General features: G+C 39.4%; 5 protein-coding genes across 11 annotated transcripts; 4 read left to right on the forward strand and 1 right to left on the reverse strand.

Annotated features, from left to right (window-relative positions):
- The first annotated feature begins 12,057 nt into the window (after nucleotides 1-12,057).
- On the forward strand, nucleotides 12,058-17,868 carry LOC122055760 (SUN domain-containing protein 4-like). 2 transcript variants are annotated; one of them, XM_042617358.1, is made up of 6 exons: nucleotides 12,075-12,184; nucleotides 12,322-12,396; nucleotides 13,005-13,200; nucleotides 13,836-15,082; nucleotides 15,168-15,253; nucleotides 17,554-17,868. In XM_042617358.1, exons 3-6 carry the CDS (start codon nucleotides 13,035-13,037, stop codon nucleotides 17,780-17,782), a joined length of 1,728 nt encoding a protein of 575 aa, XP_042473292.1. In that variant the 5' UTR covers nucleotides 12,075-12,184; nucleotides 12,322-12,396; nucleotides 13,005-13,034; the 3' UTR covers nucleotides 17,783-17,868. The 2 variants fall into 2 exon arrangements, with proteins under 2 accessions (XP_042473294.1, XP_042473292.1); XM_042617360.1 differs by lacking the exon at nucleotides 12,322-12,396 and having other exon boundaries at nucleotides 12,058-12,184.
- A 137-nt stretch (nucleotides 17,869-18,005) lies between these two features.
- Nucleotides 18,006-21,490, forward strand: LOC122055761 (probable beta-1,3-galactosyltransferase 8). Of its 2 annotated transcripts, XM_042617362.1 has the most exons (7): nucleotides 18,006-19,914; nucleotides 19,996-20,060; nucleotides 20,146-20,351; nucleotides 20,424-20,769; nucleotides 20,846-20,971; nucleotides 21,044-21,153; nucleotides 21,232-21,487. In XM_042617362.1, exons 1-7 carry the CDS (start codon nucleotides 19,669-19,671, stop codon nucleotides 21,378-21,380), a joined length of 1,248 nt encoding a protein of 415 aa, XP_042473296.1. In that variant the 5' UTR covers nucleotides 18,006-19,668; the 3' UTR covers nucleotides 21,381-21,487. The 2 variants fall into 2 exon arrangements, with proteins under 2 accessions (XP_042473296.1, XP_042473295.1); XM_042617361.1 differs by having other exon boundaries at nucleotides 21,044-21,490.
- Nucleotides 21,491-21,690: 200 nt separating this feature from the next.
- LOC122055762 (prolycopene isomerase 1, chloroplastic-like) lies at nucleotides 21,691-34,758 on the forward strand. 4 transcript variants are annotated; one of them, XR_006132921.1, is made up of 11 exons: nucleotides 21,691-21,894; nucleotides 23,645-23,868; nucleotides 24,371-24,481; nucleotides 25,700-25,753; nucleotides 26,411-26,698; nucleotides 27,548-27,739; nucleotides 27,858-28,016; nucleotides 33,015-33,251; nucleotides 33,531-33,850; nucleotides 33,950-34,110; nucleotides 34,262-34,758. XR_006132921.1 is itself a non-coding variant. In XM_042617364.1 (10 exons), the coding sequence occupies exons 1-9, from the start codon at nucleotides 21,738-21,740 to the stop codon at nucleotides 33,843-33,845; spliced, it is 1,737 nt and encodes a 578-aa protein (XP_042473298.1). In that variant the 5' UTR covers nucleotides 21,691-21,737; the 3' UTR covers nucleotides 33,846-33,854; nucleotides 33,950-34,242. The 4 variants fall into 4 exon arrangements, 3 of the variants coding, with proteins under 3 accessions (XP_042473298.1, XP_042473297.1, XP_042473299.1); XM_042617364.1 differs by lacking the exon at nucleotides 34,262-34,758 and having other exon boundaries at nucleotides 33,531-33,854; nucleotides 33,950-34,242; XM_042617363.1 differs by lacking the exon at nucleotides 34,262-34,758 and having other exon boundaries at nucleotides 33,950-34,242.
- Nucleotides 34,759-35,204: 446 nt separating this feature from the next.
- On the reverse strand, nucleotides 35,205-37,233 carry LOC122054648. Its single transcript, XM_042616095.1, has 3 exons — nucleotides 36,885-37,233; nucleotides 36,349-36,543; nucleotides 35,205-36,278 (listed from the first exon to the last, which is right to left on the reverse strand). The coding sequence occupies exons 1-3, from the start codon at nucleotides 37,231-37,233 to the stop codon at nucleotides 35,455-35,457; spliced, it is 1,368 nt and encodes a 455-aa protein (XP_042472029.1). The 3' UTR covers nucleotides 35,205-35,454.
- A 2,675-nt stretch (nucleotides 37,234-39,908) lies between these two features.
- On the forward strand, nucleotides 39,909-45,449 carry LOC122055763 (protein YLS7-like). 2 transcript variants are annotated; one of them, XM_042617367.1, is made up of 4 exons: nucleotides 39,909-40,053; nucleotides 40,142-41,250; nucleotides 42,973-43,250; nucleotides 44,419-45,449. In XM_042617367.1, exons 2-4 carry the CDS (start codon nucleotides 40,779-40,781, stop codon nucleotides 45,205-45,207), a joined length of 1,539 nt encoding a protein of 512 aa, XP_042473301.1. In that variant the 5' UTR covers nucleotides 39,909-40,053; nucleotides 40,142-40,778; the 3' UTR covers nucleotides 45,208-45,449. The 2 variants fall into 2 exon arrangements, with proteins under 2 accessions (XP_042473301.1, XP_042473300.1); XM_042617366.1 differs by having other exon boundaries at nucleotides 40,158-41,250.
- The last annotated feature ends 6,572 nt before the right edge of the window (nucleotides 45,450-52,021 follow it).

Here is a 52,021-nt window from a genome sequence, read left to right on the forward strand (position 1 = left end):
CAACGAGACCATTGTTATATCTCTCGATATCCTTTTGGGAGATAGTGTCGCTGACACGAGGCATGGTCGACAGACGGATCGTACGACGGAAGCTTCTACTGTCTTATTATGGATATGCATGCCCTGTTAAGGTATGGTGTCAGAGGTATTTTCCTGACATGTCCTTTTATAGGACATATTGAAGAACATGTCCACGCCTCGAGGAGTGTACATGTTGCCCACCAAGGCTCAATATAAAGGGGGATCCATCACCGGTGGAGGTACACATGATTACTGTTTGCGCTTATGTTACTGTTGCTCCGCTTTCCTCTACATTTCTGGTGACTGACTTGAGCGTCAGAAGGTCAACGCCGGGGACCCCTTCCTTGGCTTGGTACTGACGTTATTTGTCTTACAGAGCGGAGCACGGTCTACAACCAGTCAGTGCAGTAGCCACATCCCTAGTTTTCCACCCTTTCATTTTTGGACAGGATCATTTTGGCGCTGTCTGTGGGAACGTAGTCTGCATCCAAAATGAGAAGATGGAATACGTTGGACGACTCACCACGGTGACGCTGACAAAGTAGGAGCTTAACATGCTTATACAAGCCCGAGCGGCAAGGATAGTGAAGCAACAACAGCAACAAGCGCTGGCCGAGCGCTAAGCGCATAAGCACGTGACATCGGCGGCAGGGCATCAGGTAGGATATGGAGACCGAGAGGAGCATGTATTTGGTCGGGGATAAAACAAGAAGTTGACCGGCACATATGGGGAGGTACTCAATGCGTTGATCCCTTTTCATTGAGCGTTGTTTCGGACTCCATCAGAGGAATGGGGATGTGCAGACAAGGATCGAGATTCTTCCTCGGACGAGGAACTCGTTCGGGATGCGCGAAAAGGATAGGCACCAAGGGAAGATGATTTGCCCGAGCGGATAAATCAATAATTCTCGCAGGGGATTCTGGACGACCCTCTGTCGAGGCACTACATCCCGCTGGCGATCGGGGAATACAACAGAACTACTGATCCTGAGGACCACTTGGCTAAGTTTGACAACGCGACCACACTTCATGAGTATACGGACGGGATAAAGTGTCTGGTCTTCCTCACTATCCTCTCCGGATAAGCACAACGTTAGTTCAAGAGATTGCCGAACGAATTAATCCACAGCTTCAAGGACTTCCCAGAGGCATTTCTACACCACTTCGCCAGTAGTCACCGCCACCAGATGACCAGCATCAATATGTTCTCCTTGAAGCAAGGACCCAGGGAGGCACTGAGGGCCTACATTCAGTGTTTTAACCAGGTAGTCATGGGCATTCCCTCGATCTCTACAGAAGTGTTGATGAACGCCTTTGCCCAAGGTCTCACCGAAGGAGAGTTCTTCCGGTCAATTATCTGGAAGCCGCCGAGGGACTTCGACCATCTGCTCATGAGGGCCATGGAGTACATAAACGTGGAGGAAGCCCAAGCGATTAGAAAAAAGAAGGTGCATGCCGAGCTCATAGCAGCATCTGAACGACGACAATCAAGTATCCATCAACCCCCAAAGGGGTCCCGATCGAGAGGAACACAGCTACGCCATGAGCCCCAGACGCATGTCGTGCAGCATGTGGTAGTTGGTCGCCTGAAGGCTGCAAAAGGTAAGGCATGGAAGCCACTATTATGCTCCTTCCATCAATCGGCAACGCACAACACGAGCGACTATTTGTTGGGGTTACAAGATTGTAAACATAGTCCCACATTGAAAACATATGGGAAAAATTATGGATTTATAAGAAAAAGATATCTCCATTGGCATGAAACATTTTGGGTAGAATCCAAGAGTAAAACCATGAGGACTTAGCTCAAAGTGGATAATATCATACTATTGTGGAAATATCTAAATTCTTTTTGATCCTACAATTGGTATCAGAGCGAGGTCGCTCTTCACCGAACTAATTGTTGGAAGAAGCACGAGTCAGAGTCATGATCCAAGATTGAACAATGCGGGTGAAAAACCTTGAACAAAGTAGGGGAGGCTATAAGCAGGTCAAGGTGACCCAATGCTCGAGGGGAGGCCCTGAGTAGGTCAAGAGTGATCCGATGCTTGAGAGGGACCTGTGGTCTTTTGTTTGAGGGGGGATTGTTGGGGTTGCAAAATTACAAACATAGTGTCACATTGAAAACATATGAGAAATTCATGAGTTTATAAGAAAAAAATATCTCCATTGGCATGAGACCTTTTGGGTAGAGTCCAAGAGCAAAATCATGAGGGCTTAGGCCCAAAGTGGACAATATACCATTGTAAAGATATCTAAATTTTTTTCGATCCTACACTGTTTTGATCTGATTGTAAGCCCACCGGCTCCACTAGGATATTATTAGCGGTCACCATCTCCCGATTAGCATCATAGATGTCGGTCATCTGGCCGGGAGGAGGAAGAGAGAGGGGTGTCTGAATGTCGACATCATCAGTCCCAACGAAGGAACAACACGAGTGTTGGGGCAATTTCCCTAGGTCAAGGTTGATCAGTTTGACTAAGCTTGAGTTGAGTCAAGCTTGAGTCGGGATTTGAGTTTTGATGTTTGACAATATAAGGAGATTACTGGAGCAATTGTCTGGTTATGGAGATGGTCAAAGGGTTGACCAGGTTGATGAGAATACAAGTCAAGTAGGTCAAGGTTGACAGGAGACTTGACTGGGAAAGTCCTAACTGAATGTTAGGCATTTGGAAAGTCCTGGTGACGAGCCAGGCAACCGGAAAGTCCTAGTGAGGAGCTAGGCAGGAGAAAGTCTTGGTGAGAAGCCAGGCAGTTGGAAAGTCCAAGTGTGATCTTGGCAAAGGAGAAAGTTCTGGTGAGGAGCCAAACAACGGGAAAGTCCTAGTGAGGAGCTAGGCAGGAGAAAGTCCTGATGAGGAGCCATGCAGTTGGAAAGTCCAAGTGTGATCTTGGCAAAGGAGAAAGTCCTGGTGAGGAGTCAGACAATTGGAAAGTCCAAGCATGTGGTCTTGGCAAGGTAAGTCCTGGTATGACTTGACAAGGAAGACCCGACAACTAGGATGGGACCGAAGGAAGCTCCTGAAGGCAAGGCGTGAAGGATGGGGAGATATCCGAGGGACGCAAGGCTGATGGAGGAGGCTAGAAGGCTAGTTCGAGGTTGGTCGGGTGTGGCCAAATGCTAGGCATGGAGACCCAACAGGTCACGGTTGACCGGAAGTTGGGTTTGGGACTTTGGACTTGAGTTTGCGTCAAGTTCAGAGTGTTTAATCGATCGGACGATTAATTGAACAGTGTCCAAATCAATCGGTCGATCGATTTGGACTGTGCTGCGATTATGGGAAGGCACAATCGATCAGCCGATTGATTGGGATATGAAATCGCGAGCACAGAGACTTTCCTAATCAATCGGGCGATCGATTGGGAGCTGTCAATCGATCGGTCGATCGATTGGGCAGCAGAAGCTCTCACGTGGACGCGGGAGCACAGAAAGGTGTTGAATCGATCGAGCAATCGATTCAGGCGGTCCCAATCGATTGGAGGCAATAACAAGTAAGCAAGAAAAGAGTGTTTTTACTTGTATTTGTATTTCTTCTTCTTGTGTGAGTTGTTTGTGTTTGTGAGAATTTGTACAAGGCTTCTTTGCCTTCGGCTGCGACCGAGAAGGAGGGTTTTCATAGTGGAGAGTGTGTCGTGTGTGGATCCTTGGATTAGTCACCTCTTCTTGAGGTGGATACCAAGTAAACCCTAGGTGTTAGCATTGTGAGTGTTTGTCTTCGAGTATTCCGCTGTACAACAACAAGACGAAGCAAACTGACGCAAGCGTGATGAAATACTATTCACCCCCTCTAGTGGGCACATCAGTTCCACCTGAGCTTCTGTCAAGCGGAATAGACCCTCGACTCGAGCAGAAGAAAACGGGAATAACACCGCTCGGGAGAAATTGGAATGATTACTGGTGGGCCGACCGGCGGTGATTCCAACCGAGTGAGGAAGTCACACGCTCGACGACTGGAGATCCATGTTGTTGGGTGCAACAAGGAGAAGGCCGAAGGACATGAAATAAGCTTCAACCCAGAGACTTAGAGAGAGTGGAGATCTCTCACGACGACACGCTGATAATCCGAGCAGTAATCGTTAATTATACTATTATCCAAACCTTTGTTGATATAGGGAGCTCGGTAAATATTATATTCAAGAAGGCGTTCGACTAACTGCATATTGACTGGAGTGAGTTGCATCCAATGACGACTCCACTCTACGGCTTCACAGGCAACAGAGTATTGCCGATTGGCTAGGAACGACTGGTCATTTCGCCCTCAATGAGTTCCGAGCGGTAGTCTCCACTTTCTGCTAGAAGATTAAGTTTCTGATGGACAATGAGGTCGGTGAGGTCAAAGACGACCAATTGGTCGCTCTACAATACTACGTTGAGATGGTTAAATCCGAAGCAATGGCCGCTCGGAAGAACCCGCTCTTAGAGGTGAATGCTATCATGGAAGAAAGCTCGATCAGCGCAAGATCGCGAACCATCTGCAGCCCTTCCAAGCCGGGGTGAAAGGTGCGTGGTTAAATCCAAGTAATATTGTAAGAGAGTATGTCTTGTAAACGCAGGTGAACGTCAAATAAAATCCACAAGTATCCAAGACTCTTGTGCCGATTGGCTAAGTTAAAAGTCAAGTGGTGACTATAAATTCTAATCTTCACCAACGGTCGAGCGACAACCTTAAACCCCTATCTTCGTCAACGGTCGAGCGGTGACCTTAAACCCCTATTTTTACTAACGGTCAAGCGGCGACCTTAAACCCTTATCTTCACCAACTCGAGCGGCAACCTTAAATTCCTATCTTCACCAATGGTTGAGCGACGACCTTAAATCCTGGTCTTCACCAATCATCGAGCGGTGGCATTAAAGCCTGATCTACATCAGCAGTCGAGAGACAACCTTAACCTCTATCTTCACCAACAGTCGAACGACGACCTTAAACCTCTGTCTTCATCAACGGTTGAGTAGCGACCTTAAATCCCTGTCTTCGTCAGTGGTTGAGTGATGACTTTAAACCCTTGTCGTCATCAATGGTCGAGCGACGACATTAAACTCCTATCGTCATCAACAGTCGAGCAACGATCTTAAACCCCTGTCGTCATCAATGGTCGAGCGGCGACCTTAAACCCTTGTCATTGTCAATAGTCGAGCGACGACCTTAAACCTCTATCTTTGTCAACGGTGGAGCAGCGACCTTAAACCCAAGTCTTCATCAACCGTCAAGTAGCAATGTTAAACCCCGATCTTCGTCAACAATCGAGCGATGGTTATAAACCCGAGTCTACAATGAATAACGACTGATCGATCGCTCTAAAACCAAGTGTACAACAAATGAAGAGGAACGACGAATATGTAAGCCGAGAATAAGGCTGACCAGAAAACGTCCTGTTCGAAGAAGCAACAATTTCCACTAAAATAAAGTCATTCGACAACTGTGAAGTAATCGCTTAGACATCCCAACGACTAGTTACATCGACAATCGGGAGGACAAGGCACCACACTTAGAAATTTTTCGCAAAATAGTAAGTGGTTCGTAGTCCTACTCGAGCCAAGTGGTGAAGCATGCATAAGTAAGTGCGACAGCCAACAAAGCAAAGAAACGTCGAACGACAATGCATGATGAAATACGAAATAAAATAAATAAGGATATGCCGAATGGGCGATCATGCATTAAGACTTAGAAAATTTGTACAAGTTGGCGAAGGACAGTACAAAATGAGGCTAGCTTCACAGGGAGCGGGTTCACTCCAGATAATCCAGCACATCATCGGGTAGCGACTCGATCAGCTTATCCCGACTGATGACCTTGTTGGTCAATGCGGATGGAATATAGCCACCGCCCTTCAACTGGTCAAGCGTCCCATCAATGGTGAGGTTGAAGAGGTGGAGTGCCCAGTCAGTGAGTCAGCCGTTGAAAGGGTCCGAGCAGAGGTAATCCTGCTTTAGGGTCTCGAATCAGCTGGACTCTCCGCTATGATACTCCTTCAAGGTTGTTCGGGAAGCCTCCAGCTCTGCCTTCAAAGTGGCCAGGTCGGCATCCTTAGCGGCGAGCTGTTCTTGCGCCGCTGCTTGTTTAGTTGATCGGCTCTCCTGCTCGGTATCTAAAGCTGCAATCACCTTCTTCAAATTTTGAGCGAGGATCTGAGTCTCCTTATTCTTGATCTCTAGGTCATCGATAGCTCGGAGCTTCCTGGTATTGGCCGAAAGGATCTTCGCCTCGAAGGAGCTGGCCTGCTTATTGAGCCTCGCTAGTTGCGAAGCCTGCTCGGCGCTCTTGCCCCTCTCTACCTCCAGTAGCTCAGCACTTTTTGCATATTGGCCTTCAGTTGAGCGACCTCGACAATTAGCTGCTCCAAGCGCGCCTCAGAAGCCGCTGACTAGCCGCTTGGAGCGCGCAGTTGCTAGACTTCATGATCCAAAAATGCAAGCCTCTAGCACATAATCATATTCTCGACCTAGTACTAAAGCAAGAGAGAAATTGTAAGAGCTGAGCGGATAAAAAGAAGTAAGTACGAAGGCAACATATATACCCTAGTGGACATCTGGGTATAGTTGTTCGCGAGCTCCCGTGGAGAGATGACCGTCACACGAGCTCGGGCATCGACCTATATTTATGTGAGTGACCCTTGGATTCGTATTTGGTGCTCGGAGGTGCGGGACGCAATGTCATCCGAATTGCACCACTCGTCGATCGATAAATGAATAATTACCATTATTTGTGTCTGGTCGCTCAGACCAGAGGGTTCTGAGGTGGCTCTGCCTGTCGACTGGAGCATTATGATCGGTAGGATGTAGGACACTGGGATTGCCGACAAAGATGGAGGCGGCATGAAGGCCACCGGTGGTGCGCAAATGGTTCCCGGCGACAACCCGAACAATGACAGTGTCCGATCGGATGACATGGAGGTGTGGAGCATTGCGACTCCTTGCTCTGGAGGAGTAGGCGTGGAAGTCTCGCCCCGCTAGGAAGATGGGCGTGAGCCGCCTTGAGCTGGAGTCTGCAGGGCAGAAGTAGTAGAGTGGGAGGACCCTTTTGCGCGGTGCCTCTTGCGGCATTGTAGGGGTTTGCCTAAGGTGGCCGACTCAGAAGCCACCGCGATCGACAACATCGAGGGTCGTTCGGTAGGAAGGTCGGTTGTAGCGGCTGCCCCACTAGCCGCAGTTTAACTTCTTCCACCCTCGTTGGGCGACACTTCTACCCCTTCGACCTCGCCGAGTGGATCCTCTTGGCCTTGGGAGTCGACCAGCTGTAGGCCTCAGCTCTCCAGTTCGACCACTACCTTAGCATTGATCTCAACGTCCGTGAGTTTGCTCTTGCTGGACAGGCGCGCCCTTAACATGATGCGAGCTGAAAAAAATTGCAAAATCAATTAAATTCAAGGATGAAGGGAAGAAAGAGCATACCAAGGCTGGACGAAAGCCGTGTGCGGATCGAGCTCAAGCCGAACACATAAAGGACGCCCCTTCGACAGTAACCGGTGACTGTGGTATTTCTAACCAGCTAAATTGGAAGTTGCCAGGAGAAAGTCTGATCGAATTTTATACTTCCTGAGCGATGGGGGATTCGTCACTTCTATCTGCCAGTTGGTTGGGAAGTTTGGTTGCTCGGGAAAACGAAGAAAGAAGTAGTGGTCTCTCCCATGCTTATTGGAGGATGATATCTTATCAAAATAGACCAAGCCCACTCGGGGCTTGGAACAAGAAGGTCCTCGGCTTGGACAATTTAGAGTAATAAAAATAATGGAAAAACCGAGGAGTCAAAGGAATGTTGTGCAGGTAAAACAAGACAACGATCCCGCACAGCAGTCTAAAGAAGTTCGGCACTAACTAGTTAAGGGAAATATGGAAATATTTGCAAACAACGAAGAATAATGGATGAATGGGGAATCGCATATCGGTGGTAAACTGGTCCTTAAAAAAACACAAAATATCCGTAGGTGGTTCATGTGGCCGGTTGTATGCAGAAGGAATAGCAACTTGGAAGTCGGATGGAGATTGGTAGGCAGATTTAAGACTTTCAATATCGTCCTCAACGAACCTGGACTCGTGGAAGAATACCAGAGTCTAGGGATATGGACGGGGGGTTATGAAGAACTGACCATCGAGAACAAAAGATGCAAAAAGGAGCCGTGAACGGATTCAGGTAAGAAAAAACTGAAGAAGCTTACAGAAAAGATCGCCGGAGAAGAAGAAATGACGAAGCGTCACAAAAAGCTCAAAGACGAAGGCACATAGAGTGAAGAAGACGACGACACAAGTGAGGTTTATAAACCTCGCGGTCGATCGCCCTGAGTCGTCTGATCTAGGGTTTGGGAATCCAGGAGAAGATCCGGTCGTAGAATTTAAAAAGGTGTTTGTCACATCACTAGTGGATATCTGCCTGTCACGTCAAACATGCAGTGACAGAAAGTGGGGCACATGACGTTCAGCTAGCGGAAGACATTAATACGACTTAATTAAAAGGTATGGTCGCGTGCTCGGCTATAATGATAAGAGATTTGCATGTTTTTCAAAAAATTTGGATGACGCCAGCTACTATGAAAAGACACTCATCCGAGGGAGCGCAGGGAAAAGAAAATTTTTGCCAAATATTGTCGTCCATCATCCCGATCGACATAGAGAGTGGGTTATTACACTGCCGAACAACTGATTCACTATATGCCTTTGTAGGTATGATTCGAGTGGCAGCTACAAATCAAGCCTGGTGAAATAAAGTCGAACGGTGTAAACTCTTGTTTCGAACAGAAACTTGGGAGCGTATATGGTTTGATCGGACGTGGAAGCCACCGAAGACTCTACTGATCCAGTCAGTTGAACTTGTAGCCTCCTTCGACTAGACTTGAAGGGGAGGCTTGTGATGCGGGGGCCCACCTGGCATGGGTCAACTGCCGAGGTGGAGGTCAAAGTCAAGGTGGTTAATGTTGAGAAGTCAAAAAACTTGACTACAGTGGCCGAGTGGAGGATGGCTACAATGGTCGGTCGGGGCAATCAAGGTCCGATTGGCAAGAGGGGCTACAAAGGTCGGTCGTGTAATAAGTGTCCGGGTGGGCCAACCATCTAGCTCGGATAATACGGTAAGATAGCCAGACGCTCATTGTGGAGCAGCAGGACGCTATGGAGACTGGAGAGCTTATCCAAATGGGAGGGCATGCTACTACACTCAGTCACCGCAGGGAAGATCAACTGAGGTCGACAGAGTGGAGAAATCCCGGCTGAGCGGCTACCCCACTCGGCCAAGCAACGAGACCTTGCCATCAACGGAGAGGAGGAGTCTCGGTCAAGCGACCACCCTGTTCGACCAAGCAGCGAAACCATTGTTATATCTTTCAATATCCTTTTGGGTGATAGCGTCACTGACATGAGGCATGGTCGACAAACGGATCGTACAACGGAAGCTTCTACTGTCTTGTTAAGGATATGCATGTCTTGTTAAGGTATAGTGTCAGAGGTACTTTCCTGACATGCCCCTTCATATGACATATTGAAGAACATGTCCACGCCTCGAGGAGAATACACATCGCCCACCAGGGCTCTATATAAAGGGTGGTCTATCACCGGCAGAGGTACACATGATTACTATGCGCTTATATTACTGTTGCTCCGCTTTCCTCTACATTTCTGTTGACTAGTTTGAGCGTTGGAGGGCTAACGCCATGGACCCCTTCCCTGGCTTGGTACTGACGTTATTTGTCTTGTAGAATGGAGCACGATCTACAATAGTCAGCGTAGCAACCACATCCCCAGCTTTCCACCCTCCCATTTTCGGATAGGATCACTCGGTAATGTAACATCTCGCCATGTCAGGAATCAGGGAATCGATCCCGGAATCAGAAAACCTTAGAGGGCGTTTGGTTTGTATTTTCCACGTTTTCTAATTTCATTTTCTGAGAAAATGGAAAATGCGTTTGGTTTTCATTTTTCACATTCATTTTCTAGAAAAAGATAGAGCATTTTCTAAGAAAATGAAAAATACGGAAAAATTATTTTCCAAAAAACTGAAAAACGTAGTTTTCTGATAATGAAAGTGAAAATGCAAACAAACCAAACGCTCCATTAGAAACCTTAGGGTTTTCACGATTTCGGGGATAAGAATAACTTTTTTCCAAAATTATCTTCGAGGCTAGGTGATGGCGAGCAGGTGGTGACCGCGAGCAGACGACGATTGAGGTGGTTCGCAAGTAGACGACAACTGCGATCAGACAGCAACTGCGAGTAGACGACGATTGCGACTGTGAGTAATCGACGACTACGAGCAAGTGGTTTGTGAGCAGATGACGATTGCGACTACGAATAGGTGGTTCATGTGGCGCGAGTAGACGATGAATGAAGTTCACGAGCAGACGACAACTGTGAGCAGGCGATGGCGACTGCGAGTAGACAACTATTATGAGCAAGCGACGATGACTGCGAGCAGGCGACAACAATTGCGAGTAGGCATTTAGCGATTAGATGGTTGCTGCGAGCAAGAGGCTCACGAAGGAGGCGCCGACAGTTTGCGGAGGAGGCGGCACCCCGGCGAAGGGAGCAGCGGCCCAAGGTGGTGGCGACTCGCGAAGGAGGGGCAGTAGCCCAAAGTGCATGATGTCGATGGCTCACGAAGGAGGGGCCGACAATTCTTGGAGGAGGGAGACGACATTGGCGGTTCGACGAGGAGGCGACATGTCGACAGCTTGCAGAGGAGGCAGTGGCAACGAACGAGGGAGAAGTACCGTAAAATATCTAAATTTATTTTAATTACATTTTAAAATATATATAAATTTATTTTAAATTTTACAAATTATAAATCAATTATATTTATTATTAACTTATTAATTAATAATATTATTAATAATATAATTTAATTTATTTTTTTAAAAATAATTAAATATTAAAATTAAGAAGGGTAATATAATAAATGTCAAATTAGATTATAGCATTACCTACGTTGAACCAAATATACATATTATGTTTTAATCCCCATAATAGATAATTACATAACTAATGTTATGTATGATAACTTGAACCAAACACATCCTTAATATATTTATTTAATTGTTCTTTCATATGACTTTCTCTCTTATCATCACACATTCTCTTCCATTACACAGCCACTCTCTCCTCATTTTTTTCTCATCATATTTTCTCTCTCTGCATTCTCTTTCATCATACTTTTTCTCTCCTCATCTTCTCTTACCATGCTTTCTCTTCCATTGTCTCCTCGGGACGGTCTAGTGGCTAGCAATGAGGTGTTGCAACTATGAGGTTTGGGGTTCGAATCTCGATAAAGTTGGGGTAAATGTCTCCCTTATGTGTTAGTCACTATTCCAAAGACACTGAGGCGAGCGTGTTGGCGGGGGCTCGCGGGGCGAGTATATTCGTCTTTTGCCACCATGCTTTCTCTTCTATCACACACTCTCTTCTTATTTTTTCTCATAACACTTTCTCTCTCATCATACTTTATCTCTGTCATATTCTTTCTCCTCATTTTCTCTCATGACACTTTTTCTCTCTTAATTCTCTCCCATCACATACTCTCTCCTCAATTTCTTTCATTATAATTTCTCTCTCTTAATTTTTTTTCTCATTACACTTTCTCACTCTCATCATACTGTCTCTTTTCTCAATCTCTCTCCATCACACTCTCTTTTATCGTTTTCTCTAATTATACTTTTTCTTTTTTTATTTTTTCCATAGCACTTTTTCTTGTTATATTTTAATTTTCTCTCCCATCAATTTTTTTTCTTTTATTTTCTTCTAAAAGATAAAAAACAATTAGATTTAATAAAAAATATTTAACTAATTAAATATTATTTTTATAATATTTATATTTATACCTATTTCCATTTCAAATAATACGAGGAAAAAAAAATCAAATGGCACCCTAAAATCATTTCGAATGCTCGGGCAATTTGAAGATTCTACAGCGAAGGGCTCTTTTATAAAAAGACAAATTACAAATTCTGCGTCTGAGCTGGAATTGGAATGAATCGCCGTCATCAGAGAGATCGCAGCCGTCGAAAGGGTCGAGGTTAACGGTTCAAATCGCCCGAAGAGAGTGGAGTATAATTCCAGAAACGCCTCCCTCTGCTTTCTCCTTTTTCTCCACCCTGCTCGCATGGGAAGTCGTCCGTTTCTTTCTTCAATCCACCGATTCGGACTCGATCCCCATCAGCGGCGAAGATCTCCTTGAACTGAAGGTTCGTGTTCGATCGATCTTATTCAAGATTGGATCTCGGGGGACGGGCAGCGAATTAGATCTGGGGAATTGGTGGTTTTGTCTCCAAGGCTTCGTCTTTGATTCGTTTTCCTATTTATTTATTTATTTTGGTTTCAGATTCTTATCGTTCGTTCGTTCGAGTCCTGAGGCCGAGGTCTTGCGCGTTTCTATCGGAATCGACTTTGAAGGACGGTTTGTAAATACAAGATTAGATTTTGTTTAGGAGCGATGTTGTTGAAAATTTTGGGTTTTCTAGTCTTGGACAAAAGGTTTTTCCGCTCTCGCAAATTAACCATAGAAAAAAAATCTGCTTCGATTCTTGGAGAGGGCAAGTAAAAGCAAAAACGTTTTATCTAAAAAACTGTGTATTGCAAAAATAGACAAGTCGATCTTATTCTTCTGTCATATGTATCCAGATGGGGAAGACAAAGTTTAAATGTTTTAAATTTCCTCTGAAATTGCGATTCAAGTCTTCTCGCCATAAATTTTTTCCACCTCTTGGTAGCATAGTTACTTTAGTCTATTCCTTTTCCCGTTTTTATCACATAGTTTTACAGCTATTCTTCGTTTTGGTGGATAGGAATTCTTTCCTTGCAATAATATTGGAATTCTCATTAATATTCAATATCCTTACACAGTTTAGCTCTTTGCATTTGAAAAATGTAGTATTTTGATAGACATGGTTGTTGGGATTGTGTCGTCTTCCTATCTTTGTTCTTTAATTCACCCTCATGGTCACGTCATCTCCATCTACTCTTGAATGTTACTAACCAAGTAAATCTTGTATTTCGATTTGGCAGCTGTGATTTGGCAATTGGATTAATGAGCAAATGCAGAGATCTAGCAGAGCTCTTCTACAAAGAAGAGCTATATTGGAGAACAACGTTATTAACAAGATTAAACACTTTTACATAACCTCAGCATCTCTTCTCATCATCTTTTGGGTTCTAATTCTACTCATCAATTCCTTGATTAGTAAAGGTGATGGTTGTGGAGGTAATGCTCTTCTTTCTGTTTCCCTACATCATCAGTCTTTTGAGGAGATTTGACTGGCTATTTTGTTAATAATATTTGCCTCTTTTTATTTTCTATCCATGTTCTTATTGATGGCTTTGTCATACATAAACATAAGTAACAGCACTTCCCTCACTTTTATGCTTTTATGTGATTTTCTAATTTGTTTTCTTCTAATTTTTGAACCCAATTATCTTTGAGATTTGGGTTTCTTTTTTCTTTATTTTTTTTTTCATTTTCCTAATAATAAAATTTATTTTCTTAAAAAATATTATTTAATTTATTCTCTAATGTATTTATTGATTGTGTCTCAGGGTATGGTTGTTGCTTTAGTAACATTCTTCTTTCTTACATATTTTGAAGAATGATTGAGAATTTTATCCAAACCCACACCTTTATAGTTCTTTTTAACTGTTCCTTATGTTTTATTTTTCTCTTCAAGGTGAATACAAACTGGCAGCAATTAGGTTTTTATTACAGCTTCAATCTGCAGACATTGAAAATTTATAGAGATTTGATTGGTTAACAAGATATAACATGAAAAAGACTGATGGAAATTCATTTTAGATTGTTTTTCTAAGATAAATATACTTTTTTCATTCATATTAATGATGCAGATGGACAGAGCACTGAACCTAGTAAGTTTAGTTTCCACAATGCCTCCTATATAGATAAGAAAGCAGATGCTCAAGATTTGCTGCGATCATCTGATCCCACATCCACTTATGATCATCCAAACAACCAAAATGTCGCAAATGAGAATATTGGAGAGGATTCGGTCAGTGATAGAAGCAAATTAGAACAATCAACTACTCACAAAGACACAACTTCTGAGTTGATTTCTGATCCATTTGTTGATTTAGAAAAAGAGGCTCATCCAAGAATTGATAGATTATCACGTATTGCTCCCCTTGGTCTCGATGAATTCAAAAGCAAAGCCATAAGTTCTAAAGAAAAAAACACCATTCCTAGGCAAGCCGGGAGTATCATCCACCGAGTGGAGCCTAGTGGTAGAGAGTACAATTATGCTTCTGCTAGTAAGGGTGCAAAGATATTAGCTCACAACAAGGAAGCTAAAGGTGCTTCCAACATCTTAGACAAAGATCAGGATAAATATCTACGTAATCCATGCTCAGCTGAAGAGAAATATGTTGTCATTGAGCTTTCAGAAGAAACTTTGGTTGATACTCTTGAGATAGCAAACTTCGAGCACTACTCCTCTAATCTGAAGGATCTTGAACTGCTCAGCAGTTTAGTCTACCCAACAGATGGTTGGGACAAATTAGGGAACTTCACTGTGGCAAACGTCAAACATGCACAGAGATTTTCCCTACCAGAACCAAAGTGGGCAAGGTACTTGAAGATTAATTTGCTCAGCCATTACGGTTCTGAGTTTTATTGTACTGTCAGTGTGGTGGAAGTTTATGGAGTGGATGCAGTTGAGAAGATGCTAGAGGACATGATTTCAGTTGATAACAAGAGGTTAGAACCCGAAGAACAAATTGCTGAGCAGTACCAATTTGAGGATCACAATGCAGAAAAGTTTGAGGAAATTCTTGAACATATTGATGAAAATACAAAACCAAAACAAGAGCCCCCCAAGGGTGCTTCGCCAAATCCTATGCAGGAGACAAAACCACCTCAAGTAGGAAGAATGCCTGGAGATACTGTACTTAAGGTTTTAATGCAGAAGGTCCAAACTCTTGATATGAACTTTTCTGTGTTGGAGCGTTATTTGGAGGAACTGAACAGCAGATATGGGCACATCTTCAAGGACTTTGATGATGACATCAACAACAAAGATCTAATCTTGGCACAAATGAGATTAGAGATTAAGAATCTGCAGGACAGCAAAGATCTTCTTGTATGTAAACCTTGAAACTCTTATATTCTTGTAGTATGCTACCAACTTATTTGTTTTTCAGCCAATTCAAATTCCTTGACTTCAGGCCAGTGATATTGGAGATCTTCTTATATGGAAAAGAGTTGCTTCCTTACAACTGGACCAGCTAGGTAGAGAGAATGCAGTCCTCAGGTTCAATTGAATATCTCTTGTTTGTTGCCTATATCTTGTAAATTATTATTTCCTTTCTGAATTTAGCTTCTCCAACAGAGTATTTAGCTTAGTTAACTTGCTTTGGAGAGATCTGTTTTTTATGAACCCACTCTTAGCAGATACAAATATATTAAGCATCAAAACTGCAAAATATAAACAAAGTAAAACTAAAAGTATATTCATAGAATCTTAAATTTTATCTCCTTCTTTCTTAAACAGTAGGAAAGCCTTCTTTTCCCTCCGTGGAAATAAAAATAAGGGATAAATTCCTTTATCCTCTCCCTATCAACTCCATTTCCCCAACTCTATTTCTCTCCCTCGCATTTTCCGTTTCTTGTGAGAAGCTTACACCCTTAGGCAATATTTGCTTTGGTGAACAGAAAGGATAGAGTGGGGAGTAAAAATTATAATGTGTTGTTTCTTTGAAAGTTTTAAATAGAAAATGGGAAGCTGTGTAAGTTTTATCCAACATTCTAACTGTCCAAATTCAGGAAAGAGACAAGAGAAAAGAAAGAAATGTCACTGTAAGCAAGATGAGTAGGACAATTGATGACCACGTAACATCCCATATGATTTTTTTTTAATATTTATTTTTTGGTTTTCTTCTGATGTAGCAAATAGTACTGAACTAGAAGTAGGAGAAGAGATTAGAGAAATAGGATAATAGGTGAGACCAAGCTAAGAAATGACAGAAGAAGAGGTTAAAAAAAAGATGCAGTATAAGAAAATTTACTTGTAATTTGAACCTAGTAGAGGCTTATCTTTTGGTGGGGCTAAGATCATATAGAAAAGATAAAATACAATATAGATTCCTAGACCTAGAAAAAGTAAAAAAAAAAAAAAACGTGAAAACTAGTTTCATAAACATTCAAAGGCTCTTGATAATTGACCTACCTTTATAGTGCCCATATACTTGTGATTTTAAGTCCGATTTTATGTTCCTTGCACGCTTTAAGTTGTTTGCAAGCAATCTTCAGAGTTTGGACAAAGCTTTTCCATGTTCCGTCAAGTATTTTCCATGCTACTCGAACTTGGTTATAAGAATCTAACACATGATTAATAGAGGTGCCGTTGTTCAAGTGTCAGTATCCTACATGAGTATATAGGAGATAAATGATAAGTTCTGGTATTAGTCTTGGTATGAGCTAAGTCTGCATGCCAATATTTTTCGTGTGCACCTCGTATATAGTCCTTTATATGAGCCTTTTTTTTTTTTTTTTTTTTTTGCCCCCAGGGCATAGCGTAGACGGTGGGCGCATGGTATCTCTGGCGTAATGGTCAGGGGTCGATTCTCAGGAACTGACGACCTAGGGTTTACCCCGCCATGCGCCTATGGCCTGTGTACCTGCATGAACCTCCCTCCATATCCGTGGGGCCGGCACTAGGGGGGCCGCTAAGGTAGCGGATCTACCTTTATATGAGCCATTTTTTGTTCCAGTAATGATGCATATAAATTCATCAATCATATTCAAAACAATCTTTGTTGTATTATTGAAGATGATATTCTGCAAATTGCGAGGACAAATAAATTAAATTTGAAGAAAGAATTTGTGCATAGACAAACATCCCTAGGAAAAAATGTATATTGTCCTTGTTGCACCAATATAATGACTAGAGATTTTCCTTCTTTTAGATCCGCTACAACATTGTCTAAGGGGACCATCATAAGATTTCCTCCTAAGTTAATAAAATAATATGCAAATAATTCTTTTCTCCATATTTCCTAATGAATGTCTTATTAAATCAATAACATATATAATATAGATAAAGTAGTTAAAATTGACTTTTTATATCAAGAATTTTTGCCAACTAAACAAACAAGAATCAACTTATGATCCTCACCAATTCATGGTACTTCCAACTATTTATGATCAATAATATGCGTCTTATTTCTTCGTTGAGCTCTATCCAGCAGGAATTGCCCACAACTTGCTTCTTTAATTTAGGAACTTGTGATTGAGCTTTGTGCACAGGAAATGATTTTGGTTATTTGAGTGCGTGACAAATTTCTTACTTTTTTGGCAATACCAACCGATGCAACTAGTAAAGAATTAGAATGTAAGAGAAGAGAACACAATAAAGTAGTCTGCGAAAACAAAATGCAAAAAGAAGAAGAAAATTTCAAAATTATGTGTCAACCTAGAAGAAGAAAACGAGTAGAAAATAGTATATTTTATTATCAGACTCTATATTTAGTTATTGAGTTTACTTCATTGTTGAATTTATAATTCTTTCTTTTTTCAACAACTTGATGCTTATGTATTGATGGTCATAAACAGGTCAGAGATCAAAGGCATTCAGGAATATCAGATCAACATGGAAAACAAAGCTCTAGCTGTGATATTTTTAACTTTTGTATTTGCTTGTGTGGCTACTTTTAAATTGATCATTAACATACTTTTGAGCATCTGTACAATAAGCAAATATGGAAGTTCATGTCAGATGAGCTCTGGTTGGATTATGTTGCTTCTGAGCTGTAGCACTATTACATTCATAATGCTTTTATAGCTTTTGTAAGTGTTGAGATCTGTAGCTGAGGCAAAACTTTTGTTTCTATGAGATTTTGATCTGGAGAAGATCCTATATTTTGTTGAGGTAGATGGAGCAAAGCAATACTTGCGATGTACATCACTTATTTCAGATTGAAAAATACCCGGGTGTTCTTATGGGTTTCCATATTTTGTCAAAGCATGCCCTTAATGTTAAGTTTTAAATTGGAAGCTTTGCTTTTTGCCGATACTTGTTTGCTTTTGACGCATTTGGATTAGTTGCATTCATCTAACACACTTCAAGATATGTGATGGTTCACTTACAAGAGTTGTGCCGAGCAATGCCCGAGAAATATATATTACCATTGCAATATTATAGCTGACAATTTTATCCTTACCGCTGGTTGTTCGCTAGGTTACTTGTAGCTCAACAAGCAAATAAACATGGATGTGCATTTCTAGTTGTGGATTGGCATGGATTCCTTGGGTCTCTGCATTCTGTTATGCGGCTTCTCAGGTACATCTTGTTACTTTGAAATCCTCTAAATGCCATAAAGTTTGTGTGTTAAAGGGTAAATTTCACCCTACCTGTACAAGCACAGTCCCAACCTCTCACATTGGGATGGTGGGACCCACAGTCCCAACCTCTCACATTGGGATGGTGGGACCCACAGTCCCAACCTCTCACACTTAAGTAGTGGGTCCCACCATCTCATTGTGAGAGGTTAGGACAGTGCCTGTACAGACAGGATCGAATTAACCGTGTTAAAGATGCTTGAATAGTTGCCAAATCTCATTAGGCCATTCTCATCGAGGTTAGTATTTTCTAACTAGTTTGTTTACAATTTTGAAAATTTGAGGAGACATTCAACTTGTCCACCAAACATCTACCTAATAGGCACTTGACTAAAGAGAATGAGAAGCTGTTTTTAGCGTGACTTCCATGTAGCTTCAAGTGCCCATCATTAAGCTTGCTTACACGAAAGAAAAAAGTATAAGATTAGGCTTTTTCTTTGACTTTTGTCCATTGTTTCAGATAATGATAATTTTCATGCCAATTATAGATGCCAGTTCAAAAAAACACAAAGTCTATCTTTCAGATATGAACAGCAGTTACTTATTAGCATTTAGTTCTCTTTGATGGCTAAAAATCTTTAAAGCTTCTTCTTCCTCTTCTTGAAATGCCATGTTTCATACATCTCAAATCTATTTTCCTTCTGCATTTAGCATAGCATTCACTAGTGCCACATGATATGCTTGTACTTAATGATATTTGAAATTGTTTTTTTTTTAAAGTACAATCTTGACATTTGTTTGTTAGATTATGCTAATGAATGGAAAACAGAAATTAATGATGATTTCTTTAATTGAGTAACTCAACCAAACATCTGTTTGGGTATATGTATCCATCTGTGCTTCATTAGCAACAAAACCCTACTGAGTGCTATAATCCTGAATCTGTCATTAAATTCATTTGACTTAAATGTACCATTAAGAAAACTCAGAATCACTCAAGCCATCATACAGTGTGACCAACTTGATAAGGGTCTAGCCGGCTCGATCGTGCCGACGACATAGGTGACGAAGAACCGACCGAGTTGATGCCCACACTCACACTCTGCAACCCTGCACACAAAGTGCATGACACAAGCAAAAAAGGCTCACACAAATCTCCTCCCAAACTTAACCATTTCCCTGCAAATGCTTCAAAACTCCCACCACCTTACTACCACCATTCATTCAGTGCTGCGACAGCAACTGATACTAGTTATTAATCCTTCACTCTCTCACAAATCTTTGCTATTTAATTCATCGCCAGACAATTGCTTCAGCTCTTTGGAATCAAGAAACATGGTATAAATTGATCCACAACTCCTCCTGTGTTTGCTCAACTCACTGAAATTAATGTTCCTGATGGTTGGGTTGATGAAGGCAGTGAGCGAGAGGCTGCAGCAGCAGCAGCAGCAACAGCTGCCGGCGGCCGAGAAGAAGCCCCGGTTCCGACCACCTTTGCCTGTGAAGACCGTCGTCCTCCTCGCCGCGGCCTGCTTCTTCCTGGGCCTGCTCCTTAGCAGCGTAATCAGCAGCCTGGTGGCTTCCGAAAACAGAGCGGGAATTGCCTGCGACTCCAAAGATTGCGACCGGAAACGTGTAAGAACTCGAACACGATCCTTGATCGTCGAAAGATTAAGCTCTTTTTTTTCCGTCATATTAACAATTTTGCGTTCGTAGAGATTGGAGGAGGCGAAGACCGGAGACGTGATGGATCAAGTGTCGAGAACTCATCAAGTCATCCAGTGAGCTGATTAAACTCTCTCTATTTTCAGTTTCGATTTTCGAATGCTTGAGTCTGATGCTTTTGCCATAAATCGTATATCGAAGAGCACTGGACAAATCGGTATCGAAATTGGAGATGGAACTGGCAGTTGGAAGGATGAGACTGAACGGAGGAAGAGGAGGAGGAGGAGGAGGAGGCGGCGGCAGTTACAATAAGCAGCTGAAAAAGGCGTTCGTGGTCGTCGGAATCAACACAGCTTTCAGCAGCCAGAAAAGGCGGGAAGCCGTTAGGGCTACGTGGATGCCCACAGGTATTTTAAAAATTAATAAGTAAATAAAATAAATAAATAAATAAATAAATAAATTGCGTATTTTGAGGGTAGGAGCGAAGCTGAAGAGGCTGGAGGAGGAGAAGGGGGTGGTGGTGCGATTCGTGATCGGGCACAGCGCGACGTCGGGGGGAGCCGTCGACCGCGCCATCGACGAGGAAGACGCGGAGACGAAGGACTTCCTCCGGCTCGATCACTTAGAAGGATACCACAAGCTCTCCGCCAAGACCAGAGCCTTCTTCTCGACCGCCGTCGCCATTTGGGACGCCGATTTCTTCGTCAAGGTCGACGACGACGTGCATCTCAATTTAGGGATGCTCGTCGCCACGCTTGCCCAATATAGAAACAAACCCAGAGTGTACATCGGCTGCATGAAATCCGGTCCGGTTTTATACCAAAAGTAAGCATACCGCTTCGGGTCGATTTTATTTATTGTATATTTTATTTATTTATCTTTTTCTTTTTAATTAATTCAGGGATGTTAAATACCATGAGCCGGAATTTTGGAAATTTGGAGAAGAAGGGAACAAATATTTCAGACACGCCACTGGCCAAATCTATGCCATCTCCAAAGACCTTGCGTCATATATCTCCATTAATGCGTACGCAAATTTTTTTCTTTACAATTTTCATATATATATATAATTTGAAATAATTTTATAATTTTGTTTCAGGCCGATACTTCATAAATATGCAAACGAAGATGTCTCGTTGGGTTCGTGGCTGATCGGATTGGAAGTCAAACACATTGACGAGCGGAGAATGTGTTGCGGAACACCTCCCGGTAAAGTTACCCGCAATCGAGTTGGAAGTTTTCGAAAAACACCCCCTGAAAATTTTGATTTGATGGGTTTGATGGTAGATTGCGAGTGGAAGGCGGAGTCCGGTAATTTTTGCATCGCCTCGTTTGACTGGCCGTGCAGCGGAGTGTGCAAGCCGGTGGAGAGGATGAAGGAGGTGCACGGCACGTGCGGAGAGGCAGCTGAGGCGATTTGGAACGTGGCGCTCTGAATTATTAAATCACTTTTAAGAGACTAATTAATTAGTTAAGTTAATTAATTTGTACCTCGAATTAAAAATAATAAGAAGAGACAGATGTTTCGTGGGAAATGATTTCATATAATTGAATGATGAGAGATTATTGTATGTTTTACTAGTGGGTTCGAGTCGATTCCGGTCCGGTCTGGTGCAGACAAGATCGGTCCGAGTGAAACGTGGCGGCTTTGTCATCTTGTTCTTGAGATATCGGTTCTGAGGTAAGTTGGACCGGTGGCCCGACGGAAGTGGAGACGAGCGGGACCCACTTCATTGGATGCAGAGGGTGTTTCGGGTCGGCCACTGTGAGTGTCATTCGCTCGACCATCGTCCATGGATGCTTCGCTGGGGCTCAGATTCTCGCCGTTTTCTTCGACGGCTCCGCCCCGCTCGCGGCTGAGGAAATCGCTGAGCAGGAGGCGGCGGAAGCTCTGCGCGACGCTCGCATCCGTCGGTGAGTCCCCGCTCGAATCGAGAAATCCCTTTCCAGGTGATATGCTTCTTCCCCTTTTCTTAATACCTTAGTTTGGTTGATTATGAATCGAACAGGTGGTTTGTTATCATTTGTATGATGCATTTGTTGGAATGCTATAAGTAATGGACAAGAAATAGTCTTCGTAGTGTTTAAATATCCTTACAAGCAGGAGTTGAGACGGTTTGATTTTAAATGGATTTCGTGAGAAGAAAAAATAAAAAGCGAACTGGAATATAATAATATATCAAGTTTGAAAAATGCAAAGTCGAAGTCGAATGAAATCCAAACTGGAATATTTAAGGTCTATGCCAATAGGGAGCACAATAAGCCATAATAGCAATATGTGACATAATAATCAACTTATTAATTTAGCTAGAAACATATACACACGCTGAATGGTGGAAGTGTTCTCTTCATACTGTGGTTTGAGTAGTTTTGCGTGTGAGTAGTTATCATTTAGAAGGAATCATCTTGTCTTGAGTGTTTGACACATCATTTTCCTCTTCTCCATCTTTTCTTGCTGTTTGCTGATAAGACATCTAGATTCTGGGTTGAAGGTTTTTTCCTCCGAGTATACTCCAACCAACATAATTAAGGCAATATTGACACTACCTGATAACCTGACCCTACCTGAAACAAGATTAATAAAGATAAAACCAGAAAATGACAAAACATGATCCAAATATATAAAGAGGTTGACACATATTTACTCATTTATAAAGATAATCCATTTTTAAAAACCATTAATAACCTTTGTATTATATAACTTAATTCAGAGTTTAGTTAATTTCATGCCTTATAAAATTATTCTAAAAAATGTATAATTATTAGTTGGTTTTATATCATTGCCTTTTATATAGATACTTGCAGCATATGGAGTATTTCCTTCTCAGTCATTTTTCTCCTTTGACAACAATATTGTCATTGTTTGATGCAAAATAGAAGCAGGTGAAGCTTGAGATAGAGAGGGAAGATTGTAGAAGCGTGAGAGAAAGCTAAATCCAATCCAAAATGTCACCCATTTAGGTGGAGGGTCCAACAATATTCATGTATGCCCAAGAGTGTTTCACTCAGTCATGTAGAGGGAAGACATTATCTCTTAATTCATGCATACCCTTTCATTTCCAACACCATCGGAGGATTAGAGATGGAATGGTTTAGATACCATGTAATACATGAGGGGAAACTCTATTCAATCTAAATACAGAAAACTTAGATGGGGATCCCCTAAAGAGAGCTTCACTTATTCAGGTGATAGTGAATGTTCTGTAAAGATTAATTGGGCTTTTGCATGTAGCTAATAGTGAAAACTAAATTACAATTGGTTTGTTTGAGACAAAATTTCAATATCCAACAATTATACAAAGGTGAGAAAGTGTGCCTATCATTCTCTTTTTTGTCTGTTTCATATGCTACATATCGAAGAAAATAGTTGCACCACAATATTTTTGTTTCTAAATTCACTATTAATGGTATAAAATGGATTTGTTTGAATCAGATTTGCCTTTTTTTAATTATTATTCTTTTCAAGTAAATGAAATAATATCCAAATGTGTACATCAACATTAGTAAACATGGTTGTTTCTAAATTTGCTGTTAATTGCTCTCAAGGCACTAAAGAAGAACTAAGTAACAGAGAAAATATCGATGCTTAACTCTGGCCTAGTGATTTTGTAACAACGGTCTGTTCTTTTCAACACAGACTTTAAAGGTTCAGTTTCCAGAAAATTTTTCTTTTATGTTCTAACTAATGTGTGTCTTCCAGGGAAGCCAGAGGCAGATATAGTTGTTATTGGAAGTGGTATAGGCGGATTATGTTGTTCTGGACTTTCAGCTAGATATCAGCAAGATGTTCTGGTTTTAGAAAGTCATGATCTTCCTGGAGGTGCTGCTCATTCTTTTGACGTAAAAGGTTACAAATTTGATTCAGGACCATCTCTGTTCTCTGGATTTCAGTCGAGAGGACTTCAAGCTAATCCTATTGCACAGGTGATTCCTGGTACCATATTTACGAAGTTTCTTGAATGTATGTTTCCCTTTATCTCTGAAATGTCTGTTTGTGTGGTTTATAGATTTTGAAATAAATACTACCATGCAGTAAAGTAATCATAGTCTTGGATAGGCCATGTGGTAATTCATCTTCCATCACTTTATATGGAGCAGGCAAAGTGATTTGAAGGTATTAATGAGTCAGTAAGGAGATTCTGATTGGATTTACTTTTTATTTATTTTAGCTGCACGATGAATTGTGCCAGTTTACCCAAGAAAAGAAAAAATTTTTATTGCGGCAGTAATTTATTCCTTCACACTAGAGGAATATTTCAGTATCTTGTAATCATAAAACACTTTATGGTTGTTTCTTACCCTTAACTTTCTTTATCCTGGGGACCCAAAGTCTCTTTGTTAATTGCAAATTGATCTTGTGAAGGCAATCTGGAATCTGTAATAGCAATGGATTTCTTCATCCCTAACAATTTTGTATATCCGTTAGGTTCTTGATGCACTGGGAGAATCAATTCCATGTGCGAGTTACAATTCATGGATGGTCTACATTCCAGAAGGTGAATTCCTGTCACGTATTGGGCCTACAGAGTTTCTTAAGGTGATGTGGATTATTCTGTTATTCATGGACTATTTTGTTAGCTTATTTTATAGTTCCTTTGTCTTTTTGTTCCTGAGTGCATGAAAAATCTCTGACAAAAGAGTGAAGTTTACGTCTTTGAGCAGCAGAGTGAATCACCAGCAGTTTGTAATGCTTTATTTTATGCTTGTTAAATATTTTATCCTCTATTTTCTTTTGGAAAATGTTACTTTTTTTTTTTTATGAAAAAGATAAGTGTGAAAACGTTCACACTGGAGTTACATTAATAGACAAATGTAGCAGATAGTAAAGGTCTAAAGTTAAACTGAAACATTAAAATAGAGACAAAAGACCGGAAAGCAAGGAACACATTTCAAAGTTTAGTGGATGGTCACTTGCAGGATAAACTTGAAGGAGCTGCAGCATTTTGCAGAGTATTGCATGAAAAGCTCCAGCAGCTTTTTTTGGTCCTCTGTTCTCCCAAAGATGTAAACATCCAAACCATTTCTGGAGCATCAGAGCAATGTAACTGTTTACCCTCGAAGATCCTTGCATACCGAGGCCAACTATCCATAATGGGTGTATCCATGCTTGAATGACTGTATTGACCACCCAAGAATGTACCTCACAGAAGACCATGTATCCAAGGCTTCTGAAGGAAAGCTTCTGGAATTCTGCAGTTATTATCTAATCGACATTCTATGTGGAATATGAATTTCTTCAGTGGGCAACTTATTTCTACATACATCGATACAGACATTTGCCATATGCCAGTGATGATGCTAGTTGCAATTACGTGATCTTTCAAAGATTCCAGTGAAAAACCCATTTAGAACAATATTCTAGCACTCATGTATTGTGTTTATTAAACGCCTTAGACAAGTGAAAGTGGATTTAGGAAGTGCTTCATAGCTAGTTAACTGGCAGGATAAACATGCCTCATACGGGATTGGTACAGAGGACAGGTCCCTGTATTTAAATAGGTCCTGGTGTCCTACTTATTTAATTTACAGCCAATAATTAATATTTCTGACGCAGTTGGGCAATCCATGTTTATGATCTTAAGTTAGCATCACATAGGTAATCCCATGAAGTACATAATTTTGTTTTGTTTCTTGCAGAAAAAGAAGACATGTATAAGTTTGTCTCTTCTTTCTTTTTTTTTTCTCTCTGTATTGTTTGTATTGAACATTATCCTTATTTTTTTAGATACCTGATAATTTACTGGATCATTTACAGGACCTAGAGACATATGTAAGTCTTGATGCTGTTCATGAGTGGAAAAAGCTTCTTGTGAGTTATCAGTATTCTTTGGTATCAGTATTCTTTGATGTTATGATTTCATAGTTTTTGCTACAACCTGTCATCTGAATCTTCAGCCATCAAATTTCTGGCAAGAGACATAAACTGTGTGTAGAAATCTTCCCCTCATAAAGAAAAGAAACTACTTTAGGCATCAAACTTCTGGCAAGGCACATAAACTGCATGTTGAAATCTTCCCTTAAAAAAAAGGGAAAATAAACTACTTTGATCATCAAACTTCTGGCAAGGCACATAAACTGCACGTATATAATTCATGCTTTTATGTTTTCCGTATTTCAACCATGGTTTGAGGTTGAAACTTGAAAGCCATTAGTCTCCTGCCATTTTAAGTTCAAATAGCTATTTTTCTTGTGTTATGCTATCATGCTTAACCATTTGCATTCATTGAAGTCCCATATAGCTCCCAAGCCAGGCACCAACATCCTATCTCATGCTAGGAAGCCAATTAAATTTTACTTGTACTCTTTAATCAGCTCTCTTCCTCTTACTTGTTCTTGGTTGGCTGATAGTACATAATCTGGTTGTGCAATCTCTAAATTTCTTCAGTTGGGACATGTTTGGATAGTTTGAGTTCTTACCTTTCATTATTATTATTTTTTATAAATGAATTGCCAAATGTCACTGCAGGATGCAGTTCTCCCATTATCTTCAGCTGCAATGGCTCTCCCCCCTCTTTCTATACGAGGTGACTGGGGTGCTTTCTCAACTGCAGCAGCAAGATATGCTCCATCACTCTTGAAGTCATTCATCCAGATGGGGCCCCAAGGAGCTTTTGGTGCTATGAAACTTTTGAGACCCTTCTCAGAGATACTTGATTCTCTTGAGCTAAAACATCCCTTTATCCGTAATTGGGTGGATCTGTTATGTTTTCTACTTGCGGGAGTTAAATCTGATGGCATAATTTCAGCAGAAATTGTAAGTTCTGTTTACCTTGTGAGAATTTATGTTTGATTTTTTAAAATATATTTCTCAGATTATATGGCAGTCAACTGCAATCAGAGTATCTTGCATTTTCTAACTTAAGAGGTTTGAATTTGCCTTTTTTTAGCAATTGTAATATACTAATTAAACAGATATACATTCTATGGTACTTTGATGATTGAATAAATCCAGCCAAATAGACATGCCAACAACATATTGGCGACAACAACAATCAAGCATTATCCCAATAGAGTCGGCTATATGAATCCTTCTATTCCATTGAGTTTTATCCCCTACTATATTATCATCTATATTTAAATGAATTTTAGTTTGTTTTATCGGTGTTGATAAAATCTTCTTTGGTCATTCTCTTCCTCATTTAATGTGCGTCATAGTTTCACATCATCTAATTGTAGCATTTATTGGCTGTCTAAGCACATATATGTAATGTTATAAATATGTCTCTCAGAGTTTTTTCTCAATAGGTACAATCTTGACTTTCTTTCTAATATTCAATTTTTTAAATAGTAGATCCTTATATGTCTGCATATCCACTTTAACATTCTCATCTTTCATTTTTTGCTCATGTGTTTGAGTCATAGCCCAACATTTAGCTTTATATATCATAGTAGCAGGTCTAACCGTCATTTTGTGGAATTTTCCTTTACATTTTAGAGGTATTTTACAATCACAAAGAACATCTGATGCTCTCCTCTATTTCAACTATTCTGCTTATATTTCATGTAAAAAAGCAACCAAACCATTCAATATGCAGATCCTATTCAATTCTACTAATTTGATGAATTCACCATTATATGTTTTTCTTATTTATGTTTATTCCAGGTGTATATGTTTGCTGAATGGTATAAACCAGGATGTGTCCTTGAATATCCATTGGATGGAAGTGGAGCAGTAGTTGATGCTCTTGTTCGAGGATTGAAAAAGTTTGGGGGAAGGCTTGCACTGGGTGCTCATGTCGACAAAATTGTCATTGAAAATGGTCGAGCTACTGGTGTCAAATTAAGAAGTGGGCAGGTTTTTTTCATCACTCCATTTACCTCAGCCCTTCATAATTGTTTTCTCGACATTTTTTGAATCATGGATTTGACAGATTATAAACAAATTATTTTCTACTTACAGTTTCTCTTTCCAGTTTATTCGTGCCAAAAAGGCTGTTGTAAGCAATGCATCTATGTGGGACACCCTCAATTTGCTTCCAGTAGAATCTGTCCCCAAAACTTATAGAGATCAGGTTCAAGCAACCCCTCAGTGTGAATCATTTATGCACCTTCATTTGGGTTTTGATGCACATGTAAGTTGATGGTCACTAACAGCTCTCTAATCCATCTCTCCTTAATTGCTATCTACTTTTATAATTAGGAATTAACTCTTACCATAGATCAAAATCTTCTATTAACAAACTCACAGTTGATCTCTTTTTTGATGGCTTCACCGTGTATGTTCTTTTGTATAAAACTTAGAAAAATTCTCCAAATAACTATAATAAAAACATTCACACTGCCATTACAAGAGACATTTTCTTTGCTATTAAATGCCCCCTTTATTACTTACTACTCATAAGGGAGCTAGATTGATTATTTAGAGAAAAAAAGCTAACTAAAATTATGATGGTCATTGAGGAAAGCCAGATTTTGGGTTTGTTAAGTATTTTTCTGAAGGGTATTGCTGATATCTCCTTATTCCACATGAAATAACAAATAACCTTCATTGACTATCACCATGTCAATTTTAAACAAGCAAAATAATTCCTTCCATTCATTCAAACACGTCAATATTTTTCTTTTAAGATAAGCATTACCATAGGAGGTGATCTAAATGGGCATCTCATTAGTGAAAAATGAGAAATATGAGAGGGTATATAGGAGTTATGGGTTTGGAACGAGAAATGAAGAAGGAAAACCTATATTAGATTTTGCGATAGCATTTGACCTTATATTAACTAATAAGTTTTTAAAGAAAAGAGAAGAACACTTAGGCACATTCAAAAGTGGGGATAATAAATTGCAAATTGACTTACTTATAGTTAAGAAAAAGGATAGAAAGATTTATAAAGATTGTAAGGTTAACCTGGAGAAAGTTTAATTACCCAACATAGATTAGTAGTGTTGGATATACGTCTCAAGCATAGTATCAATAGAAAGAAAATATATACGACTCCTAGAATTAAGTGGTGGAAGTTAAAGGATAGAAAACAAAATATATTTAAGGAGAAGGTAGAAGTACAAGTATTAGGTGAAAAAAGGAAATATGGTGACTCTAATACGACATGGGATAAGATGGTATCAAAGTTGAAAATAGTAGCTAGGAGTGCACTCGGTGAGTCAAAGGGGCATGCACCACTAAGTAAGGAATCTTGATGGTGGAATGAGAAAGTATAAGAAAAAGTGAAAAAAAACGAATAACTTATAAGGAATTATATATTTGTAAGAACGAGAAAAACTTAAAAAAATATACAATAGCCAAAAACAGAGGCTAAGAAACTAGTGAATGAAGCAAAGAATGAAACTTTTGAACGAGTATATCAAAAATTGGATACAAAAGAAACAGAAAAGACATTTATAGAATAGTTAGAGTGAGAGAAAGGAAGACAAGAAATCTTATCCAAATGAAATGTATTAAAGATGAATATAATAAGGTACTAGTAAACAATGGAGAAATAAAAGAGTGGTGGAAGAGGTATTTTCATCAACTTTTTAATGAAGCTTTAGGTGACCAACTTAACTTTAGGTAATTAAAGTCAAATGAGTATAGAAATTTAAATTTTTATCATAGAATTTAAAATTCAAAAGTAGAACAAGTTTTAAATGGGATACACAATGGAAAAGTCGTTGGACTAGATGATATTCCGATAGAGGTATGGAAGTGTCTAGGAAAATAAGGTATTGAATGACTTACAAAATTATTTAACATGATATTGAAAATAAAAAAAAATGCCTAATAGGTAAATACTCTAGTTCCCTCATATAAGAACAAGGGAGATGCACAATTATGCAAACTATAGGGGTATTAAACAAATGAGTTATATCATCAAACTTTGGGAAAAAAATAATAGAAAAAAAATTAAGAAAGAAGACTATCGTGACCAAAAATCAATTTGGGATAATGTCTGGAAGGTCGACAATAAAAGTTATACATATTCTTAAACAATTAATTGAAAAATATCGGGAGCAAAAACAAGATCTACATATGGTATTCATTATTCATTGATTTAGAAAAAACTTATGATAGAATATGGAGAATTCTAGAAAAAGAGGTGTTAACGTAATATATATTTAGCTAATTAAGGATATGTACGAGAATGTAACGATCAGAGTAATGACTTTAAGTGGAGTGACGGAAATATTTTCAATAAAGATAGGGTTACATCAAGGATCAGCTCTAAGTCCCTATCTTTTTATATTAATCACTGTACACATTCAAGACATAATACTGTGGTGCATGTTGTTTGCAGATGATATTATTTTGGTAGATGAAACACGTGAAGGAATAAATGCTAAATTAGAATCTCAGCGGGAAACATTAGAAGGCAAAGATTTTAGGCTTAGTAGAAAAAAGTCGGAATATATGGAATTTAAGTTTAGCAATATTAGACATAATAAAACAATTGTTAAGATAGAAGATGACGAGTTGCTCGGAATCGAGAGGTTTAAATATTTAGAACCATTTTTACAAAATGATGGAAGGATTGAGAGAGATGTCTTATATAGAATACAAGCAGGATGGTTGAAATGGAGGAGAGCGTCGGGTGTTTTATGTGACCGTAAAATACCTCTAAAACTTAAAAGGAAAGTTCTGCAAAATTGCAGTTAGACCTGCTATGTTGTATGGAGTTGAATGTTGGGCTATGACTCGAGCACATGAGCAGAAGATGTGAGTTGCAGAGATGAGAATGTTAAGGTGGATGTGTGGGCATACAAGGAGGGACAAAATAAGAAATGAGAGCATTAGAGAGAAAGTCAGAGTTGCATCTATTAAGGGAAAACTCCGAGAGACACGTTTAAGATGGTATGAGCATGCACTTAGACGACCAATAAATTCTTTAGTTAGGCGATATGATGTTGGTGCAATTGACCTCTAGGGTTTTGATGTTTGACAAGGTATATAAGTCTGGTCAGTTTGACTATGATTGATCTAAACCTGACTTGATGTTTGGAAGAGAGAAGTCTAGTCAGGACTAGATGACTAGCAAGCGTATGTCCTAATCGAAGGATAGGCAGGTGAGAAGTCTACTGAATGATTAGTCCTAACTGGAGGTGAGGTAAGGGGAAGTCCTGGTGAGTGAAGCTGGGCCCTAGTGAGTGAAGTTAGGTAGTGGAAGTCCGGGTGAGTGAAGCTAGGTAGTGAAAGTTCTGGGGAGTAAAGCCAAGCAATGGAAGTCCTAGTGAGTGAAGCTAGGCAACCCTAGGTAATATGTGATCGACCGGACTAACAAATTATTAATAATGCTAACACTGTTTTTCTTTACCATTTTATATCTATTGTGCTAACTCAGTGTTGTAGGCAAGTCTTAGTAGATCAACTTGATCAGATACTAAGTAGGCCAGAGAAAGTCTAAACAGGTCTGAAGGACCGGATGTTTGGTAGGTAAGTGGAGGTAAGTTACTGGAAGAAAGTGACTTAGTGAGGACGTGTTCTCGATTGAGGAAACAGTAGGTATCGGTCCAGCTTAGGTCCATTTGGGAAACCTAAGCTGAGACCTTGACTAGATCCTAGTATCGGGAAGACAGGATCTAATTAATACTACTACCTTATTATGCTAACTGTGTTTTGTAGGATAAATATATTTTGGTTGTCTGGACTAACTCTTTTTTTAAAAAAAAAAAGAGGGTGAAAAAGAGTGGTTCGGGCGCTTGGAAGGGATCTAGGTGCCCGGATCAATTTCGCCTAGAATGGTGTCTGGTCAAGCACTCGGGCGGTCCGAGCACTCGGAGTTGGTTCGGGCACCTCGAGTTGGTCTAGGCACTCGAATTAGAAAATTCATCCAGTAGCTGAATTGGAGCGCGACGACTGGTCGAACTAACGTTAACGATCCAGGCATCCAAAGGGGGTCCGAGTGCCCGGAGGTGGATAAACTTCGAGGATGAAGTTTCGCCGAGAGTTCGCCACATCAGCACAGTATAGACGCCCGGTAGGGGATCCAGGTGCTCGGATGAGGCTATAAAAGTAGCCTTCGACCATAAGGTTGAGAACATCAAGTGCTACGACTTTCATTCATGCGCACGGCTCCAAAAAAGCTCCTACGACGCTATAACGCTCCTTCGACAACCGGCGATCAAGTTCTATTTATTTTCTCTGTTGTTGGTAACATTTTCTTATAGTTCTTGTACTTAAATTTTGTAATAGTTCGAACTATTAGTGGATTGCCCAACGAAAACACTCAACGAGTGCAGGCCTTGGAGTAGGAGTCATTGAAGGTTTCGAACCAAGTAAAAAAACTACTTATGTTAGCGCTTGGTTTTTCTTCTTTCTCTCTTCTTCTTAGCTTTATTTCCGTTGCGTATTCTCGACTTTCGAAAAAGCGACGATCGTTATTCACCCCGTCTAGTGTCTTTACGATCCAACATATGAAACTATAACAAATACGCATCTCAAACAAGGAAGAGGATGACTAAAAAAGATTTGGTTAGCAATAATAAAAAAAGGGTAGCCCGGTGCACGAAGCTCCCGCCATGCGGGGTCCCGGGGAAGGATCCATTGTATGCAGTCTTACCCTGCTTTTTTTGCAAGAGACTATTTCCATGATTCGAACCCTAAACTTTTAGGTCACAAAGCAACAACTTTATTGGTTAGTAACAATAAAACAAGATAAAATTTATTTAAGTATACATGATGATATAGTAGGAGATAAAGTTTAATGACGTAAAATGATTCATATAGACAACCCTATATAGTGGGATAAAGTTTGGTTATTATTGTATAAGCATTACCATAAAATCAACTTGTCTTGCATTGTAACGAAACCTAAAAGAAAGAAATTTGTCAATGTCTCCCATTAACTTTTGGGAAAAAAATAAAAGAGAAAATAATTTAACTTGATGTAATCCCTCTATTTTATCTCCCACGAAGAAAGGTGAAAGTGGAGGTAAGTTTTGAGTCTTTATTAAACTGAAAGTGACATTACTATCTCCTTCTAGGTTCTGTTGAAGTAAGTTGTGTGAAATTTGTCAGAAGGAAAACAATGTTATTTGTTTCTTTTCTTTGCCACTTAAGCTAAATTCTCTCTTGCTTTATCCCCTTGAAATAAACTCAACATTACTTTTCGAGTAGACTAACAATGAGGATTTGACAGAATTTACCAGAAAACTTGGGGATCCATCACATAGTTGTTGATGACTGGAGCAGGGGTGTAGATGCTGATCAGAATGTTGTATTAATTTCGATTCCAAGTGTACATGGTAAGGGATTAGCACCTCCTGGAAAGCACGTCTTGCATGCTTATACTCCAGGAACAGAACCCTTTGGATTGTGGGAAGGGCTTGATCGTAGAAGCATAGTATACCGAAAACTAAAAGAAGAAAGATCAGAGGTACTCGTATTTACCAGCACTCTAGCATCGATTATTTTCATGTCTACTTTGTATGGTGGTTCTAGTTTTCGTTCTTTTTTTTGTGAGTTTGTCTATTTTTCTATGTGAGATTGTTTATCCCTCGGGATGCATAAATTGGTACGGATTCTCCCTGTGAGTTTCCTTTTCCATGAAACATCACTTTAGCTTAAATTCTTTGAAGTTGAAATCTGTTCTTTTTATCTCTATTTGAAAGCAGAACTGCTCCATGGTTTGTTACCTCTGGAAAAAATGTTTCAGGTGATGTGGAGAGCAGTTGAGCGTGTCCTTGGCCCTGGATTTAGCCGTGAGAAATGTGACGTGAAATTAGTTGGAACACCACTGACTCATCGAAGGTTTCTCAGGAGGAACCGAGGAACATATGGGCCAGCCATAAAGGCAGGAAAAGGGACTTTCCCTGGCCATTCGACACCAATTCTGCAGCTATTTTGTTGCGGCGATTCAACTTTCCCAGGCATTGGTGTTCCAGCAGTGGCAGCTAGTGGTGCCATTGTCGCCAACACTTTGGTGTCCGTCAAGCAGCACTCTGAGCTTCTCGATGCCATTGGCATTTGACTGCTGTATGTAAGAAGCTACTTCTTTTGTTGATGAAATGGTTTCTCCTTGTTACATAGCTACTGATCGATTTTGGTTCACTGGCTTTGTAAACATTATCATAGCTTCCACCAAGTTTGAAGGGCAGTAAAAATGACATGCATTCAAGCTAGAGATCGCGATGGAAGTGCTTCAAACCGAGAAAGAACAGCTACCTCACAACGACGTATACTCAATTGATGATTGGATTTGCCGTCCAATTGAGAATAGAACAAGAAAAAGTAAGGTAAAAGGGAAGAACACCCATCTTTTATATATATATATATATATTCAGCGACATGTAATATAACATGAGTAGCAGTCTTTCTTATTTGTAGAAGTTCCATGATTCTTAATGCCAAAAATTTCTTCATCTGAACTGTTAAAAATGTTCCCAGGAAGCATTTGTTAGGTTCTTGGCCCTTTGATAGTTTTCACATGAGTTAGAACCACAAGAAAGAACAGAACTTGTGATTTACGCACAAAAATCAAGAGGAATGGAGTTCCTGCCACTCTAAAGAAAACGAACAAGAAGGTGGCTTGAGTGAGGAAAGCCTCAGCTTAGACATGCGCATGCACTACCTTCCTTATCTCTTCTGCCACCTTCACTATCCTCTTCAGTCTCCAGCTGTTCTCCCTCACTAAGTACTTGCTGTCCCAGCTTGTTCCACCGCCGCAACTCCAGTGGTGGAGAAGGAGAACGACAGGCCTTGAGGGGCTCTTGTTTTCCTGATCAATGCAAACCTGCATTTGGTGGTGGATGATGTTGGGTAGGAATTAGTGTTTGTGCGGTTGTGGAAGGGGAAGTGAGAATTATGAGGAAGTTGTTAAGGGAAGGTTTTGATTTTTTTGCAAAAATAGAAAGAATTGTGTCTTGTGTGCCCGAGAGAGGAGAGGCATTAAGAACCTTTACAATTTTGCATTTTCATTGCAGAGGAAGCTAATTTAAGTGGACCTCAAAAATTAATCTTTATTATCATTACTATTATGATTATTGTTAATAATATTATGATTGTAATTATAATATTATTAATTATTACTATGATTGTTATTATTATATTACTATTATTATGGTACTACTATTATAGTTATTATTACTACTACCACTATTATTAGGATTTATTATTATAATAATTATTATTATTAATGTACTCCTCTTAATTATAATAATATTAAAACAATTATAATTATATATATATTTAATTAAATTAGAATTATTTTATTTTATATTTTAGTACTATGGTATAAAAATAGTTACTACAATGACTAAAAATATTATTAAGGATAAAAAGTATAATACAGTACTTTAATTATTTTAAAAATAGAATATACCTTCAAGGATAAGCAAAATAAGGACCCTCTTTTGATTTATTTTTTTTCGTTTTTTTTTAATATTTTACAGGTAACATAAATTGTATAGTCCAAGTGGAAATCATCCGTCACTCAATTTCATCACATGAAAAACAAATAAAAGTAAAAAAAATGTATAAGCCGTCCGTTGCACTCAGAATCGATCAGCGCCGTCGGTTCCGAACAATTATTGAAAATAAAACTGATACGTATGCTATCACGTGCACGATTCTTAAAGCCATTATTCCCAGATGACGGGCTCCCGCGGCACGGCACGGAACGGCGAGGTGCTCCTCGACGCCCTCCCGGAATGCGGCTCCTCGCCGGCGCTCCTGATGGGCATGTTTCCGACGCCTCCGCCGCCGCCGTAGTGAACTCCTCCCCTCATTGCGCAGCACCCGCACACTTCATTACGGCCCGCTCTCGAGGCCCCGCTACTGCCGGTGGCGTGCACCGGCGAAACAGGGGCCGCAGTCGAATGGCGGTGGGGTAAGTGATGGTGCTGCAGGTGGTGGTGGTAGCTGAGGTTTTGTTGATACTGTACGCCGGCACCGCCCGCTGGGTTCAATGACCCGCCTCCGCTGAGATTGGGCGTGCTGCTGACCCGGTGCATCCCTCCGCCGGCGAGATTGGGCGTGCTCTGAACGCGGTTCATCCTGCCGCCGACGACGTGGGCGGCGGGGTGCGTGGCTAAGAACTCGCCGGAGCAGTCGATTGTGGAGGTAGGGGATATCGCGGCAGAAACGCTGAAGATCGAGGGACGCCCGGGGCTTCCGGGGACAGCAGCATTGATGGCGTTGACATAGCGCTGGTCGAGCGTCGCAGCGGCGGCCGGGTCAGCAGCGGAGGAGGAAGGGGCAGGGAAGAGGAAGAGGCGGAAACGGGGAGAGGAGGCGGCAGAGGGGGACTGAGGGTGGAGCATGTCGACGCGGTCGTACTCATCGAGCATGTGGACGAGGTCCTCATCGTCGGCGACGGTCACGAGAGTGTCGAGGTCTTCCGACACCAGTTTGTACTTGATCACCATGCAATGCCGGAACATCCCCTGGATCCTCTCTCTGAGCTCTGCAGCCCACACAGTATCGTCAACCGCAGCAACAATAAAGCAAACAACTTGTGGATGCAGAATGCGAACCTGAGAAGGAGACGGAGCGGGCGAGGACGAGAACGCGAATGTCGCCGCCGACGTACTTGAGGCGTCCATCGCGGGGGCGCGGGAGGATCTTCCCTCCGTAGCTGCAAAGGAACTTGATCCGGGCGTTCTTGGAGGACGACAGCGAAGGGAAGGAGGAAGACGAGAGGGAGTCGTCTTCTCCTCCTGCTATTGATGCTGCCATAGAACTTGGTTCTTTAGATTGATTGCTGAAATTAAACAATTTTAGCCGAGAGAATCAGAAACAAAAAAGTCAACTTTTTATCGCATTTGATCAGAGAGAGACGCCATGAAACCAAGAAGTAAACAAATCCTTAGTTTCCTGGTTGATGAAATTTAGGGTTCCCAAAAGAGCAATGAAACTACGATAATTGAATCCCCAAATATGATTCAACAGTCAACCAGGAGAAACAGCAAAAACAAATCTTCTGCTCCCCAGTTGAAGAGATTTAGGGTTCCACGAATCGAATGGAAGAACAAGGACCCAAAAAAGAAACATCGAAACGAAGATAACTCACCTTCTCTAAGAAGTTGCAGTTCTCGATTGCTCATCGAGATCGTCTCCTTCTCTTCTCGCTGGATAACATCTTCTTCTTGTGATTGGTCGGAAAGGGCAGGGATCGAGAGAGAGAGGGGAAAAGATGTGGATTTGAAGGCGGAAGACGGAGGATAAGGAGAAAGAGAAGGAGAAGGTAAGTGAGAACAACCTCCGGTAAACTGGCGGCTCTCCTTGTCGATCGAAACCGCCGCCGCTACAACTTCGCCGCCGGGATCGCTAAAAGAAGGATATTCAATTAAAAACAAAAGGTCATTCGCGTATGAAATATCGTATAAAAAGGGCGTAACAAGTAACCGTCTAATACCCATCAAGACGCTTCTAGAAGAAGTAGAAAATTCATGGAATATTCTCTCTTTCACCGAATTAGTTTTAACATGTCTTTTTTTTTCATATCTTTAGTGAGTAATTTACCTCTTTAGAATCATTTTTTTATCACATTTTATATAAATAAATTTCAATAATTTTCTTATATATAATAGGTACACTGGCTTTTTTTCTAGATAAATTTGAAACATTAATTAGATATTAATCAAATTTGAAAATAATATTAGATAAAATATTTTTATTTGAGCTGAGTGAGTTATAACATTAGAGTACTAGGTAGAACAGTCGTTAAAAGATCAATGAAAAAATTAGTATAGAATAAATTGGTTGAAATCGAATGAGGTTGAACAACAATACGAGATGTTGTTGAGTCGGCTCCACCCCTATATGGATCCCTTCTACTCTACATCTAATCTTATGGTTGAAATTACAATCAAAATTCTATATTAGAGAAAATTATGAAGTTATGAGCTAGAAAATATCTTATTTGATATAAGATTTTTTTAGATAAAATCTAAAAATAAATTTATTCGTTAATACTTAGTTCATTCTTTTTCATAATTTTTATTTTTTATTTTTGTCTCACTTCTATCCACTCTAAATAAACTTCTCTTCTATGATCTTTTCTCAATTTATCTATAAGATAAATTTAAAATACAATTTATGCATACTCGTAAATCAATTATTAAAATATTAAGTTGAATTTAAACCTTGATCTCTTAATTGTTCTTCTAAATATTTTCCAACTGTACCACATCTGAGGGACACTTAAAACACTTTTTTTTTGTTTAGTGAAGAATTTGAAACTTTCATTCCACTTAATGGTAACTAAATAATATTTTTTTTCAACCACTCTTTATTTTATTTTCTTCTCCTATCATTCATGGAACTTTATGTATAAAAACTTATTCATAGACTTAGAGAATTTTAATTAGATTTATTTTAACTCCGATGGATTTAGACAGTTCTTCGAAAGTCCAAATTTCAACACCAAAAGTGATTTTTTATTTTATTTTTATTATAAAATCCGTTCTCATTATTAATTTAATTTATTTATTTATTCTTTTATAATTGGATATTAAAAAAATATTTTTTATTCGCCTTCTTTTATAAATTTTTATTAAAGTTTTAAAAAAAAAATAAATAAATTTAGAGGATATTTAAATTAAAGTTTAATTTAATTTGATTGGAAAAAGAAAAGAAGAAAAATATTATATGCAAAGAAGAGAAAAAACTTAGAATACTATAAGTTTTTACTTTTGAGAAGAATGAAAGTTGGATGCGCGCCCTTTCTAAAATTACCTAATATTCTTCCATGCTTCACTTTAAAATAGCATTGCCCGTTCTAAAGTGGTGCAATTTGAATAAAACTAATATATAATTTTTGTTAAAGCTACTCCAAAGTAATAAATTATTAATCAAAATTATTCTAGAATATAGTAAAAAAACGTATTTCAAATATCAAATTACAATAATAAAAAAGAACTGACTTATGCAAAACAAAACCTATTCTCATACCTTTCTAATGGTAACGAGGTCGCAGTTTTATCTTCCATTTCACCGGTCAATGATGGGGAAAAAGCAATTTTTCTTAGCCCATCCCTTAATTTATTTTCCTCTCAATTAAACACAACTTTTTTTAAGTTAATGCTAACTAGTGTGAACCTGTTCAGAAACAACGAAGATGACAAGCTAAAAATGTGACTTTGAAATTGACACGGTGAAGACTTTGTAGCCCTGCAATATAAAAATATCAGTGTTAGACCGGGAAGAGATTCTCTACGCTAACCCCCCGACATTCAAATGTGTCTCCAACGATCTCAAGAAATAGAGACAAGATGTAGAAAATGAAATTGTGCATACCTTTCCTTATAGAGAGAAATTCTCTTTTATAGTATCACTGTAGTGCTCGTGTTATAAATAACTTTCTTATAATTTATCATAGATTTATTTTTTATTATTTTTTCTTTTTTATCTTCATATTATTATTTTTATTATTATTATTATTATTATTATTATTATTATTAGTAGTAGTAGATGGAAGTGAGGGAAATCTTTTATTATTAGAGGAAAAGAAGAGAAATATTATTTTAATATTTAAAAAATAAAAGATATCTTCTTAATTTTAAGAATTATTATTTAAAAATTACTATTTATATAAATATGCTATATGATATAGATATTTTTTTTTAACGTAAACTATAAAATTTATGATAAAAATTTAATTTAGAATAATTAATATGGATAATGCATTCCTAATTTCTCCGTCCAATTCTACCATAATCATCATTTTATTAATAAGGGTCCTATGCAGGGTCCCACGCGGTCCCACTAACGTCTCTCCAAATCGAGTCGGTTGGGAAGTCCGAAAAACATGATCAAGGGATTTTCTTGGAAAAACCGACATGGAGTAGCCGTCCGATCGAGCATTTGCCATCTATGGACGGTATAGAAAGCCATAGAGGCATGCAATTCTACGACAGCATTGTGGAGAGTCCTTGAGGATTCCGTGAAAGGAAGTGGGATCGCCGATCACGTCGACAACGGTGAGTTGGACGGCTACGATTTATCGTATTTCATTAATTAATTAAAATATTAAACGAGACGGTGGGTCAATAGCTAAATTCGGAGAGTTTTAAGTTTTAACCTTTTCGCACTTCTCAATTTAAAAAAATATTTCGTTCTTGGCGAGATCTGTCGCTTACTTGTGGCGAACGAGAAAACCTCGCTAACGGTGGATCCGCTTTGGATTTCCAGTTCCATTCGCGTCTTGTTCGCCGCCCTCCTCCGACGGCGGGTCGAAGGTTTCGGCTCCTTGTTTTCGTGTTATTATCAACTTTTTTCCCAGTTTTTTCTTCTTGTTTCTTTGAGTGGAAGTGCTTAATTGTTTAGGGGAAAATTGACGCAGATCTTCGTGATTGAGGTTCTATCTCATCGCGTGAGGAAGCAGATGGTGGATGCGTTTGAAATGACGATCTCAGTCGGCATATTTTTGGTTTTGGTGGCCTGAGTTGGAATTTGTACCTGTTATGTTTTGTTCGCGCATTGCTTGTTTTAGATTTCTAGATGACAGATCTTGCTTGCAAATTGGTGCTCCCGATGGGGGAATAAGAAATCGAAGGGATGTTATTGTTTACGAACGTGGTGGCTTTATCAGATAGGAGGTCGTTCTTCCTGTGACAGTATCGGGTTTTGAGATTTTTAGTGGCACGGACTTGATTTAGAAGGATTTTATAGATATCTGGTAAATTCTTCTGTCTAGCACGTCCGGTAATCCCGACAAATTGGAATATTTTGGTAGATCTGATGTTATTTTCTTTGAATTATTGAGGATTGTTTCTGCCAAAAGTTATTGATGCCGTACGGATAAGATTTGACCAGTAGGTGCTTTCGATTGATTCTTTCCAAGGATTTTATAACTTCGTCAAATTTCAGCTAAGGTAGTTTATTCGATGTTCATCTAGTGCCCTTCTAACTAGGGGAACCATCACATTTAGCTGTAAGCTGTGGGATTCTCTGAATCTTGACGATGTCTTACTCAAAAAGCTATTCTTATCCCCGGCCTCTCTACAGCATTGCTTTAGCAGTGGGAGTATTAGCTCTGTTTCTTATTATAGCCTCAATAATGCTGGTTTCATATCCTCTTGGTTCAACATTGCATGGGTATTTATTAGGACCAGATCGGTACATGAATACAGATTCAATAATCCTGAATGCTAATCAGACCAAAATTTTGCCATCATCATTGGATCGTTCACAGGACACTAATGAGGACATCGTTATAAAGGAACCTTCATCTGATTTTGATGTGCCTACGAATTCTGTAGATTCTGCTGGGGCAGCCACTGATGGAGTGATGGTGAAAGGAGATGCGAGTACCTTAGGTGTGCCCAACATAACACTAGTCTCTGAGTTGAAAGACATGTCTTCCCCTTCTAGTTTTGACAGATCTAAAAAGATTGGTACAGAAAGCTCTGAAGCTTCCAAGAAGCATGATTCTAGTAAGTATAACCATCATCCTATGTTTAAGCATTTTTGGTTAACTGCATGTTGTGGCTTGCCAGCTTCATCTATGTGAAGACTTGTCAATAAATTATATATTTCAAGAAGTTGCTAGCAAGCATACTTAAGCCTTTAGAATCTCAAAGTCAAATCATTCTCATGTGGATACAACTGTATAATGGTTGAAAGTTGTTATCCAGTTAACTTCCTTCTTGTTGGAAGTCATCCATTAAACTTTGTTCTCACATTAGAAGCAGGATGCACATAACAATCTGTGGATCTTATACTTCACAAGGAGTAGCCCATAGAGTTAGGTAAATGCAGTGAGCTTAATAATGAATAGTTGGTTACAATAAATTATCTCCATTGGAGTTTCAGTATTGGTTGCCATGTTGTCAATAAATTGAGAAGTTATTGAAACTGAAAATCAAGTTCATGCCATGTTTTAGAGTGAAGCAACCTCAGCTTTTGTAGAATTTTTTTTTTTTTCACTAAAAGGGTGAGCACACTTTATAGTAGACTTTCTTACCTCATCTATTAAAGATATAAATGTCCTAATGCTCCCATTTTTTAGATTTTCTAGATTTTGTAAGTACCATATGTTTGATCCATGGTTCATGCCATGTAATACCCAAGTATGCCCTGTAATTATTCCACATGTACTTGTTGATTCCATCATGTGCATTATACTCATAACGCGGTGACAAATTTGCATTATTCCTGCTTTTTCCTTCATATTTCTGTTCGATATCTTACCATTGCTTGTATTAATAAAAATAACTATATATGCACTATTCCCTCCAATGGAGATATTGTTTCGTAGAAAAGCTAAACTTTATGCTTGTCTTTTTTCCTATATTTGTGTACTCAGCAATTGTGGACAAATTCAAGTTACGCATATATATCTATTAATCCTGGATTTGCATTAGATTCAGCATTTGACATTGTGTAAAAATGATTCACTATTTTCATACTGTCTGTAAAAAAAAAATTAGCTAATTTTGTTGAAAATTTTGATAAAAAATTATATTATATAAGAATTTTCTAATACTGTTTCACTTTACCACATAATGCACTGGTCAAAGGACTTTGGCTCATAAAATTAGTGAATATTTTAACCTTTTCTTTATCTGGGACTCAGAGAAGCAATTGCCATGTGCCAATGATAATGTATGTGGGTAGGGTTGATACAATTTTCAACAGTTTACAATTACTCTTGCAGTGCCCTATCACTTTTTGGTGTTCAAAACTACACTTAGCTGCAGGCTGAATGCATCTTGTTAAAATTGATTGGATAATCACTTGTTTCAAAAACTTATGCTATTAGGAAAGAGGACAAACTTTATATTATCTTGCTAATATATTCCATCATATGTGGGTGGTCATGTGGCTGGGTGTGCTTGACTCAATTGGCCCAAAATCACCACATGAATTGATGGGAATAATTTGTAATATAAGATGTTTGGACCTTGTGCTCCAATACAATGGTAAAGGCGATGAGCTAAGCACTTATCCCCCGAAAGTCAAATGCTAAGAAGTGATCAAGTGAATCAATGTTTTTATTTATATTCTCAATAGTTTCTTTCCAATACCTTGCTTACAGCACGATGAAAATGGCAAATTATTTTTCATTGTTAGTATAAAGATCTTTCTCTGATCTACTTAGAAGATATTGACTATGTTATATCTTTGGACACTTTAATATTGTGTCATGCTTCCAGGGAGTTGTGATCTTTATAGTGGGAAATGGATCTATGATGCTGCTGGACCTTTGTATACAAACAATACTTGCCCAGTAATTACTCAGATGCAAAACTGTCAGGGAAATGGGAGGCCAGACAAGGACTATGAGAACTGGAGATGGAAGCCTGAATATTGTGACCTTCCACGCTTTGATGCAAGGAAATTCTTAGAATTAATGAGAGGCAAGACATTAGCTTTTGTTGGGGATTCCGTTGCCAGAAATCAGATGGAATCCATGCTTTGCATTCTATGGCAGGTAATAATCTACATTAACCTGATTCTTTTGCTCCATAAGGGCAAACTGATATTGTGTTGATGACAGATGATTATCAGTGAGCATTTAGTTTGCCAATTTTGTTCGCATAGCGTTTTGCCATTTTAAAGCTGAAGTTTATGAGTTTCAGAATTTGAAGCATGCACTCAAAATAGATTAGCCATCTTCAAAGTTTGATACGAACTTCATTGTGCACACTGCATGGTGGTGAGAAACAAATTTAATGTCATGGAATTCTTCAAAGCCCCATCTATTGTTGCAAGTCCGGATTGCGGAAAAATACTACGAAACGTAGTACGGGGAAGAGAAAAACATGTAGATTGAAGAGAACTTCTATGTTTCTCTTTTTTTTTTTTTCATTTTGTTTGGGGAAATGCCTGAAGGTGAATAGTTTCACCCAATATATTAAATAAAAGGCGAGTCCAAATCAGTGAAGTACAGAATTGCAATAAAACAAATGCCTGGGTTAAGGGCAGTGATATTACACCTAAAATTGGTTGAGCCATAGCAAAAATGATCCGAAAGAGCCTTCAGGGAGATGGTTCAACTCTGCAGTTCTAGCAGTGTACGCAAGAAAGCCAATGAAAGAGTGTCCATGGAGTTAGTTCACATGGAGTTAGCTCTTTTAGGACCAGAACCCAATTCAATCCCAAATCTCAAGGCTTAAGTGTGAGATCTCTTAGTATTTAAACATATTATAGGACTCATTTTGAGATGTGGAATTTAGGGTCATTCCAGGCAGGCCTGGTCAGCCAATTAACCTAACATACAAAGGTAAAAACAGAAAAAATATTTCCCAATAATACTGATCTTGATACCTAGCTACTTCTTCCTATAGGTATTTTCTGTAGATGGATACCAAAGTGGCTCATCTTTGATGTGTCAGCTGCATTCTTTCGTGTTGGCTGTAGGACATCTTTAGCAGGTTGGATATCTCGAATTACACAAAATATCTTTGTTGCATTAGACTTGTGGAATTACCGAAGCATGTCTGATGAAGCTATTTCAACAGAAGATAGTGAAAACAAGATAGCTATACTTTTCATCTTGCATCAATCCATTCAACTTCATCCATACTGGTTGTGTGCTTTCATTTTACCAAGCAAAATGTTCAATATCGGAAATTGTCGATGCTTTGTGCTCCTTGCAGGTAGAGGCTCCCAAGAACAGAGGCAACCGTAGGATGCAGAAATGGTACTTCAGATCCACCTCCACTACTATTGTCAGAATATGGTCATCATGGCTTGTACACAAAACCTCTGAGCACTTTGAGCCTGTTCCAGATAATGTCGTCAAGGTTCATCTGGACCTTCCTGACGAAGACTTCATGGAATTTCTCCCGAAGTTTGATGTAGTGGTCCTTTCCTCAGGCCACTGGTTTGCTAAACAATCTGCCTACATCCTCAATGGCACCCTTGTTGGGGGACAACTTTGGTGGCCCAAGACAGCAGGGAAAATGCAGATCAAAAACATCGATGCATTTGCTGTTTCCGTGGAGAGCTGCCTTACTGCCATCGCCTCTCATCCAGACTTCAAAGGTTTAGCTATCGTCCGAACGTACTCGCCCGATCATTATGAGGGCGGAGCTTGGAACACTGGAGGTTCATGCACAGGAAAGACTAAGCCTGCCACCACTGTAGTAACAAACGAGTTTACTGACATGATGCACGAGAAGCAGGTTACCAGTTTTGCTCATGCAGTGGAGAAGATTGGGGCCAGTTCAAAGCTGAGATTGATGGACATAACCAAGCCATTCGGGCACAGACACGATGGACACCCAGGTCCATACAGGAGTCCTGACCCAAACAAGGTTACAAAAAGGGGACCAAACGGAGAGCCACCACCACAAGATTGTCTGCATTGGTGCATGCCTGGGCCAGTCGATACTTGGAACGAAATTCTACTAGAGATCATCCGGAGAGAGTTCGAAGACAACTAGTAATGGTGGATCACTGCGTCCAGTACATAAATTTACATCTATCCTAACACAGTTACCCTGGGAGGAGTCTCTCCCGTGACTTGGAATCAGAACCACAGCTATCCATATCTTTCAAGTTCTTTCTTTTGTTATATGTTTCATCTCTGCCTCTATTCTTTTATATGCAAATAGTTAACTGTAACCACGCTGTTTTCCTTCGATAATTCAATTCAGGGTTCAGGTTCCGCCTGATTAATTTTGGAGATGGAGAATCTGTCTCAGATAACGATCTTTCTCTTTGAGTCACTTATCGGTAAATTTAGTGTACAATTTATGCATATCTTTATAATATTTGTCGGGCAAAAATTAAAAGGGCGCGTCGCTTTTTTTTTCTTTTCAGAATAATCAAAGGGTTTTTTTTATTTTTAATCAAAAGTTATCTCACCCTACCTATAACTCATGTAAAATGACAGTTGCTCTCAGTGTTATTATATTTACCACATGTATTAAATTTAGTCGAAAATGATTAAACAAATATTAACAAAAATATACATAAATAAACTCATTGCGGCGTGAAACCGTTAGTGGAAAGCACTCTTCTAAAAGGCGCCGGCTAAGCGATTGGCGCGCGGCTGCCCTTCTGCAAAGGTGACGTCGGTAGATATTGTCGTTTTAATCGGCTGCTTAGGTAGCTAGTTAGGCGCCGTTAGACACGGCGGGACATCTGTTTTTTTTTTTTTTTTTTAAATAATTATGGTAAAAGATGAATATATTCGTCCCCAGCGTCCCTGTTAATTCGTCCCAGGGTCAATATGGATGAGGTAAATCATGGGCGACTACTAGTCTTTGGAATAATGACTAGTAAATAAAAGAGACATTTACCTCGACTTTACCGAGATTTGAACCCCAGACCTCATTGTGCCAACACCTCATGTTTTTTTTTTTAAAACAAAATCTTTCAATCAGTTGATTAATCGATTAAACATTTTTAATCGATTGGTCAATTTATTAACATGAGTTTTATGAGAAATAAAAGTTTATCGAATTGATTGACTAATCAATTTGTGTGCTGAACTACATAATAACTTAGTTAGAGTCAATGATTTCATATACACTTCTCGAGTCATCAGTACGGATATTATGTTATCTCCGATGATCATTAGAGACTTCTTAGGATTACGACCCTCTGTATGTCCTTTTTTTGTGCTATCTCCTAGGGATTTATCATTTGGTAATCCTTATTCGCATATCACTCTCGATATAATATATTCATATTTTTTGGGGGGGGACAACGCATATCTATTGTGACCCAGTTTAAATCTGTCACCCTTAGGATTCAGAACTATGTTCTCTATAGGGTCTTAGTCATGTGCATTTTGCCTCTGACTACCCGAGATGTAATCATGATGCGTCTATTTCATTCATTCATTCTTTATGCATTATGTCAGAAGTTAGATTTAGACATCAATTTATATATATTTCATACTATCATTTATTTAGTAGGTATTACCACTAGCCAATGGATCCAAATGCCTTGGTGTCATATTTTGACTTTCTACTTAGCATCATTAGGTATTGATGTCACCATAGGTGATGTTAAAGTCCTAAATGAGTTCGACATAGTAGGAGCTAAGAACTTGTCCTTAGTTGATATTTATATAGATGATCAGGGTATCTTATCTTGGAGAAGAGAGATCCAACATCAACTTGATCGCACAACCCAGCCTTAGCCTGACCTTGCTGCCCAGCCTCAGCCTGACCCAGCTCTAGGAGAGGAGGTAGAGATATCTGATATCATTGTTGATCTTTTTGGATTGCCTCCACCTCTAGCTCCTTCTACTTTAGACGATAGAGTTACTAGACTTGAGGAGTCTATGACGAGTCTTAGACAGGAGGTTTCCGGTCTTCGACGGGACCTTTCTAGTCTTTGAGAGGAGGAGAGAACTCGCCATATCAAGCTGATGGATATATTTCGCTCTAGGAACTCAGGTCGTTCTTCATCATCTTCTTAGTAGATCATTTTAGCTGCATCTTCTTTAGTCCTTATGTTTAATGGTTTTGGATGTATATTTTACACTGCACCTTGACTGTTGACATGATATTATGCCTACTTTATGTTGATACTTACTTCTTTTACATTCTATTCTTATGCATTGTTTATTTTATGCATTAATGTCTGACATTATAATATTACTTATCTATCTTATGCTTGTCTTTCTTTTATCGTAATTTTTTTTATGAATGCCAAAAGGGGAGGGTAAGAGCTAATATAGAAAAAGAACAACCAAACTTGATCAAGTAAATCAAAATTAACTTAGATCATTTATTTATATTTTGCATATTGTCTTTCAATATTATTTTTTTCTAATTTTTATCCAGGTTGTCATTGCATAAAAAGGAAGAGATTGTTGGTGCAATTTGTACTAATAATGTAACTCAAATTTTGATGAATGACAAGTAGATTAAAGTTAGAATGTTTATGTTCTAATTGTTTTATCAACTATGCAGGAGTTGACAGATCTAGAGGACCTGACACCAGCCTGAAATCCAGTTAGGTCCACCGAACCCGATAGCTGGTGTGAAGTCTAGATAAATCTGCGGAACCCTATATCTAGCGAGAAGTTCAGTTGAATCTGTGGGATTTGACAACCGACCAATGTCCAGTTGGATCTAGGAATGTAAACGAGCCGAATAGTATTAAGCTCGAGCTCGGCTCATTTAGGTTATATTCGGGCTCGAGCTCGGCTCAAGCTCAAATTGAACTTTTTGTTGGTGTAATATCCCTGGGTCAAGGTTGACCAAGTTGACTAAGCTTGAGTTGGCTCAAGATTGAGTCTTGATGTTTGATTTTCGATGTTTGATAACATATGGAGATTGCAAGTGTGATCGTCCGATTGGGGAAATTATTGGTGCAATTTTCCTTTGATCAATGTTTGACCAGTTTGATGTGAAGAAGAATCAAGTATGTAAAGTTGATTAGATACTTGACTGGGAAAGTCCTAACTGGAGGTTAGGTAATGGAAAGTCCTAGTAAGTGAAGCCAGACAGTTGGAAATCCTCGTGAGTGAAGCCAAGTGAAAGACCTAGTGAGTGAAGCTAGGTAGTTGGGAAATTCTGGTGAGTGAAGCCAGGTGAAACTCCTGGTGAGTGAAGCCAGATAGTGGGAAAATCCTAGTGAGTGAAACTAGGTGAAAGTGCTGGTGAGTGAAGCTAGGCAAGTGAAAGTCCTAGTGAGTAAAGCTAAGCAGATGGAAAGTCCTAATGAGTGAATCTACACAGATGGAAAGACTTGGTGAGTGATCCCAGACACGTAGAAATCCAGATGAGTCAAGGTTGACCGAACACCTGGTGTTGGGAAGTCCAAGTAGGTCAAAGCACTGATCGGATGCTTGGCACAAGGAAATCCAGATGGGCCAAGGGTGACTGGACATTTGGTGGAAGGAAGTCCAAGTGGGTCATGGAGGATCGGACACTTGGCACGAGACGGTAAGTCCAAGTAGATCAAAGGAGTGGCTGGATACTTGGCACAAGAAAATCCAGATGGGTCAAGGGTGACCAGACATCTAGTGGAAGGAAATCCAAGTGAGTCATGGAGGATTGGATACTTGGCACGAGACGGTAAGTCCAAGTGGGTCATGGAGGACCGGACACTTGGCATGAGACGATAAGTCCAAGAGGGTCAAGGTTGACCGGTCACTTGGCACGAGTAGTTTCAACATGTCACGATTGACCGGATGTTGGATTTGGGAGCCCTTGGGCTTGAGTTAAGTAAATCAAGAGTGGTCAATCGATTAGTCGATCAATTGAACCGAAGTCCAATCGATCAGATTGATTGAGAGAGTGTTGCGATAAATAGCAGCCCAATCGATCAGTCGATCGATTGGGAGTCTTTATCGCGAGCACAGAATGCAGCCTAATCGATTGGCCGATTGATTGGGGTTAGAATTCTTACGCGACACGAGGAAGGCTGAATCGATCGGGCGACTGATTTAGGCCTTTTCCAGCGAGAGCACAGAGGCGCTCTGAATTGATCAACCAATCGATTCAAGCCTCCCCAATAGATTGACAAATCGATTGGGATATGACCGTTACGCAGGATGCAGGTTTTGGACGGCTGAAATTGTTGGGATCTGACATGACAATCGATTGGGAGAAGGCTCAATCGATTGGGAGCCCTAGAAGCGTAGATATAAAGGCGATGATGAGTTCAAATGCCACATCTTCTTCGACCAGTGCTCACACGATTTCCCTCTCTGTTCGCCGGACTTTGAGCATAGAAGACAAGTATTGTTGCACTTTCCAACTAGTCCGGAGGTATCTTCATCAACAAAAGATCAGGTAAGAAGAGGCCCCCCCCCACCCCGGTCTAACTACAAATCGACTCTAACAGGTGGTATCAGAGCGATGTCACTCTTCATCAGAATCATCACCAGAAAGGACAACAAGTTAGAGGGAGAAGAAGTTGCTCAACTTCAAATGGAATTCCAAGATGGACTTGGATACGACACAAGAGTGCCTCCACCATTCACAATGACAAGCTTCGATTCTTGGAAATCAAGAATCGAAAATCTCTTCATGATGGAGATAAAGCAATGGTTTGCTCTCATAGAAGACTTTGAAGCTCCAAAGAATTCAAAAGGCAAAATTCTCAAGAAAAATAAATGGAGTAAGGAGCAAATTCAAAGGTGTGAGGCGAATGACAAGGTAACCAAATTATTGGTTAGTCTATTGCTAAGCACAATCATTTGTAAAATTGGAGAATACAAGGATGCAAATGAACTATGGAGCAAATTGGCCAAGCTTCACAAAGAACCCTCCATTGCACTAAACCAAGAGAAATCCAAAGAGGGTGGCTCATTGGAGCAAGACCAAGAGGAAGGGGACTCTGAAGTTAAGAGATGCTCAACTCAAGAAGAGGAAGTCCAAGAAGCTTCATTCTCAAAAGAGTGCAACGAAAAAAGTAAAGAGGGAGCATACTCTTTATTCCATGTACAAGAGGATGAAGATGGAGAAGTCTCCACCTCGAGGATTGAGGGGGAGCGTGGAACATCAATGTCGGATCAAGAAGAAATCTCTTCATCCGGATCAAATAAAGAAAATGTCACCCCTACAAGGAAAGAAGGTATAACTATTTCAATTTCAAATAATAAAAATCACATTATATGCTTTGAGTGTAGGGGAAAAGGGCATTATAAAAGTAAGTGTCCTAAATTGGTCAAGAAGAAGGGTCAAGTGACAATCAAGGCTAAAGAGAAGGCCAAGGAGGTTAACCCCATGACAAAGAAGAACAATGAATACATTGTGTGTTTCTTGTTCAATCAAAGAGGACATTACCAGAGTCAATGTCCTAAGGGGAAGAAACTGACCAAGGTCAAAAGAGGAAGCTCAAATCAAGGGGAAGCTTCAAAGAGCAAACCCAAGGTATCATTTATTGAGTCTATTCCTTTAAGTCGTGATAAAAGGCATGCTAGATCTAGTTTATATCATTTTAATACTATTTATCATGAAAATAGAAAGCATGATAGAATTAAGGAAAATTATGTAACTTATCATGCTAAAACCACTCAACCTAAGGCTAGAAAGATAGATTACCAATTGGACAAGAACTCTAAGAATTTTGGATATAGGCCCAAAAATAAAAATGCTCATAAGTATCATGAAAAATCAAAATCTAAGGATTAAGGATGGAAAACCAAGTCTTGAGGTCAAGGCTCGATAAATTAGAAAAGACCCTAAAGAAAATGAAAAATATTCTTAAGGGTCAAAATGAGCAAAACCTAGGTTTAGGACATCAAGAGACATAAAACGACCATAGAGGTTTGGGATACAAACCTAAGGCAAAAAAGGGTGTGACTTCTTATCATAGGGTTCCGTATAGTTATGGAACTAACTTTAGGTCTAGGAGTCAAATAAAAGATAAAGGAAAGTTATCTCTAGAAATATTTTTGTCAAGATCAATGTGACTAAGACTTATAAGAAGTCTAAGAAAATCACCAAGAAGATTACAAGGGAAGTTATCCCTAGAGTTGACCTAAATGAGTCAAGTGTGAGCAAGGCTTCTAAGAAGCCTAGGAAGATCACTATGAATGTATCTAGGGAAGTCATCCCTAGTGAATACCTAGAACATCCAAGAAGCACCAATAGGTTTTGGGTTCCTAGGAGCATATTCTCTACACCCTAGATGAGTTTGGAGAGTGTCAACTCCAATTGGTAAGGTAGTTAAGTCAACCTTGATGAAGTTAACACTTGAAGACATTTTCAAGGTTTTTGTTAACCTTTGAAATGAAAAGGATTAATTGTTTACTCTTTGGAAGAGTAAAAAGTATCAAAATTTGAGGAATTAGATTTAATTTAAATTGGGACAAATGAGGACAACCAAAAGAAATGTTAAATTGGGAGTTTAGCATTTTTTTATGAAAATGAGGGCAATCTAGGATTAGTTTTAATTTAGCAAATAATTAAGGATAATTAGTTAGATAATCTAGATATATTTATTAATGCTAAATTACCATGATTGCTTACCCATCATATGTCATGACATCATATGTTGCATTCATGCTTATTATGAAAAATAAATAAAAATATCATGTCATGTCATACATACATCATGTAGCTATAGTATGTTTTCTTTTGAAAATTACTTATTTTGATGTATGTCATAAAATCATCATGCATTAGTTTTAAATTCCTTAAAATTAAGTACAATGACATCTACTAACAAATGACATCCTATGTGGATGTTCATGAATTAAAATACTAGATAGATATGCATGATCTCTAGTTTATGGCAAAACCAAAATCTACATCTCACAAAGACTATAAGGTGACTTGTATG

Source organism: Zingiber officinale, chromosome 3B (assembly GCF_018446385.1).
Source record: "Zingiber officinale cultivar Zhangliang chromosome 3B, Zo_v1.1, whole genome shotgun sequence".
NCBI lineage: Eukaryota > Viridiplantae > Streptophyta > Magnoliopsida > Zingiberales > Zingiberaceae > Zingiber > Zingiber officinale.

Excerpts from the sequence above, each read along its gene's own strand:
- LOC122055760 (XM_042617360.1), top strand. The coding sequence starts at position 13,035 with ATGCAGAGATCTAGCAGAGCTCTTCTACAAAGAAGAGCTATATTGGAG. Across the intron at positions 13,201-13,835 it reads TAAAGGTGATGGTTGTGGAG|ATGGACAGAGCACTGAACCT; the intron begins GTAATGCTCTTC and ends TTAATGATGCAG. Across the intron at positions 15,254-17,553 it reads AGAGAGAATGCAGTCCTCAG|GTCAGAGATCAAAGGCATTC; the intron begins GTTCAATTGAAT and ends GGTCATAAACAG.
- LOC122055761 (XM_042617361.1), top strand. The coding sequence starts at position 19,669 with ATGTTCCTGATGGTTGGGTTGATGAAGGCAGTGAGCGAGAGGCTGCAG. Across the intron at positions 20,061-20,145 it reads AGAACTCATCAAGTCATCCA|AGCACTGGACAAATCGGTAT; the intron begins GTGAGCTGATTA and ends CGTATATCGAAG. Across the intron at positions 20,972-21,043 it reads TCATATATCTCCATTAATGC|GCCGATACTTCATAAATATG; the intron begins GTACGCAAATTT and ends ATTTTGTTTCAG.
- LOC122055762 (XM_042617364.1), top strand. The coding sequence starts at position 21,738 with ATGGATGCTTCGCTGGGGCTCAGATTCTCGCCGTTTTCTTCGACGGCT. Across the intron at positions 26,699-27,547 it reads GCATAATTTCAGCAGAAATT|GTGTATATGTTTGCTGAATG; the intron begins GTAAGTTCTGTT and ends TGTTTATTCCAG. Across the intron at positions 27,740-27,857 it reads TCAAATTAAGAAGTGGGCAG|TTTATTCGTGCCAAAAAGGC; the intron begins GTTTTTTTCATC and ends TTCTCTTTCCAG.
- LOC122054648 (XM_042616095.1), bottom strand. The coding sequence starts at position 37,233 with ATGGGTATTAGACGGTTACTTGTTACGCCCTTTTTATACGATATTTCA. Across the intron at positions 36,544-36,884 it reads ACTGCAACTTCTTAGAGAAG|CATCAATAGCAGGAGGAGAA; the intron begins GTGAGTTATCTT and ends GTTCTATGGCAG. Across the intron at positions 36,279-36,348 it reads CCGCTCCGTCTCCTTCTCAG|AGCTCAGAGAGAGGATCCAG; the intron begins GTTCGCATTCTG and ends TGTGGGCTGCAG.
- LOC122055763 (XM_042617367.1), top strand. The coding sequence starts at position 40,779 with ATGTCTTACTCAAAAAGCTATTCTTATCCCCGGCCTCTCTACAGCATT. Across the intron at positions 41,251-42,972 it reads TTCCAAGAAGCATGATTCTA|GGAGTTGTGATCTTTATAGT; the intron begins GTAAGTATAACC and ends TCATGCTTCCAG. Across the intron at positions 43,251-44,418 it reads TGCTTTGCATTCTATGGCAG|GTAGAGGCTCCCAAGAACAG; the intron begins GTAATAATCTAC and ends TGCTCCTTGCAG.